A 72,089-nucleotide genomic window follows, 5' to 3' on the forward strand; every position below is an offset into this window, starting at 1 on the left:
TCAACCACTGGAATGGCCTGCTGGCGGAGGTTGTGAACGCCCCACCACTCGACACAGTCAAAAGGAAATTGGACTGCCATCTGGCTGGGCTGGTGTAGGGTATCCTGCTTGAACGGAGGATTGGACTTGATGACCTACAGGTCCCTTTCAACTCTAATAATAAATAAATAAAATAAATAAATAATCTTGCTTTATATTCATTACAGCAAGGGCTGTTGAAAAATAGCAGGAAATTTGTTAGCATTGTTCCTGTATGTCATAAACATCATTACAATAAATTTAAAAATCATATAATTTCATTTGGAGAAATAAACCCAATCAATTCTGCTGAATCAGGGGCAGGTTGCTTACCTATTCCTACCAGTGCGCTGAGAGCACATTGCAAGTTTTGCAAATGCACGCGTCCCCAGTGCAATTTTGCTTCTGTGTCTATATAGAGGGACAATTTTCTTCCTGTGCATGCTCAGAGAACCGAAAATCATGGAAACGTATTACAAAAAGATGGCGGTGCACACGGACTGGCAAAGATAAACTGGTGCTGTTGTGCCAGAACTGTGAAATCAGTGAGCTGCTACCAGAGTGGGGCACTGGACCGCACTAGTAGTAACCCACCACTGTACTGCATGTTGAAATTTTATCAGTATAATGTAAGGTTCATTGTGACATTACAATGCATACTCCATTCTTTGCTTATATGTATCATCATGACAGTGTTGGGCTAACTTCAGGAAGTTCGGGTTTGGCGAACTCACCCAAACTTTGCCGTGAAGTTTGGGTGAGTTTGCCGAACCCGAACTTTACCCGAACCCAAACAGCAACAGCGCTTTTTAAAACTTTTTAAAAAAAGTTTGGGTAAAGTTCGGGTTTGGTGTGAAGTTTGGGAAAAGTTCGGGCATTCGGCTGAATACCGCAAAATGCCACCGCCCGGGAGGAGAGTGGGGAATCCCATCATGGGATTTCCCACCTCCTTTTGCTTGCAGTGCTGCAAGCAAAAGGAGGTAGGAAATCCCACGAGGGGATTCCGGAGGCGGGGCTTTGATATAATAGAGACTCCTTCCTCCCTGTTTCGGCTGGCCAGGAAGTAGCCTCTGTGATGTCAAAGCCCCACCCCCAGAATCCCCTCGTGGGATTTCCCACGATGGAATTCCCTACTCCCCTCCCGGGCGGTGGCATTTCGCAGTGTTCGGCCAAATGCTGAACCTGAACCCAAACTTTACCCAAACTTTTTAAAAAGTTTGAGTTTGGGTTCGGCATGCCGAACTTTGCAAAATTCGGCACGATCCTGAACTTTGCAAGTTCGGCTCGCCCAACACTAATCATGACACAAGAATAAAAAGGGGTGAAGATTGCATGCATTCCTTCATTTGCTCCTCCACATTAAACTCTGGTCATCCATTGATCTAACACATTTCCTGAATCTAAGATTTCAAAATAAGTATCAACTCATTATATTATTTTTTATAAAGTGTATTATATTATAACAGTGTAATCTGGAGATAAAGAGGAAGAAAATGCTATCTCAGGAGAGATATTAATCTAACAAAACAACCATATGCCCTTATGATTCAAATCCAACATAAATAATAGCTAAGATGTTTCAAAACAGCTGTACATCTGCTGCCAAATGGTGCAGCAAAAATATTATCTTAGAATAAGGTAAGAAATTTGAACTTTAGCTTCTATTAAAAGTACAATTGCTATTGTTTAGGGGGAAATAAGGTGAAAAGAATAATGAAATTCAAGATATACTTGAATCAATGTACAAACCCTCTTATTATTTTTCTCAATGACAATTCTCCTTCAGGAGAGAGGAGAAAAATAAGATAATTAGTGCAGCTTAAAATCATTATTTGAAAGTGCCTTCTAGCACAGTTAGGACATTTAATAAGAAGTCAATTCCTCCTGTTATGTTAAAACTTTGTGGAATAGTCCTTTGTTCATTTACATAACTTTTGTTCCCTACCAATCAATAAGTCCATTTTTAAATGAAGGGACACATAAAAAGTTATCATTTGCATTGGTTTTTTTCCCCTTTAATGAGTGGCCTTGAGCAATTGTGTGCTTTCCTACTTTTTTTTCTAAGTCAGCTTGTAATATTTAGAAATATGGTTTGAAGTTTCTGCATTGTGACAGGAAGTGTAACCAAAAGCTTGAGTTCTCAAAGTAAAATAAACAGTGCCTAGATGATTACATTTTAGAGGCTTTCATGTACATTTTCATTCACATGAACTCACACACTCAAACTACTGTTAAAAAGAGAGAAAGGGGAGAGAAAATCCTTGTATTACTAGACATTTTCAATCATTTTAACTTGGGAAATTAAATCAAGACTTAAAACCACCCAATTCTCACCAGTTTGCATCATTTCTCATGGCCCTATTTTAAGAATTAATTCAAACCAGATTGAATTGAATTGCTCCATACACAGCAAATGCAAATAAAGTGATAGTTAAATCCAGTCAGTGGTGTTTGAGTAAACACATTGAAATCAATGGAAATTAACCTAATATGATTACATGAAGCTGTTTTAGTTCAATTGATCTGTAATGAGTATGGATGAGAAGAAAAATAGACAATAATAAATCGTGAATTATATTGTTCCAAGGTTTGAGAACACACTTAAGGTAGGGACCACACATGGGATAGAAAAATAAACGGCTTTGCTTTTTTCAAGCCCTATTAATATTGTTGCTACCTTAGTACTACTAAGAGCACCTGAGGGTAGGACAAGTTGTAGCAAAGCACCTGACAAGAAACAATGGGTGGAAACTAAACAAAGAGAGAGGCAACTTAGAACCAAGGAGAAATTTCCTGACAGCTAGGAAAATTGGTCAGTGGAACAGCTTGCCTCCAGAAGTTGTGAATGCTCCAACACTGGAAGTTTTTAAGAAGATGTTTCCAAACCTCCACTGACTTGTGGCTATATCCATTATTGGAAAAGGCTTCAGGAGTAAACCTTGAAGCAAAATCCAGAGTCAGAGTCCTTGAAACAGTTTTTGATTGTGTACAGCCACATTCTGATAACTCCTGCGATGCAGCTGGAACCAATTATATCGACTGTGTCATTCCATTGTAACAGTCCATCCTCTATACCAGTGATGGTGAACTTTTTTCCCCTTCGGGTCCCGAAAGAGCATGCACACATGCTATTGCACATGTACGAGCGCCCACACCCATAATTCAATGCCTGCAGAGGGCAAAAACAGTTTCTCCCCCTCCCCCGGATGCCCTCTGGAGGCCCTCTGGAGGCTGGAAATGACCTGTTTCCCAACTTATGGTGGGCCCAGTGGGCTTGTGTTTCACCCTCCCCTGGCTCCAAAGGCTTCCCTGGAGATGGGGAAGGGTAAAAATACCCTCCTCCAGCCCCCAGGAGGCTCTCTGAAAGCCAAAAACCTCTGTGCAAGACAAAACTCATATGACCATCCACATATGCATGATGGAGCTAAGCTAGGGCAACAGCTTGCGTGCCAGCAGAAATGGCTCTGTGTCCCACCTGTGGTACCCATGCCATAGGTTCGCCATCACTGCTCTATACCAACCTACCCAGGCCTCATGCTCTAGAGAGGACATTCCAGCTTTGTATATAGCACTGAAACAAAATGGAAAGCAGCAGCCACTGGTTGCAAATCTTTGCTTGATTGCATAGAACGTGACGCTAGGGGCTGCTTTCAATGGTGGGAGAAGTCAATATGCCTCATTGGCATAATGAAAAGCATACTGATAACTTTGCACTGTGCAATAACCGTAACAAAACTTTAGCCCTAAAGTTGGGCACTTGGAATGTTCGGACAATGACCTCCAGTTTCTCTGACGATCTGCAAGAAATAGAAACAGCAAGACTGCTGTTATAGATATGGAGCTGAGCAGACTGCAAATGGACATCATTGCCCTTCAAGAGTGAAGGCTGCCGGATTCCGTATCTGTTAAGGAGAGAAACTTGTCATTCTTCTGGCAAGGAAAGTCATCAAATGAGACTAGGCAATACAGGGTGAGCATCGCAGTCAAAAACACCCTACTAGGATTCATCGCTCCATCTGCTGTAGGGATCGAAAGGATTCTGTCCTTACAACTCCACTTGCCAGCAGGACCAGTCACTCTTCTTAGTATGTACCAACTTTATCATCGTCAGTAGAATCTAAAATCCAATTTTACAATGATCTGCTCACCACTATCAAGAAAGTCCCTCAGAAAGAATCACTGTTTATTCTTGGAGATTTCAATGCCAGAGTCAGAGCCAATTATAGTTCTTGGCCTATTTGTTTTGGTGTTGGGAAGATGAATAAAAATGGCCCATGCCTGCTTGAGTTTTGCTGCTACTACAGTTTAGGTGCTAGCAATACATTATTCAAAACGAAGCCTCAACACAGAGTCTCTTGGAGGCATTCAGGTTCGACTCACTGGCACCAGCTTGACTTGATACTGACCAGGCGTTGTAATCTTCCCATTATTAAAATCACACATAGCTATCAGGGTGGTGACTGCAATACATATCACTCCTTGGTGTGCAGCAGAATAAAACTGCAAACAAAGAGACTGCATCACTCGAAGGAGGAAGGAAGATCATGAATCAACATCAGCAAGACCTGCAACCAGGGCAAAATGGAGGAATTTGCTTATTTATTTGTTTGTTTGTTTGTTTGTTTGTTTGTTTGTTTGTTTGTTTGTTTGTTTGTTTGCTTGCTTGCTTGCTTGCTTGCTTGCTTATTTACTTACTTATTTACTTACTTATTTGACTTCTATGCCACCCTTCTCGAAGCAATTCAGTGACTAATAGAATATATAGACTAATAATACCAATTGGTTTCCAGACACAATTCAAAGTGTTGGTAATGACCTATAAAGTCTTCTGTGGCATTGGGCCAGATTACTTGTGGGTCTGCCTTCTGCCGTATGAGTCACAGTGACTGATTAGGTCCCACAGAGTTGGCCTTCTCCAAGTCCCATCAACCAGACAATGTTGATTGGTGAGTCCAAGGGGAAGAGTCTTCTCTGTGGGGACCTCGGCCCTTTGGTATCAGCTCCCCCCAGATATTCACACTGCCCCCAGCCTCCTCACCTTCTGCAAGAGTCTTAAGACTCACTTATGTCACCAGCTGACGACATATTGCCAGCAAAGGTTGTGAATGCCCCAACACTCAATACTTTCAAAAAGAGATTGGACTGCCATCTGTCTGGGGTGGTGTTGAGTCTTCTGCTCGAGCAGGGGGTTGGACTAGATAACCTACAAGTTCCCTTCCAATATAAATAGATAGATAGATAGATAGATAGATAGATAGATAGATAGAGAGAGAGAGAGAGAGAGAGAGAGAAAGAAAGAAAGAAAGAAAGAAAGAAAGAAGTCCTCAGAGACGGGCAGCATACAAATAGAAACAAAAACAAACAAACAAACAAATAATATGCATTAGAGGAATGACACCAGCCATTGAGGAAAAAAGTAGAGCACTGATTGCGTATAAAGCCTGCTCCAGTGTGTGCAATCTACAGGTTCTGTGAACTGCTCATAGCAAAGTCCAACAGGCTGCTAGATGTGCAAATTACTATTGGTTGCAGATTTGCTCTTGGACACAGCTGACACAGGGAATGTATGATGGCATCAAGCAGCCCTTAGGACCAACACAGAAGAAATCTGCCCCTTTGAAGTCTGCTATGGGCGAGATTATCCAAGACCGAATGCAGTACATGGCATGCTGGGTGCAGCACTACTCTGAGTTTTATTCTAGATAAAATGTGATAACTGACAAGGCTTTGAATGGCATTGAGTGCCTGCCTGTCTTGGAGGAGCTTGACAATGAGCAAACTTTAGAAAAACTAAACACAGCTCTGGACTTCCTCACCTCAGGCAAGGCACCCAGGAAATATAAAATCCCTACCGAAGTTTTGAAGTGCTGCAAAGAGATCACCACAGAACTACATGCAATCTTCTATCTCTGTTGGAAGGAAGGTGGAGTACTGCAGGACATGAGGGATGCAAATATCATCCCACTATGTAAGAACAAAGTTGACAGGGGAAATTATAAAAGGTACTAACGCATCTCTCTTAGTGTGGTAGGGAAGCTGCTTGGCCTTGTCACATTGAAGAGGCTCCAGGTACTTGCAGAGAGGGCTATCCAGAACCACAGTGTTGATTCCAAGCCAACATATCCACTACCAATATGGTATTTTCTCTTAGGCAGTTGCAGGAGAAATGCAGGGAACAAAGACAGTCACTTTTTGTAGTGTTTATAGATCATTTGAAAGCTTTTGACCAGGTTACTAGGAATGGCCTTTATAAAATCCTCCCCAAGATTGGCTGTCCACCCCAACTCCTCAACAAAATCAGGGTCTTTTATGAGGAAATGAAGGGCACAGTAGTTTTTTATGGCTTAATATCAGATTCCTTTGACATTTGAAGTGGAGTGAAACAGGGCTGTGTCCTTGTGCCAATTGTATTTGGGATCTTATTTGCTGTCATGCCAAATATGCTTTTGGAATTGTAACAGAGGGAGTCTATCTCTGGATCAGACCAGATCAGACAGAAAACTCTTTAGCCTCTCTAAATTGAGAGCAAAGTCTAAAGTCTAGCTGAAATGCTTATAGGATTTCCTTTTCACTGGCGATGCTCCCGTTACTGCTCATTCTGCCAAAGACCTTCAATGACTCATTGACTGTTAAGGCAAAGCCTGTCAAGATTTTGGATTAACAATCAGCCTGAAAAAAATGCAAGTCATGGGTCAGGACTGAATAAACGTATTGCTAAAGCAGCCACCACATTCTCTACACTGAGAAAGAGAGTATGGCTTAATAAGAAGCTGACGGAACATACAAAGATCCAGGCTTATAGAGCTTGTGTCCTGAGCACACTATTGTATTGCAGCGAGTCTTGGACCTTTTATGCATGGTAAGAGAGAAAGTTGAATACCTTCCATATGCTCTGTCTCCAAAGTATCCTTGGCATAACTTGGCATGACAAAGTTCCAAATAGCACAGTCTTAAAATGTGCTAAAATTTCTAGCATGTATACACTATTGAAACAGTGATGTCTTTGTTGGCTTGGGCATGTAGTGGGAATAGATGATGGGCAGATTACGAAATATCTCCTATATGGTGAACTAGGGCAGGGAAAGCGCTCCAGAGGGAGACCACAATATAAGGATATATGTTGCAATATAAGGATATATGTAAGAGGGATTTAAAGGCCTTGGAAATGGACATTAACAGCTGGGAAAACCTGACATCTGATCATTCAGCTTGGAAGCTAAAGATGCAGCATGGCCTTCTCCATTTTGAGGAGACACTTGTCAGGCTGAGGAAAAGACGCAGTCCTGGAACCAGAAAAATCAAGGGGCCAGGCAGGGGACAAAATGGATCTGTGCTCAGTGTGGAATGGATTGTCACTCTTGAATTGGCCTTGTTAGCCACAATATATGCTATTCTAGGAACTATTTCCAGAGCACAATACCATAGTTTTTCAAGACTGAAGGTTGCCAATGCCTCTTAGTCAAAATATATTCAACTGTACAGCATTTTTTTCTGAAATTCTAGAGGTTTTGTTCTTCTATTTCTGTTTATTAGAATCATGCTGAAATATGTGGGTGGGTAGACAGCTGAAGATCACAGCATGCAAGAGAGTGCCATAATATCACCGTGGTTCTATGGAAGCACAGTATGAAATTATTAAAACTATCTTGGATTTTTATGTGTTTTGTCCTTAATTATATATTTGTGCATCTGTGTCTACCAAAGAATGGTCCAGAAGCTGCATTCAGCTCCCATAATGCCCATTATCAATTTAAATGTAGGCCCTTTAAAAATATGAAGAGTTGGCTATATGGATTGGCTAACCTGATAATCATTAAATGTCCTGACTATACAGGAAGATCAAAAATAATCTTCAGGGATTACTTTGTATACATCAACGTATTAACAGAATTGGAAGGGACCTTGTAGGTCATCCAATCCAACCCCCTGATCAAGCAGGAGACCCAACACCATTTCTGAGAAATGGCAGTCCAATCTCTTCTTGAAAGTCTCAAGTCACTGAAGGCAATCTGTTCCATTGGTTGATTGTTCTCACTTACATGATGACCAAGAATGTATAGTTTTCTATCATAAGACATCTAAGACCAATGGTTTGCACAGAGTGGCTACAAATATAGAAACATAGAAGATTGATGGCAGAAAAAGACCTCATGGTCCATCTAGTCTGCCCTTATACTATTTCCTGTATTTTACCTTCGAATGGATATATGTTTATCCCAGACATGTTTAAATTCAGTTATTGTGGATTTACCAACCACGTCTGCTGGAAGTTTGTTCCAAGCATCTACTATTCTTTCAGTAAAATAATATTTTCTCACATTGCTTCTGATCTTTCCCCTAACTAACCTCAGATTGTGTCCCCTTGTTCTTGTGTTCACTTTCCTATTAAAAACACTTCCCTCCTGAACTTTATTTAACCCTTTAACATATTTAAATGTTTTGATCATGTCCCCCTTTTCCCTTATGTCCTTCAGACTATACAGATTGAGTTCATTAAGTCTTTCCTGATAAGTTTTATGCTTAAGACCTTCTACCCTTTTTGTAGCCTGTCTTTGGACCTGTTCAAATATATTTATATAATCAATATATCCATATATCCACAGATATATCCATATTGATTACAGTAGTATTTTCAGTGCATCTCACTGGATAAAAATATGGATATATCTGGAAGAGAGATGAATTTATGGCAAGAAACTTTAAAAAAAAAACCTAACAAAAACACTAACAAAAAAATTCATCCAGTTTAAGACTATTTTAAAACAAACAGCTCAAAAGTGGACATTTTATTAAAGTTCCAAAGAAACAATGAGATACAAAATAGTTCCTTTTCCCCATAACTTTTATATAGGTTTACAAATTCAAAGATTAAGAAAACTAATACAAACTAAGTAAAGAAAGAAGAAAAGCTAAACAGAAAAGAGAAGGAATATATATAAATCATGACTCATTCCTTCCCCTAAAGAAGTATAAATAATTTGATTAATTTAACACCTTCTCTACTACATTAATTTAAAAAAATTCTTCTCTCTATATCTCATTCCTTATCACTAGTCAAATCATAGCTATTAACAGCTGCAAGAAATAATAGCTATTTTGAGTTGGATTACAGAATGTTGTTGTCCTTTGCTTACAGAAAATACTACATTCATATTATGAATATATATTCTTTTATTCATATAATGAATATATATATATATGAATACATTTCAACAAATCCCTCTTGAATTGTAAACTAATCTTTAAAGCCTCATCATATAATCTTGGTCAAAAAGAAATTCTACTAACCAGAAATCATAACATACATACATTTCAAACAGATTCATTGTATAAATATTATTTTCATATTTTCAAAATCTTGATCAAGTAGTGTAATATTGCTCTTATATTCTGACATTTTAAAACAATTTTGATTTGCAAATCAACTTTGTCATATTATCTCATCACTTTTATAACTCAAGATTTTTTAAAACTTCAAATCCACATCCAAATCAGTCTCACTGTTTGTTTGAGCCAATAATATGTATTGCTTTTCTGTATATTCTCTGCTATAGTGTCACAGAAACTTGTAATGTCTGACTAAATTGTTCCCACACAGCCTTAATTTCTTCTATATTCAAATAGCATTGAATATATTCAAATTGTATTGATTTGTCTCTTCTCCTTTCAGTGTAATTGTTTTGTTCTTTCTGGTTCCTTCTAATCACCCTTCAAGTCCTTTTTTTATTAACAATGGAGCACCAAGCATGGCTTTGGCAAGATAAGTATTCCTTGGCCTTCAGACCCCTTAAACCTTCTGGAAATGGCTGTTTTCCACTTTCTTTGCAGAGAGCATCTGTATGAAGCCAAGTATGGCTGATCCTTTTCTCCATAGTCTGGAGAGCAGTTTCAAGTAGCCGACAATTTCACCTCCTCCTATTTTGGCCACATTCATCAGTTTCACTAAAACCAGAGTCATTTTCAGTCTGCTATTTATTTATTTATTTATTTATTTATTTATTTATTTATTTATTTATTTATTTATTTATTTATTTATTTATTTATTTATTTATTTATTTATTTATTTATTTATTTATTTATTTATTTATTTATTTATTTATTTATTTATTTATTTATTTATTTATTTATTTATTTATTTATTTATTTATTTATTTATTTATTTATTTATTTATTTATTTATTTATTTATTTATTTATTTATTTATTTATTTATTTATTTATTTATTTATTTATTTATTTATTTATTTATTTATTTATTACTTAGATTTGTATGCCGCCCCTCTCCTGACCTCTAACATACAAAATAGTTTCAATAACTGTTTTTTTATCCCAGTATCTTAAAACTGAATATCATTAATGAGTTTCATTGATTATACAGTATATGTATAATCCTCATACAGTATATGAATCCTTGGAGAGGGGTGGCATATATATAAATCAATCAATCAAACACACAAACAAACAAATATAGAAAAGATAATAAAAACACAGAATGGATCCATAGCTCAATGCAAATGTTTATAATGTATTTCAACTTCTATCCTCTCAAGAAAAGAATATGTGTTTTAGTTCTTTGGATTAATGAAATAAATTGGTATAAAGCGGCATACAAATCTAATAAATAAATAGATAGATAGATAGATAGATAGATAGATAAATATTAAAATAAAATAATAAAATAAAATAAAATAAGATAAGATAAGATAAGATAAAATAAAATAAAATAAAATAAAATAAAATAAAATAAAATAAAATAAAATAAAATAAAATAAAATAAAATAAAATAAAATAAAATAAAATAAAATAAAATAAAATAAAATAAAATAAAATAAAATAAAATAAAATAAAATAAAATAAAATAAAATAAAATAAAATAAAATAAAATAAAATAAAATAAAATAAAATAAAATAAAATAAAATAAAATAAAATAAAATAAAATAAAATAAAATAAAATAAAATAAAATAAAATAAAATAAAATAAAATAAAATAAAATAAAATAAAATAAAATAAAATAAAATAAAATAAAATAAAATAAAATAAAATAAAATAAAATAAAATAAAATAAAATAAAATAAAATAAAATAAAATAAAATAAAATAAAATAAAATAAAATAAAATAAAATAAAATAAAATAAAATAAAATAAAATAAAATAAAATAAAATAAAATAAAATAAAATAAAATAAAATAAAATAAAATAAAATAAAATAAAATAAAATAAAATAAAATAAAATAAAATAAAATAAAATAAAATAAAATAAAATAAAATAAAATAAATAAAATATAATAAAATATAATAAAATAAAATAATAAAATAAAATAAAATAAAATAAAATAAAATAAAATAAAATAAAATAAAATAAAATAAAATAAAATAAAATAAAATAAAATAAAATAAAATAAAATAAAATAAAATAAAATAAAATAAAATAAAATAAAATAAAATAAAATAAAATAAAATAAAATAAAATAAAATAAAATAAAATAAAATAAAATAAAATAAAATAAAATAAAATAAAATAAAATAAAATAAAATAAAATAAAATAAAATAAAATAAAATAAAATAAAATAAAATAAAATAAAATAAAATAAAATAAAATAAAATAAAATAAAATAAAATAAAATAAAATAAAATAAAATAAAATAAAATAAAATAAAATAAAATAAAATAAAATAAAATAAAATAAAATAAAATAAAATAAAATAAAATAAAATAAAATAAAATAAAATAAAATAAAATAAAATAAAATAAAATAAAATAAAATAAAATAAAATAAAATAAAATAAAATAAAATAAAATAAAATAAAATAAAATAAAATAAAATAAAATAAAATAAAATAAAATAAAATAAAATAAAAATAACCCAAAGGAGAAAAAAAGGTAAAATAGTGTAAATTGTGCACAATAGTGTAAGCATGTCACATAGAATGATCTCTTTCAAAAACTGTTTTTAACATTTAATGTTTCTAATGTACCATGGACTGTTTCATAATACTGTTTACAGTCCATGCTGATGTATCTTCAAAAGGCATGGATACAGTGATGACAAAATTGTTGTTACACATCGAATTGAGGTACTAAATAAAGATGCATTTTCTTTTTCCTTTTATAACAAGAGGGCTATATGTTTCTTCATACAGAGTAACTGGTTAGGGCTACCAGTTTTATGCAAACATCTGGATGATCAGCAAACATGGTAGCAGACATGCCTAAAATTCTAGATTTTATTGCTATCTTTTTGGCATATGGACCTTTTCAGGCAGGTATGGTACACTTAACCCTGGAAGTTAATTAAGACCAGAGGAAATATAGTGTTTCTTTTCACAGTATGTAAGCAATATCCCTAAAGTTATTCCACATGAATTGGGATTCTTACTAGCTTTGATACCAAGACAAATTCAAAGTGGAAATATTTGTGAGTTATTGATAATTATAATTAAGACTTCCATAATAGAGTGTATGTCTTGCTGAATATACTTGGATTAGATTCAGACTTAGCCCACATTCCTATCTATGCTTATCTGGAATTAGTTCTGTATAAAATAAAGGTACTTACTTTTAAGTAAACTTGCATGGGACTAAATAGTTAGCCAAGGATGATTAATGCCAGATGAAATGTATTCATTTCAAGTCTAAGTATTTTTTGAGAACTGCATTGTCTGCCAGGCCCGCATTTAAGGGAGGGAAGTATTTCAAAGAAATAAATACCCAGTCCTCAGAGGCAGCATATCTTTAAATGCATTTTGTAGAAAGTGAGTTATTGCATTTCAGACATTTTTTTACTGGTTTTCTTGACTGATCTGGCCAACCAGTTTGGAAAATGGGATCGTGAATTAGACAGACCTTTGGTCTGATCTAGCAGGAACAGTAAGAATTGTTCTACAATTCAAGAGAAGGTTGCATGGATATGTAAACAAATCCTTTAAATTAATCTTCTGTTATTTTGGGAATCAGTTAACATTTAGTAGGATGTGAGTCTAGTAGAAATATATCTTAATTTCAGTAAAACCTTTGAAAAGTATTCCATGACTTCTGATTTGCAAACTAGATAAATATGAACCAAATTTTATATCTATGAGGTGGATCAAAACTAAATCAAATAATGTTCTTTATGTATTTTTCATCAAAGTGAAGTATCAAGTGGGGCAGATACATGGTTTAGTCCTAGAACCAGTTCTTTCACTATTTCCATTTATGATATCGATTAAAAAATAAAAACATAATAATGCTTGGCATGCAAAATTAGATGAAAGCTAACATTATAGTAGCTTAAAAACAAAGTTTCAAATGATTTTGATAGCATAGAAAAATGGACTAAAAAGTTAAAATGCATTTTAAAATCCCCCTAGATCTGTGGATTTCCCATTTCAGTTCTTACAGTGGTTGCATGCCTTAAACAAAACCAGTATGCAGTTTGGAAGTGCTCCTGGCTTGTTTTCTGTTCAAGAAACAGGTGACAATTATGGCCAGGAGGCCCTTTTCACAGATTAATCTTGTGTTGTAAGGGACTACTCACAATCATTCATTTCTTCCTCATCTGTCAAATGGATTACTGCTGTGCATGGTATGTGGGAATGCCAGCTAGGAAGTTGTGATAGGTCCAAGGTTATGCAGCATGAATAGTTGTTGATGCATCTCAGTATGCCAATAATGTTCTATTGCTTTACAAGTTTCCCACACACCCAACAGGATGCTGCTATCAGCTTTACAGTCCTTCATTGAACAGGGCCAGGTTACTTCAGGGGCAGTCTTTTTGTGATTGTTTTTGCCCATCTCACTAATCGAGCAGAATAGGTTTCCTTCTGGTCCATCTATTAGACATGTCAGATAAAGAAACCCACAAAAGATGCTTTCCACATTGCAGTACTTACCTCAAAATATCATGCCTCCTCAGATTTACTTGAGCCAAACTCTGATGGCATTTAAAGACTTGGATTTTCCTTGGGCATGAGGACTTGAAGTTAGGTAAGACTATCACTGTAATTACTTTTTACTGTGCTAGCTATTACATGAGATGAGTAGATTGTCATATTTATTTAATTTATATACTAAATTTATTTGCCATCCATCTCACTATCCAAAAAGACTCTGGGGTGGCTTATAATAATGGGAATAGAGGGGGAACTAATCAAATTCGCAGATGACACCAAGCTGGCGAGGGTAGCCAAAACCCCAGAGGACTGGCTCAAAATACAGAAGGATTTTGATAGAATAGTACTGTGGGCTCTAACAAACAAAATGAAGTTCAATGTAGAGAAAAGCAAAATCATACACCTAGGTTAGAAAAACCTAAGACACATATACAAACTGGGCGAAACCACACTCAACAGCAGTGACTGTGAGAGAGATCTCGGAGTCTTGGTGGACAACCAACTAAATATGAGCAAGCAATGTGTAACGGCAGCTAAAAAAGCCAACACATCTTGAGCTGCCTCAACAGAGGAATGCATTCCAAGACTAGGGAAGTACTAATACCACTCTTTAAATAATACCCTAGTTAGACCACACCTAGAGTACTTCATTCAGTTTTGGTCATCACATTGCAAAAAAGACATTGGAACTCTAGAGAAAGTGCAGAGAAGAGCAAACAGAATGATAAAGGGACTGGAAACCAAAACATATGATGGAAGGTTGCAGGAACTGGGCATAGATAGTCTAGCAAAGAGGAGGTCCAGGGGGGACATGATAGCAGTCTTCAAATACTTAAGGGGCTGCCACAATGTGGAGGGGGGGGGTCATACTGTTTTGCAAAGCACCAGAGGGCCAGACAAGGAGCAATGAATGGAAGCTGACCAAGGAGAGATTCAACCTGGAAATAAGGAAGAACTTTCTGGGGAGAGCGATCAACCAGTGGAATGGCTTGCCAGCAAAGGTTGTGAATGCCCCAACATTCGATACTTTCAAAAAGAGATTGGACTGCCATCTGTCTGGGATGGTGTTGAGTCTTCTGCTCGAGCAGGGGGTTGGACTAGATGACCTACAAGTTCCCTTCCAATATAGATAGATAGATAGATAGATAGATAGATAGATAGATAGATAGATAGATAGATAGATAGATAGAGGAAGGAAGGAAGGAAGGAAGGAAGGAAGGAAGGAAGGAAGGAAGGAAGGAAACCACAAACATTAAAACATTAAAACTTTAGATAAAACTAGGAAGCAAGTACATGAGTGGTATGGAAGTAGGTTGTTATATTTTACTCCATCCACCATCTCCAATTCAAAGTGTCTCTTTTGTGGCCCTGAGCCAATTAGCAGAACCAGGTTTATAAGGCCAAGATCTCACTCTGCCAATAAGAAGTTCTAAAGGGTAGCGGCCAGAGCAGGAAAAGCTATTCTTCTTGATACTGCCAGCCAGAATTTCTTAACTGATGGGGTTCTGCCAAAGCGAATTAGGTGGCCCAATATCATTGGAGTGAGATGATTTATTAAATAACCTGTTTTGTTGTCATTGTTTCTTTTTCTTTTTTGCTATTGTGTTGTTGTTGTTGTTGTTGTTGTTGTTGTTTTCAAGCCTGTGTTGCCCACCCAGAATTGCCAACTATACGTTGATACTCTGTATAAATCAATACAATGAAATAAATAAAAAAATATCTGAAATTTTAGATCATGTGCATGCATAATATTTATTAATTGGTGTTGCTGTTAAAAAGACAATGCAGTTTTAGATGGCAGCAACAGTTTTACAGATTTCAAAAAATGGAAGCAATCATTTCATTCTACTTTGACTATAATTGCATTGTCACAATGCTAGCAAAGTATATAAACTCCAAAGAAGAAACTTGAAGAAAATAAGAGAAAGGCAGTGAAGGTAATGGAAAGTTAATCACATGAAAATATATTAAAGGAATGGAAAATTATTAGTGAAGCATATTTCAGATTGATGATAGGTTTCTTATGATACTTTACTGTATTTCATGAAGCATCAAAATAAGAAGGATCAAGCAGCATCTACTTAAGTACATCCCCTTCTATTCATGGGATCCACTTATGGCAAAATCACATTTTATGAGCAAAACCTTCCTTCTCTCAGAAGGGACAGCCCCTTTCTTCAGAGACAAGAGTCAGCAACCTTAAACACTCAAAGAGCCACAAAGGTCCTAACCGGAAGCCCCCTGTTCAATACTGGAGCTGACCAGAAGTCCGGTTCCCCCACCATAGAATCTCCTAGTGCAGCATCCTTCCTCTGCCATGTCTGGATCCCTCCCTTCCTGTCCCATAGAGTCTCCTCCTGGTTGGCATTCTTTTTCCTCTATCTGTCTTAAGTGAAAGCCATATCAATTGTGAAGGCAACTTGTGATAGGAAACTGCAGCAGATGGATAAAAGAGCTCCAGAACTGCAAGTTGCTGACCACTTGGCTAGACAATTGGAAATATCAAGGGCTATGTGAAGCTTTGAAAGGTTGCTTTGCCTCAGTGAAGCTTCGGATGAAGTACTCACTTGAAACTGCTTTTTAAAGCAATTGGTTCCCTGTTTTCTAAGAAGGAAATGAAACAACCACACTGATCAACCTTGCTTATGTTCAGAATTCCTCTGAACTGTGTTCTGCAGAGCTTATGCTATATGGGGGTGGGGAGGAAACCACTTCCATTTATTTATTTATTTATTTATTATTTACTTACTTACTTACTTACTTACTTACTTACTTACTTACTTACTTACTTACTTACTTACTTATTTATTCATTTGTCCAATACACAAATACATAGGAAGAAAAATAGACATGTAGTAATATATATAAGGGTAAAGTGAGCTTAGAGGAGAGGATATATGAAAGGAAGAGAATTATATATGATAGGTGAAAGAAAGGAAAGACAATTGGACAGGGGATGAAAGGCACACCAGTGCACTCATGTACACCCCTTACTGGCCTCTTAGGAACCTGGAGAGGTCAATCGTGGAGAGTCTAAGGGAGAAATGTTGGGGGTTAGGGGTTGACACAATTGAGTCCGGTAATGAGTTCCACGCTTCAATAACTCGATTGTTGAAATCATATATGATAAGTAGCTCTATGAAATATTATATTATAAAGAGAATTGATATTCTACCTAAATATAAAAAGGATACAGAAAATTACCTTATTTGACGTCAAACCACTGGTTTATTTAATTCAGTTGGCACTGGCAGAAATTCCATGTATTAGGAATTCCATAACTCTTAAAGTTGACAAGTTTGGAGACCTGTGTTTTAGAGTTTACCTATCTGGAACTAATTAATATAGGACAGGGACATTCCCCTTGTTCTCACTGGCCTCTGTCAGTGGAAAAATGTTGCTTACCAGAATGTGGTGATATTTTTCCTTCAGTGCATTCAATAGTGAATATACTTTATAAATATTCTTCCTCTAGAAAGTTTCCTCTTTATTCATTAGATTGGGATCTTTTCAATGCAAGTTGAAAATCACTTTTATTGTCATAGACATTTCAGGATGATTCTGGTAGAAGGGCTCCAAGAGCTTCCAGTAGAAGGGCTCCAAGAGCTTCCAGTCAGATATTATACAGAATCCCGACCCCCTTCCTTGATAGATTCTGGGCAAGAAAAATGATAAAATGAGTGATACAAATGGAAGACACTGTCATATGGATCCCTTATAAAATCCTGTGAATAAATCAGATAAATCCTGTGAATAAATCAGATTGGCTATGAAATAAAACCAACAGGAAACACCAGTATGTATTTCAAGATCTTTGCAGTGCTGTTGCTTCTATTGAGTTCTGTTCTGCAAATGTTTACATTTGCTTTAGATTTTGCAATTTAAACAATTCTCTCTCCCCTTCCTCTTCCTTACTTAACCTTTTTGATATTCAGTAAATACCACCATGCAGAAATAAATGGCCAACTAAAAGCAGTGATAGCAGTAGCTCAGATAACTTTCTTCCAAGTTAATTAAGGTAAATGGTCATCTTTTTAGGCTTGACATACTTTTTTCAATAGCTTTAGAGAAAATGTTTTGTATGATTTGTTGTTGATTAAATCAACAGTAGAATTATTATTGTTTTTGCTTTGATTTTTATAGTCTCTAAAAGCTTCACATTTTTCACCAAATGGGTTGTATGTTTTAAGGAGGCAGGGGGAAGGAGAACATTATATATCTGAAGAGCTTCTAGCTCCATTCACACACCCTAAACTCTTGCCTTCATTATCAAACTTACATTTTGCACATCAGAACTGGGTTCAGACTTTCATTTTCCTATTTTTGGGCAAAGTGCCTACCTTTATGCACACTTAATAAATCCAGACAGAGAGAACTTTGGGCATAAAAGGCTTAGAAAAAGGGTGGGGATTACTCATGGAAAGAATAACACTGGATTGTTATTCTAAAGAAAGCTCACATTTGTTTTCATTATGGACCTTGAATATAGCATGGAAAATTGAAAAGGTAGCTTTCTTCTAAGGCAGCAAAAAGTGATCCCATTCAAACAGTATCCAGTGTACAACAGCATTTGGAACTAAGTATTTTCCAAGCCATTATTCAACTTGCTTTGGTTGCAAGTTTACTTTTTTCAAAGGTAAAATAAACCCAAGAAATAATTGCTGCAGCAAGGCTACAAGTCTTCCATTCCCTCCCACAAGCACAAACACTTTATTTGTATATTCTGTCTCCTAAATGAAAGATTTAAAAATATTGCAGGTAGGTCATTGTGATTTTTGCCAGTGCCTGCTCTTAGGCTGCAGTAATGTCTCTGCAGAAATGCCAGGAAATAAGTGGAAAATATGATGCTTTTAAACAGGAAAGAAAGAAAAATTCTTCTGACCTCTTTCAGTCTAGAATGCATTCCCTTTAAGTCTCAGGTATAGTCCCCAAAGCCCTCCCAAAATTGTTCCCCAACTTTTAATACAACAGAAGAAGAAACAGTAAAGTGCAATTTCATTAATTTAACTAGTTTTTCATTTATCTTTGCCGTTTATAAACCATTTATAAACAGATAATATGCTGAACTGTTTATTACTGTTAAATCAAAACATTCATTATCTTTGAAAAAGTATTAGATTTCCTCTCCATCCCCACCCCGATAACAGGACAGTCACATAGAACAAGAAGGACATTGGGGGAAGGGGAACCCAGAAGCATTGAGAAAGGCCATTGATTTAATCGTTGAAATGTGATTTATTGGAGGAGGGATATGCACATTTCAATGGTCATGACATTATGTTTAATATACCTTCCCATTATTTAGTTAGTTTCTGAGAGGACAGTTAATACTTTCCTGAAGGAATTTGAGAATGAAGCCTTTGCTCTCTCCTCTTTTAAAATAAAATTTATTTTAGTGTTTTATTGCAAAATGTCCAGAATATTTGGGAATAGAAATAGTATGCCATTAAACAACTGAATGGCCAATGTAGGAGTCAGGAGCTGGAGTTTGGCAATTCTTATTTCCTTAACATGCTACAGCTTCTTGAATTACATTAATTGAATTGATTCAATGACACGAGCAGCCATTAATATGGGGAATATTTTGGTGTGTATATAAATAATTAAAGAAATAAAAAATGGGAAAAATGAGAATGAAAACATGGACAAAATACAATATTCATGAGCAAAGTTCAATTGGCATAGATTTAAACAGCCAATTGAAGGAGTGTCATTCTATAAAAATTACTTAATAATGTAACTTTCCTGTGAAAGAATTTCTCCATTGATCTAAATTGATTCTTCTTGAAAATTAATTAAGACTGTTGCCTACAATTAAGAAAGAGAGCTTTCACTGCATTTAGATCAGGGTTGGATTGCTCCTAGTTTGGATCAATTCTTAGACATGGTAGTGGCAACGAGAGGCTCCGCCCACCCACCCAGGATGCTTCTGTGCATGTGAGTGAGCAAGTGAACTAGTAGCAAATTAATTCAGAACCCACTACTGATTTACATACACTTCAGAGTTGATCTTTCTACTGAATATGGTTGGAACTGAAAATCTGAGTGAAAACGTTTTTTTATGTAAGGATTTATTATATCACTAGTGCAAGAGCCCTCTTCAGAAATAAAAAAAATGTTCTCAGGCAGCCGAGAAACTTGTGCTGAAAATGCTATCTCATTTTCATAAACAAATAATGAGCCTCTGATCTTGAGGCACCATTTTTAGTGCAGCTCTGATTACGACCACACTATCCTGAATAAAGGCTTTTTGAAAATTGTGGGTAGAGAAAATAGTAATCAATTTTTCTCTACTTTTTCATAAAAAGGGGAGGAAAAAAAAGTCCTCCAAGGAGTTTTCAAAATAGGACTTCAAATTAACAACCATGATGTCTTCCTGTGGGATTGAATGTTAGCAGGAGAAATCAAGGAAGCTACAAACCACAGAAAAGATTAGCACAGAAGTGAAGCAAGGCATTTATCATCAGTATAAAGAAGAAGATAAAGAGAGATGCGGATGATACCCAGTTATACATCTCCACCCCATGTCCAGTCAGTGAAGCAGTGGAAATGATGTGCCGGTGCCTGGGGGCTCTGAGGGTTGGGTCAACAGGCTCAAACTCAACCCTGACAAGATGGAGTGGCTGTGGGTTTTGCCTCCCAAGGACAATTCCATCTGTCCATCCATTACCCTGGAGGGGGGAATTATTGACCCCCTCAGAGAGGGTTCGCAACTTGGGTGTCCTCCTCGATCCAAGGCTAACATTAGAGCACCATCTTTCAGCTGTGACGAGGAGGGCATTTGCCCAGGATCGCCTGGTGCACCAGTTGCGGCCCTATTTGGACCGGGAGTCACTGCTCACAGTCACTTATGCCCTCATCACCTCGAGGTTCGACTACTGCAACGCTCTCTACATGGGGCTACCTTTGAAGAGTATTCAGAAACGTCAGATCATGCAGAACGTGGCTGCGAGAGCCATCGTGGGGCTTCCAAGATCTGCCCACATTTCACCAACACTCCGCGGCCTGCACTGGCTGCCGATCAGTTTCTGGTCACAATTCAAAGTGTTGGTTATGACCTATAAACCCCTACATGGCATCAGACCAGAATATCTCCGAGACCGCCTCCTGCCACACGAATCCCTGCAGCCAATTAGGTCCCACAGAGTTGGCCTTCTCCGGGTGCCATCGACCAAACAATGTTGGCTGGCGGGCCCCAGGGGAAGAGCCTTCTCTGTGGTGGCCCCGGCCCTCTGGAATCAACTCCCTTTAGAGATTCAAATAGCCCCCACCCTCCTCATCTTCCGTAAAATGCTGAAGACCCACTTTTGTCACCAGGGGTGGGGATAATTACCATCTTTCCCCCTTTTTTATTGTTTTTGGCCTTACTGTATGATAGATTAGGTTTAATGTGTATGACTGCGTAGTTAGGGGTTTTATTATGTTATTAATGCCTTCTTAAATGGATTTAATTTTTTATTATTAGATTTGTAACGTATTGTATTACTGTTATGCTGTGAGCCGTCCCGAGTCTTCCGAGAGGGGCGGCATATAAATCTAATAAACTATAAACTATAACTATAACTATTTAAACATAAGCCTTGGCTATTAAATAAATGCAATTTTTCACTCATGAATATTTTTTCTGAAATATTTTTTTCCAAATAACTTCTAAAACAAATTCTCCTATGCCAAATTTAATGAGGTGGAGGAGTGGGAAGTAGGATGGACAGGTGAGAATGGAAATTGTTTTGTGTAGCATTGCCTTTAGACATAATTTGTCAATTATTTGGACTATGCTGGAATCTTTTTTCTTCTGTTTGGCAACAGCAGTTGACATTTTATGTTAACAAAAGATAAAGAAAGTCATGCTTAGGTTTTGTTTTGTTTAAATTTTCATGACTAATATGCCAAAATGATTGGCACATCCATTAGAAGAGCATTTTCTATCCAAAAGCTATTCCATCAAAATTAATTTGATTAATTAACCGGTCAGGTCCCACAGATTTGGCCTTCTCCAGACAACGTCTGGCAGATCCTAGGGGACAACGTCTGGCAGATCCTAGGGGAAGAGCCTCCTCTGTGGGGGCCCCCACCCTCTGGAATCAGCTCCCCCCAGAGATTCATACTGCCCCCACCCTCCTTGTCTTCCATAAGAGTTTATGCCGCCAGGCTTGGGGCCATTAGATCCTTGCCTCCTGGCTGATGAATGTCTGAGAGAAAGTTGATCGAAGGGGAATACTTGTGGGGTTTTTTAATAGTTTTGGGGTTTTTTATATTTTTCAGATTTCATATTTAATTAATTGGATTTAGGATATTATGCATTGTTTTATTGTATTTTGCGAGCCGCCCCGAGTCCCCGGAGAGGGGTGGCATAAAAGTCCAATAAATTTAAAAAAAATTAAATTAATTGCCCTTATTTAAAACCAGTAATAGAAATTCAGTGCCATAAAAAACATTTTATTTTTTTATTTTTTTGTGTAAACCCATCAGGTTGTTTATTAATCCATTCTGAGGCCGAAATAAAGCTGTTTGTTTATCTCAATGACAAAGAAATAATGTTCTTTGAATTTGTTTCCTCAAAAATGTAATTATTTAATTTGTTTCCAAGACCAATGGGGGAGTTTGAAAGAGCTCCATAATCCTTTTTCTAGAGACCAGAAATTTCATAAAGAGAAAGAGAGAGAATTGTAATTCCCAATGACAGAGATGTTGGCTAAGGAAGCTATCAATGATTTGTGCTCCTTACACTATTCCTTCAGTGGAATTTCTGAAGGATAATCAAGTCCAGATTAACAAATTCAAATTTGGACCCTTGAGAGTTTAAAAGATATGCAGAGGCTCAGTTTAGAGCAGCGGTCCCCAAACTACGGCCCGCGGGACAGATGCGGCCCGCTGAAGCCATTTATCTGGCCCGCAGCAGCGTACAAGATTTTACCGATTGAATCAGTGTGGTCTGTTGCCGAACGTCTGGCGGCTGCGAGGAGAGGTGGAGAGCCAAGGGGCGGACCGTACTGAGTGGACGGGAGATTCAGGAGCTTCTCCCTCCCCACTTTCTAGCAATCTGTGTCTTGGTCCCTGCACTGCCATTTTTTTGCTCTTTCAGAGATTTTGCACTGGTGAGGTTTGCGTGCGTTTGAGCACTTTGGGGCACTTTTGGTGTTGGGCAAGGATTCGGGGGGGGACTGCTGCAGAGGGGGAGAGAAAGAGGGAGAGATAGAAAGGGAGGAAGAGAAAGAAAGCAAGAGAGAGAAAGAGAGAGAGAAAGAAAGAAAGAAAGAGGGAGAGATAGTAAGTGAGAGAGAAAGGAAGAGGGAGAGATAGAAAGGGAGTGAGAGGGAGAGAAAAAAAGCAAGAGAGAGAGAGAGAGAAAGAGAGAGGGACAGAGAGAAAGAGAGAGAGAAAGGGAGAGAGTGTGAGAGAGAGAGAAAGAAAGAGAGAGAGAGAGAGAAAAGGAGAATAAAGAAGAGAGAGAGAGAGAGAAAACTTGGCAAGGAGCTGGGGACTTGCTCCACTTTGTCTCCGCCTCCTCCCCCAGGGTGGCGTTAAGAAAACCGAAGGGTTTTTTTTATAGTCCGGCCCTCCAACACTCTGATGGACAGTGAACTGGCCCCCTGTGTAAAAAGTTTGGGGACCCCTGGTTTAGAGCAATGCTGACAGTTCAAATCACTTTTATGAGAATTCCCATTAATTCTAAGAGAATATTATCTTTCTCTTTATCTCTGTTTCTTATTTTACCCATGCTACATGATGGACTAGTATACACAAATACATCTTTGAACCTCTCTTTAAAATTTTGGAGCTTCTGTCCTAGCTTCTAATAGATTGTTTCATTATAAATGATAGTGTCCCCTTCTGTTATTCCCCCTCATTGTTTAGTAGAAGGAGAAATTCTATCTTATAAAAATTGTGTTATTTCTTTTTTTCAAAATTTGTAGGCTATTCTACTACATCTGTTGTCTCAGCAAGTTCGTTTAGTTTTTACACACAACAAAAACCCATTTTTTTCTAGCACCACATTCCTTTTCTTAGCTAAAAAACAATGTTTATTTAAATTCATTTTTACTGTTATAATACTTAATAAAGTAGACTAATTGTATATGCTAGAGATAGGCTTGTTAACCGTGCTATTCTTCCCATATGTAACTGAATAGAAATTGTTCCCTAAGTGTAAAAGAGTGAGTTCGTGCACTATTCCCTTTTAGAATTAGCTGAAACCCAAGGGAAATCACTGGAATACTTTGATTCTCATGTGTTTCTATTCAGAGACTAATTGCCCTATTAAATAATACATTTTATGTATGAAATACAGTATTGACATTTTTTTAAAAAATGTTTACATGTATGCTGGAATGTTATTAAATTTAATCAGGTATATGAAGAACAGCTGCGTTAACAGCATATTTGCAATATTTTTAAGATTCTTGTTCTTGTACCAAATCCTTTTTTGTTCTTCTAAATTAAGACATAATTCCTAAACTGGCCATCTAAGATTATTGCTATGTTCAATACTAGCCCCAAGTTACAAACTTGATTTTTCAGAAGACACAGCATAAAAAAGAGCCCATAAATTCAATGGCTGCTCACTTGTATGTACAACAGTAGTGTCTTATTTTATTTATACTGAGTTTAAACTTAGTTTATTATATCTAATTTTTGACTAGGTCCTGACCAAATTCAAGGTTAAAAGTTCCTTTGATATTAATTGAAACGGAAATACCAAGTGAAGATAATAGTTTGCACTTTGGACCATATTCCACAATTTTTAAACATTTTGAGTGCTCACTAGAGGTAAGTTAGAAATTGATTATGTGATTAAATTAAATTCAGTTTATATGGCTACTCCACATATATTTGTTGATTATTCACTTATGCAACATGAAAAAATTACAATTTGGCAATAACATTTTCAGAACTTCTGGGTAAATGCACCAAATGTTCTATAGTATCCTGCTAAGCAGTAGCCTGCTTAGTAGTAGAATGATTTCCTTAGAATGTTCAGCCAAAACTGCCAAGCAACTCTTATCTAGTGTTTCCAGTCTAAAATCAGACAAACTTCTCAGGAGAAAAATGCTTTTATTCACGAAGCTAGGTACAACGGAGAAACACAACAGAAATGTCAATATTTCTGCTTGACAGGCTTGAAGTTGGCCAAAGCTTCTCAGCCTCTCAATAAGATTAATAATTAATCTTTATTGTACACTTTAACTAAAACTACTTCAGACAGTTGATTGCCTTCTGGCAATTAAGAATGCTGTCCATGTCATGTGTCATCTTAATTATCAACCTGGAGACTTTTCCTTCTTGCTGTTTGCACAGCTTGATGGAAATACTATTTTACAGTTAACATACTGTACACTGTGGTAGGTGGTAGTTGATTACTGACATTTCAGCATTCCTGCTCTGAGACAATGTAACTTTCATGATAGGTCCCACTCTGAGAGAGTACAGTTGCTCACTTACTGTGTATCCTTATGCATACTGCCATCTAGTCAACTCTTTCAAAGCCAGCTTTGGCTCACATACATTACAGACAACATTTATTCTACCCTATATCTGCTGCTTCTGTGGCCATTCCAATACCAAATGTTGTATTGTCAAGTTTCTAAAGTTCAATTCAAACTGATAGAAATGTATAGATAATAGATGTAGGAACAACAAAAGGTGTAACCAAGACATTATTATTTTACAGGTAAAACCTCAATGATAATTTTTAAGTGTCTCTTGCCTTAACTCACTAGCAGCAGTACGAGCATATTTCCTCAGAATGTATGAGAGGAGAGAAATAAAAATATGAAGACATAATCCAGATCTGGCAATCAATCAATCAATCAATCAATCAATCAATCAATAAACAAACAAACAAACAAACAAACAAACAAACAAACAAACAAACAATAAATAAAAGATAGATAGACAGACAGACAGACAGACAAACAAATAAATAAATAAACAAACAAAACCCCACATGAAAATTATGTATGAAGCAGGCAAAAGTTCCCATTTGAAAATGACAGTTTAAAAAATGAAGAATTGACGCCTTGCTATATGCTAGAAATGGTAGCACCAAAACATGCAAATTATGAACAGTTTGAAAGAACTGAAAGGGAGGCAGACAGTCCTAATTGGATATCCCAGCAATCTGATGATTCACTTTTCCTCAGTCTTCATCAGCCTAAGTTAGTACAGTTGTGAACTAACAATCTGTGACATCTAACATGCAGGCAAGCAGTGTGACCATTTTCACAGCCTTTTTAGACTCTGCTAGAATTAAATAGTGGGACCCCATAAATTAATTCACTTATTACCAACCTGAGTCATAAAATATGACTCAGTCTGAAGCATTTTTTTTTAGCACTGAAAGTGTCAGTCAGGGTTCCAATCCAATCCAAAGCCAGAATTTTAAGGGGCAAGGTATAGATAGCAAGTAATCCAGGAATCACATATGAACTAAGTTACTCACCACTAAAAAATGGACATCATCAAAATGCCTCCACAAAGCTTTAGCTTTCTGGGCAGCTTTATATACCATAATCTTCTGTATTCCTCACCCAATCTTGGACTTCTTCATCTCCCATAAGCAGCTTTCTTCTGTAAGTATAAATACTTTATGAACTTTTAGGACACTTTGGGTCCTTGTCTCTATGTCCAGATATTATGTCAATCCTTAGAAAAGTGAGACTTTCTATGTTTATCCGGGAGGTTTTCTATTGTATATATCATATACCAGGTTTCTCAGTATGGTGCTGCAATAAGAATTAACTTGTTTCTTGACAATCATTAGCAAGCTCAAAAGAATCTATATTTTTCATTTTTTTATCTCCCATCCTTATGTAATAGCTTGCCATTATTATCAGCTTTTAGAAAAGCAATGAATACCGAACAATTCCAGAAATAATTAATTTATAATGTTCCTGGAAGGGGATGCCAAGAAAATATTGTTGACAATTTTAATGTAGATTTCACCATTTTATGGCCAGATGCAAACCATAAAGAAACCATGTGGAGCTGATGTATCCAAATAATGTAACAAACATTTTAAATTTAGAAGAGCTACTGCTTTCAGTCAGTTTCCCCCACCCCCTAGTCTTCTTTTTTAACGCCAGTATTAGAACATTTTATTCCATACATAGTGCATGTAGCATTCAACTATATTTAAATATATATGTCTGCTTGGCTGTTGTACAGATACTGAATCATTTAGGGGGTTGTGTGAAAACTATAAAATTAGCTTTAAAGGGAGACAATCTTTTTAATAAGTTTAAGAAAAATTGTGCTTTACTATATGATTATATCTGAAATGGAAAATTACTGATATAAATCAGCAGATGCCTTGGTATCTATATGTCAGCAAGGCAATGTCTCATTAGAGTGTCTTGACTTCATCGTTGGACAATTGAAGGAAATTCTCAGAGCCTTATGCTGACTTCATAGGCAGAATATAGGCAGACAGAAGCTTTTAAAAGGTGTTCCCCCATCCTGTAACTTTCTATTTCTATGGAAAAGATGCCACTGCTGAGCATACGCCAAGCCACAATGAAATAATGTTGGTGTGTGCTGTCAAGATGAGTGTATATTTTATCTACATAGACAGCATGTCAGCCAGGCTGGTCGTTATGCTGGCTTGTATCCAAAAAGGATATCTGCTTTAATTCCCTATCTCAAAATACACAATGGACATAGAAATACTGAGAAGAGGGAATAGACAAGAATGTGTTTGAAGCCAGAATCCACAGATGGTGACTTTATTTTCTGGCTTGCTCAATAGAAACAGACTGTCATACAGATCATCCTTGGGCCTCATCAAACACTAACAGTGGCGGCATGGTGACTACTGAAAATACCCTTTTCTAGTTGGGATTCCATGAAACTGCCATTTCATTTAGCTATTTTAGTCTATATAATTCTTCTGTCCTTCTCCAAATGTTTTCCACTTCCTGGAAAGGGTCATTGGGAAATATTACTCTCAGTGATAAGAGCTGCATTATTAACCTTTTTTATACTATGATCAAGAGGGAGAAAGTGATGGGTTTTTTGGTCCTCATTGTTAAAGAGATGAGAAAATGATTCTTATTCTTAATCTCGGCCCACAAAATGAAACTGGTTTTCTTCACTTGTATTTCTTGAGAATCAACAGCTTTCTTCAAATGCATTTCTTGGGCCCCATGGTAACTCAACTTTTGCTATCTTACTGCAAGAAACAAACCAACTAATGTGTAGCATGGGTGTTGTTATAACTGAATATATTGGATGCAAAATCAACAAACTAGAAAAAAAAGACAGACAGTGCACCATCATGATGCAAGGATTATCTTTTATTACATGAGGATTGAGGAAAAATATAGTCTATCAGCAGGCCAATGACAAATCTTCATTAAAATACACCACAAGTCATAATACAGGAGGAAAAAACCTCACCCTCTTACCAGTGATTATTGGTCCAATTGGTCAGGAATTTAACAGAGAATAAGTACATCTTGACTATTTAAAACTGAAGATTATGACATGGAGGAGGAGCATAAATATTTTGCATAAATATGGAAGAAGGAAGAGGGCATAAATATTTTGTATTATATATATTAAGGATCTGTGACTTCATTTCCTTAATGCAGTGAACATAGAGTTATTGCATTGTTTTAGTACAACAATTGTTATTATGTATTATTTATTAATTAGAAATTGTTTTAAATATAAAAGTATATTGAAACTAAACATGAGTATATTAAATTGATATCCTTCTTGAAAAAGTACCAACAGAAAGAAAAGTACTTCTGCAAAAAGTTTCAAAATGGAACCTTATTTCAGTTGTTGTTGTTTTCTTTCTGTCCAGGCCATCTGTGGCTTGACTGTGGTAGTGAAATCATTGTCTTTTTGTAAACTGAACTTTGTCATTCTGTCAGCCTGGGAGTGTGACCATTTGAAGGGCAAGACCGGGTCACTGCACCTGGAACATATTTGTATAAACAGACTTTTCCTGCTGTCTTTCCACACTTTGTGTCCTTGATCCCACCTATGATCCCACCTGCCCTTGAAATCAAGGGCAGTAATTCTGGAGACAAAATAATCTGAAAGGAGAAAAATATTAATGGCTTTTATTCTGTACAGTAACCAGGAAACACTAACTTTGTCATCAATATATTGCAGTCCCCTCTGTGCATTAATCAATATATTGAATCTTCCTCTGTGAATTCAAGAATACATGTCATTTTGGTTCAAAAAATGACAGAGGGAAAAAAAAAAGAAAGAATGGAAAAATAATTATTAGTCTGATCTACCCTCACGTCAAGCCCACCAATAAATATGCCCACACAAACTGATTTAAACACTAATTATTTACTCAGCATTTGGGTCTTTTTGTAAAAGTTCAAGAAATCATGAAGAAGGCTGTTTGATGAGGCATCTGCTAATTGATGTGTAAAGCACATTAATCTTCCTACCTACCAACCTACCAACCTACCAACCAACCAACCTACCAACCTACCAACCTACCAACCTACCAACCAACCTACCAACCTACCAACCAACCTACCTACCTAGCTATCATAGCTATCTAGCTATCTAGTGTCTTTACAGATCACCAATCTCCCGCACAGAATGACTCTGGGCAGTGTATAGATAGACATAATAACATAAAAGCTTTATATAACATATATTCTAATAGTAACCAGAAGTTCTCATATATGAGGTAATTTATAAAGAATCTTTACATACAAGCCTTCAGCACTGATTTTAAGAAATATAAAAATTCTTCTTCCTCAGGATGACCATGGAATACTAGGACAGTGAATAACATGCTTTCATTTGTCTTTGTTGTGTGCAATACTTCTCTCTTTGAGTACTTCTATCTTGTCTAGATTCATCTCAAGAAAACATATCTGGTGTATTATACAGGTTCCCTGCCTAGACAGCAAAGTATAAATGTTGATCATTCATTATATTGTTCTTTAGCCTTGGGATTTTCATAGTGCTTGCCCATTCAAAAACACCTCTGATTTATTCTGCTGTGCACATGTCCTTGAGCATAATCAAGAACCAGTGTGGTATATTCATGGGTGCTTAGTTTCCAAGGGTTGTAAAACTGGATACTACAAATAAATTGCAGACAAAATAGGCAGAGATCAGTCTGAAACCAATATTTTAATAATATCATGGAGTCATGGGAAGGGGGACATTAAAGAAAATGTAAAATCATTTTCTTTAGTTGTATATCCTTCAGATGTATAAAATCTGTACCCTGCAGAGTCACTGCTGGTGTTTAATTGAATGCCTGCAAGCAAACCATTACAATGCTATTATTCCATCAAGTCAAGAAAAAGCACAGTAGGTAAAACCAAGTTGTAAGCAAAGTTGCCATACCCTGGTTTGACAGTCACTTCTTAGAAAGTCTTTTGTGCAGTCCTCATCCCTTATCTGTTTAATCATCACAGCAACCACAGCATGCCAAACTTGAGCAACTGAGCCTGATGATTAGGAAGCAGTTGAGCTGTGAAGTAAACATTCACTATTTCCAAGATAGCTAGAAATTTTGCTGGAAGGAATATCCAGGAAGCAGTTCATTATGTTTGTTAAAAATAAAGTAATGGTGGCAATGAGGAAAACACTATTTTTTCTATTACAGTTTTTGTTATGGATGTCATTGCTTCCATAATAAAACAATGACATCTGGAAGAAGATCACTCTGAATACCTGGCCATCCTTCAATCGGACATCATCAAACACGTTGAATACATCTTAAGAGTTAAAATTATTCTAAAGTCCAAACTCAGTGGAAGAAATGCCAACAAGGCAATTAACACTGGGATAACGTTGAATGGGGGAGGAGGGAGAATCTACCATTATTGCTACTTTGTCATCTCACTGTTTGTAATCAGTTTGTGTGATGTTCTTGTGGCAGCCAACTTGGTGGTCTACTGTTTCTTCAACTTTTTTATAGAGGAATTTGTCTCTTGTTATCTTCTAGGAATTGTGAAGGCAGAATTAGACCTTTGCTGCCTTCTTCAACTTTCCTGCTCTTAGACATTACCAGGTCTTGTTATTATCTGATTTTCTGATAGGGTTTCTTTCTTTCTTTTTCTTTCTTTCTTTCTTTCTTTCTTTCTTTCTTTCTTTCTCTTTTTTTCTTTTTATTGGCTGAGTAATACTTTGCCTTGCCATGTTTTCTTTCTATTTAGTCTTTTTTGTAGGCCAGTATGGTCTCTCCTGTCTTTGATAAACCTTCCTGGTATACCATCTTCAATGCATTTTCTTTATTGTCTTGCAAGTAGTTTCCCAATGTTTCTTCTTCAACTGCATTTACAGCATTCTACACCCACCTATTTTCACTGATAAGTAAAGATCATCAAACATTGCTGTATGGATGGAACATATGATTCATTGTCATTATTTTTAAAATCTTCCTATTAAGGGCTTTTAATTCTGCTGAAGTCCAGTTCACTATCATAGCTGAGCATCTAATGAACTTTTTCTTAGATTCTCTATAAAGCAGGTAAGGGGGAAATCCAATATTCATATCCAATCAGAAATATTCCAGGTACGCTGGCTTACTTCAGTATAGAGCTAAAACAAACAATAAGACCAAAAACATGCATCATACAAAGTATTTCTTTGGTGAACAAAATGTTTTCTTCTTAATGTGAGTAGTATGTAATCAAAATTTATATTAAGAAAGACTATTTATAATTTATAATTTGATATTATAAATAGTATAGCCCCCCTCAGAAGATCACTGTTCTCTTGAAATCCTTAGGCCTGTTGAAGTAACCAAGTTTTGAAGGATTTCCAGAAAATGAGTACTATACAGTCCAGTAAAAGCTATCATTTTCTTTTCTATCTATGTTAAGTTAGCTTTTTCTATCCACAGAGAGCCTCTTCACATAAATAGAAAATTCTCTATTGGAAATCATTGTATTTACATGTATAGAATTGGAGGAATGTAAGAACTTTTTTTCTCTCTTTAAAAAATGAGTCAGCTCCATTTCTAGTGACAAGGCTTTATCACAAATTTCCTTAGAAACCAAATTTTCTTGACCTATTACTGACATTCGGAAGAAAATGTTTTATTCACTGAAAATATATCTGTACCTTTAATTGAAAGAGGGAATGAGATTACTTTTTGCTAAGATGAGTAAGATAACTCATGCCTAACTGTTCTTCAGAAAGCTAGATACTGAAACTGAAAGTGAAATATTTTGGCCACCAAATAAGAATAGAGAAGTCATTAGAAAAGACTCTGATGTTCGGAAACACTGAAGGCAAAAAGAGAAGGGGATAGCAGAAGATAAATGGTTAGATAGTGTCATTGATGCAAGGAACATGAATTTGGACAAACTCTGGGAGACAATTGAAGACAAGAGAGATTGGCATGCTATAGTCCATGAAGTCATCAAAAGTAGAACATGACTTACCAACTTACTAACAGTGATTCTACTGGAATCTATTTAGTTCCTTCTCCCACTCAACATTTGCTGTATTAACCAGTCCTAGCTTCTATCCATTGGGAATAAATATGATAGTGCCTCCCACCAAATTAGATAGCAGATTAACTGCTTCTTTTCAAGAAAGATGCCAGGCAAACTTCTCAATAAGCCTCAGTTTGAATTCTTAGCACTTCATAATCACTGTCATACTAAATATGGCCCTCACAGTATTTAAGGATAGATACCCTGCTGTATTAAGTAGCAAGAATGTAAGCCAACTTTTCCTTTTTCATTGCAGTCTCAATCCTCATCCACTGTTAGTAGCAAACATACAATTAAATATGAAAATACATTCCAAGTCCAAGTCATGAACACATTCAAGCTATCAGAACTGAAATAAATACATCAATCGGTCTTTTTAATGTATTTCCCCCCTTCTGTTCCTCAGATTGATCAAGCTGTGACAGAGATCCAAGGACGATGCAATCCCTCTGAGATAGCCATTTGTTGGAATCAAAGCAGGAGCACAAGTGTCTTGTTCATGATGGGAAGCCAGGCAAAGTATGTTTTTGTAACCTTTTGCGTAGGAGGCTTTTTCTGTTGTTGTCATTCCATTCTTGTACACAGCCAGCCACTGTGTATCTTGGCAGAATCAAATCTGTTTCTGAGGGAAGAGAACTATTTCTGTCCTTTAATAAGTCATTCCAAGTTTCCTGCGATGTTATAAATAAGTGAGGCAAGCAGCCAGCTTTATTTTGTTTAATGTGATATGACAGAGGAAGAAAGCAGTCAAAAAACCCATCAATCTCTACATAATATCTGGTGCTAGACTCTGAGATTGCTCGCTCCCCCTTTTGCAAGATAAAGTTTATCATAAACTCTGCCTATCAGCACAGCTGATAGAAGACCTTGCCTTCACAGGTTTGTTTATTCAGGAGTCCTGTTCATAGTCAGGCCCAGCATGTTCTGTGCATGAAGTCATCCTGTGCTAATTTTGCCTCTGGAAGCTGGCAACTCCTCAGAAAAAAACCGTGAACAAATGAACTTGCCCTTCAGGAGAAAAGGAAAAAAAGTACCTATGAAAGAAAGTTGAATAGCTCCGTCAGTTTGTCATATGTCAAAGGCATCAAATTTGGGCAGGACAGAACAAAGCAATAGTTCTCTAGAATAAAGGAATCATTTAAAAGAATTGATAAAATACAGAGGGAAAAATGTGCATTTTTAGAAGAAGCTGAATTATTCAATTCAGGAACATAAATACCCTGGAACATCAATACCCTGGTTTCCAACATAGTGAACATGTATCTTTGTGTTCAGAAGCAAACCCTTGGTATCTATCAGCTTCTCTTTCCAACTAGGGTATTATTTTGGATTCCTTGATGTTGTTGCTATTATTGGTTTATTTTCCATTAACAATATTTCTTTCAAGAGAAGCAATAATGATTTGCCTGACCTCTATTAATTTATCGAATCCCATTTTAAAATAAGTTACAGCCATCACTATCTCTTGTGGCAATGAATTCCATAGATTAATTAACTTCATTTATGCAATACTACTTTATATCAAAATTTCACCATAAAGGCATTCTTTATGTCTTTGATCTCCTACTTCTTATTATGACACAAATAACATATACCTAAGATAATTCCTCAAAATAAATAAAAGGGCTATGTTCCTGTTAATTAACTAGTGATGTTTTCTGGTTGTTGATTAACTCTCAAAGGTTTGTAATATTTTTTTTAGGTTTTTCTTGTTAACTTATAACCATAATTGGTTATGCACAGCATCAATTTCAGCTTCATTTCTGGAGCACACCATCTCCTCTCCATGTATGGAAGGAAGCTCTTTTAGTACAAGAAGGAAACTGAAATCTTCAGGAATTCAGCTCCATTTCTGCACTTTGCCAAAGCAATTCAGCTCACTGCACAAAGCACAAAGCTCTTTCAGCCAAGTCTCAGAGACAAGAGAGATTCCCTTTGGCAAATGACAACAGCTTGCAACTTTACTTGCCAGCTACCTCTGACTTTGTGTGGAAACCAGCAGAGAAGATTGGAATATGATTGCAACATGATTGTGAGATACTTGGCAGTATCTGTGCTCATATGACTACAGTGTGGTGATGCAATATTTTGCAATGTCCAGAAGTGGCTTATAAGCCATAAAGCATCCTTTCTGAGGCTTTCATAATTCTGAACTATGTAAAACCAATGTTATAATTTGAGGACTATCTGTATACAGTTTATTGCTTGGAAATATTTTATTTATTCATTAATTCATTAATTCATACATTCATACATTCATACATTCATACATTCATACATTCATACATTCATACATTCATACATTCATACATTCATACATTCATACATTTATTTATTTATTTATTTATTTATTTATTTATTTATTTATTTATTTATTTATTTATTTATTTATTTATTTATTTATTTATTTATTTGTATGCCGTCCCTCTCTGTAGACTCGGGGCAGCTAACAACAATAATAAAAATAGCATGTAACAAATCTATTATTTAAAACCACTAAAAAACCCTTATTAAAAACCAAACATACACACAAACATACCATGCATAAATTGTATAGGCCTAGGGGGAAGGAATATCTCAGTTCCCCCATGCCTGACGGCAGAGGTGGGTTTTAAGGAGCTTACAAAAGGCAATGAGGGTGGGGGCAATTCTGATCTCTGGGGGGAGCTGGTTACAGATGGCCGGGTCTGCCACAGAGAGGGCTTTTCCCCTGGGTACTGCCAAACGACATTGTTTAGTTGACGGGACTCGGAGAAGGCCCATTCTGTGGGATCTAACTGGTTTCTGGAATTCGTGCAGCAGAAGGCGGTCCCGGAGATATTCTGGTCCAATGCCATGAGGGGCTTTATAGGTCATAACCAACACTTTGTATTGTGACTGGAAACTGATTGGCTTGTTTAGTGAGCCGCCCTCAGTCCTTGGAGAGGGACTGCATACAAATCCAATTAATAAATAATAAATAATAAAGAAGTCTTGTTTGGTAAACACACTCAGGAAGATGTCATGTTTTAATCTCAGTTATACGGAGTCTCTAGATCAATTGTTATGAATACTTTGTTTTCCTGAATTTTACTGTTGCTTTATCTCATAACATTCTGAAACAAATAGGCTTTTTCCTTATTTTGGAATCATAATATTCTGGCCATTCCATAAGCTGATAACAAATGTCCAAGGCATCATACTGAATAAACAGGATTGAATGTAATTGTCTTGTTCAGGAGTATGGCGTTGGTGAAAGGTTCTATCAGGTTTTGCTAATGTTTCATTTTGTTTATTACTGTTTTCTGTTCCTATCCATTCATATTGTTTCTTTAATTCATATACCTTAAGCATGTTCCCAACACAAAAATGTCTTGTTCTCCTCATTCATCCACTGAAATAGCTTCTGCTAAACCAGGGCTTTTGCCATAACTAACATCCCTATGTACCATTTGTACATGTAAAGGATGCAAAGATATAAACATATAAAGTATTGCTCCAAATTCATTTTAGTTCACTACCAGAGTTCTGGACATCTGGACAAGCACTATCATTTTTCCTGCTGGCCAAAGGAATGCCCCAAAGGCATGTTCAGAACAAGATATTTTTCTTTGAAATGTCTCTGGATATACAGTATCTGCAGATCAAAGTCATTTGTAAAACACTATCCAGATGTATCTCTTTTGGAATGCCATTGTTACTATGTTAAAGTTTATCAGAAACATACTTAGAAAATTAGCTGGCTTGATGAGTCATAACACATAATAATCTCCTTGTAAAGCTACAACTAAAACTTCCGTTTATTTCATTACTTTTCTCTGGTGTTATTTGCAAGGTGAAAATATAATCAAGATTGGAAGAATTGAACTTCCCATCTGATTCTGCAATATGATTATTCAGGCATTCTTTTCAACAAAGCTGTTGTTTGATATCAGAATGTTTAGCTTTAATATCCTGGTAAGAATGAGATCAAGAAGAGCTTAGACTAATTATGGAGTCTTTGCATTTGATATTCCCAATGGAAACACATTTGATAAGAAAGCTTTGGACTGATTAATTATCAGACCTAGAAGTATTAGCAATTAAACATTTATCCTAAATCACAACATAAATGGAGGAATCAGATATCATATTTTATCTATTATGACAACCAAAAATAAAGAACATAAAGCAAGAAGGGTCCTGATTGTTTACACAAAAAGCCAACCTAATCCAATTTTGCTTTTCAAAATCACAAAAATAAAAACTATTGCCAAGAATGTCTATTTCCCACCTAAAACTACATGCTGTTCATAGTCTTCATCTGTAGATCATTCTCCCACATCATTTCCCCTCGCTTTCCATTCCTTTCTCTCCTTGCAACAAATCCAGGTCTGTGTTTGTGGAAGGAGAAAGAAAAAAAAAGAGAGAAATGTCAACATGGGCGGGGAGAGAAACACACACACACATACACACAGAGAGAGATTTATGCTTTTCAAATTCAGTGCAATAATTGGTCAAAATGGCACAAATGTCTCTCTGAGTGTAATATATATCTACATCAATATAGAATAGCAAAAGGTTTTTTATTTTAAGCCAAAAATACAGTATGATTAATGGTAATAGCTTTTATTGATTCTATTAGCAAACAATTCGCAAACAACTGTTCATTGAGTGAAACTCCTATTGCACTCAAAAAATCCACACCCACTAAGTGAAGCAATGTCAGTAAATTCTTTACTCACAATCAGCGATATTAGAAAATGCATTAATCTTGGGACATGAATCAGTGATGTAACTCTTGGGAAAATTCAGAAGTGACATAATTTGTGTTGTTTATTGTAAGTTAAGCATTTACCTCTTGTCCTTCTGAACACAGCATACAATATGTTTTTAATTTAGCATTCCTCAGTCTCATTTCTGCATTTTATTCCCCTAGGAAAAGTTTGGAGGGTAAGAATTTTTATACTTTAAGCATTAGTAGTTTTAAGAAATGTGTGGACATCATGGTCCAGAGTAATTGTAAATTTCTTCTGATAGCCATCAGATCTTATTGACTCTACGTAACAGCTTGAAATGAAGCATGTGATAGGAAGGTACTATGATAGACACACCAAGCAATCATGCACTTAGTTGTTATCCTGGGTCATTAATCAGGGCACTAACTTTTCTTAGCAATTTGATGGCATTTAATGACTTACTTTCATAGATGATTTAAATAACAATTATTCACATATTGTTAAATTTACAAGCTACCAAATTCCCAGATGACTTTGGGAAGCTTTCCTCTCATTTTTGATACTGCTGTACCAAGTTATTATCATCTACAAATACTAATATTAACATCTAATTCATGTGGCTGTGGAAAATACCTGAATCACGAAATAATATAACTATCTTATTCATTTAGAAAATGTATAAGTGGTCCACTTGCTTTTGATCACTTAGGCAGAATGGCATGCAAAGGAGAAGTTATTGTAATGGTTCTTATCAATTACCCTTACACAGGCATTTGGGCCCAGAACAACTGGTCTTGGTAACTCTAGTTTTAATCTTAATTAATTAATATAATCTGGTGCACAATTGTAGTGAAACTAGTAAGTGAGCTTAATGGTATTAAAGTTAGTGTACATGCAAATAGGAAACTGCCTGAAAGGTCCAAAGTATCACATTTCATAGTCAAATCAAATAAATATTTTTTTCTGTAAAAGAGGAAAATTGTCAAAGAATGATAGAGGTAGTAAAAAAAGAAAGAGAAAAGAAAAATTGAAGTCTAAATTTCTTCACAGTGCCTGGAAGTTACAATGACAATAATTAATGTTCATTTGAATGAATTCCACAATGTAAGAAAGGCTACATCAAGAGTCTCACTGGGATTGGGTGGCACAGAAGTCAATTAAATTAAATTAAATTAAATTACATCAAAGCCAGAAGAAGGCCACCATGACTTTCTAGCGGTGACCAGGAAATTGTAAAAGTTAAGGCATTTTTTCTTCACAATAGGAGAACGCTGTCCCAATAAAGGAAACAAAAGGGAACATAATTTCTGATATAAAAAAGGAAGGAAGGAAGGAAGGAAGGAAGGAAATACTTTGAATGAATAGATGACTGGAAATGGATGGTCATTTGGCTTTCTGACTGATACAAAACTAAGTACAACCCTAATTTTATTTTAACTTTAAAATGCAAGGAAATAAGTCAGATCTACCTTTTTTACAAGTGTTTAAAATTGCTTATATGAATGAGTTATAACAACAATTTTAAGGAAGATATAACTGAAAGAGATTAAATTTTGTAAAGTGATATATTTTGTTAAATCCAGAAATTATTTGCCTTTGCTCAATCATTCACTCAGGGAACCTTTTCTGCCTGAAAGTCTTAGACAGATTAGTAAATCAACCTATTACATGGCAAATGATAATTCCACAAGTCCAGATGATTAAGTCAAAATGGACTTTTAAGGTTAAAAAAAACCAACCTCCTCCAGACTGAACCCTCAGTTTGTATTCATCCACATTTATTTTCTATGCAGCTGTCAGGATTCCTGACAGCTATTATTTTTCTGTCCTGCACAAGATCCATCACATTATGCATAATAACAACAAGAAACAGGCCTTGTCTATACATTATCTAGAGTTTATATTAATAAACATTCTAGACTTTCAGGGTGATATTCTGCAGTTTAAATCCTAAAATACTGGTGCATGGTGGGACAATTTTCCATACCCCAGCCATATTATCCAGAGGTTTTTCCCACATTCTGTAGAAAGGATATGAGCTAGGTCTTTAGTTTTGCTTTATTTGTACCTCTGTTGTTTTTCTCCTTTTTTTTGAAGGTGACAGGAACTTGACAACTTTGTGCTTGCTCAAAATCAAAGAGTCAGTTCTCTCCTTTTTTGGATAGGAATACAAAAATGGATGTTGGACATTTTGGAAGAAGGTAACCTCATAATATTCTAAATAGTTGCTACAGATGCCAGATGGTTGTGTCCATATTGTCATTAAGAGTTAAATTCAAATTTAGGACTCACTGTCAACTGATAACAGGCAGAGGTGGGTTCCTCTCAGTTCAAACCAGTAGCAACCTGCTGGTGCTGTCACAGTGACATCATGGAACTGGATTGGTCGGTGCTGGTCCCTGGAGGCCACCATCTTTTTTTTAAAAAAATGTTTAAATTATTTTCTTTTGGAACTTTTTTGGTTTTTTCCCCTTCTGCACTTGCTCAGAAGCCAGGTTTCTGCACACACATGCGTCGCCATCTTGTTTTTATTTTTTTTGGGGGGGGGGGTCTGATTGTTTGCTCTTGTGCATGCATGTGCATGCAAAGGGAATGTAGGCCCACGAGGCATGGCCTTGTGGCACAGGAGGATGTGAAATGGCAGTGAGGTAAATTAGAACCCACCCCTGATAACAAATAAAAAATATTGTGTTGTTTGGTTATATATCCGGAGGATAAATCAATTTAAAATCCTCCAGTTCAGTCTCCATTTTTCAATGGAGACATTTCATCCTATGATCATTCTATCTGAAATCTGTTATGCTCTGAATCCAAATTCCATAGGCTTATTATCTCAGAAAGCTGAACACAACTTTGGGGATTTAATTTCATTGCAAATTTTTGGTAGGCTTTCAACTTTAGTGCTCCTGAGTGGGTAGAATAGAATGGGGAACTTTGTTTACAAACTCCTGGGGTTTCTTTATTATAAAATGCTTTTCGTTACTTTATAGTATGCCATGTGGCCTTCAGGCATGAATGCCTATGAATGACATTTATTATTGTTGTTGCTGTTATGATTACCCAATATATTGTGTCATCCCTTGGGTCATAAGTAATATGCACAATCTTAATGGAAAGGAAATCTTTCTTCTACTCTATACTTCCTAGGATGGAACAAAAATATACAGACCTTTGAATTTTTAATAACAAAAATGTTGTTTTGTTTTTACTTACATAGCTTTCCTCTTAGGAACTAGCATCACAATTCTTCTCAAAACTAACAGAACAAGGAACTATCCAGATCTAATCACAATTCCCCTTTTATGAGTCTTACTTCTAAAGAAGGGTGAAAACAATTACAGGATAAATTTATAGTTTATTAAACATTTTGTTTATTTGTTTATTGAACATTTTAATTAAGAATCAGATTAATATTGCAATTTATCTCACCCAAGGAGACTCTGGGCAAATATACAATAGATAAGCAAAGATGTAAAAATGGCACATATAAATATAAATAAAAAACATAGGTTCATTAACATATTCAAGTTCTTATCATGCATACGGTTCTTGAGCCAGATCTTCCCCATTCTGTCAGGTTTCTTTTGTTTTCTTACCTCGATGTATGACTTTACATTTCTCCCTGTTAAATTTGTTTCTATTTGTTTCTGTCCATTGTTGCAAATTTCTGATAAATAACAGAATAATTACAGATGTTTGAACTTGTGTATTTTAATAAAATATTTACCAAAGAGAAAATGGATGGGAAAAAAAACCTAGAAATTTTGACAGCATGTTAAAGAGATATATGGTCACTTGAACTGAAGGACAGCTTGTTGAAAGAAATAAAAAAGGGGAGGCAGGCTTTTAAAATTGTTATTTCCTTCTATTTAATTACATGAAAGTGAGAAGTAAAAATTTCAGGAGAATGTAATAGGAATGAAATATTTTAAAACATGTCTGATAAAAATAACAGATATTGTTAAGAATGAGTAAGTGATAAATGAATGAATGTGGGCAGGATACAAAAAGGATAGGTTTGCGTGTGTAGAGGGGGAGGAAGCACACACTGTGAGAATGAATGAGCTCTGAATTGCAAAGCAAATATTTGAAGGAAGACTGAAAGGCTTGAAGAATAGGGAAAGGGTTAGAAATTTTGAATAAAATCATGGAATCCTTAGAAAGAGATAAATAATTTTATAGAATAAACCTGAAGGTAGCAATAATGGTTTGCAAAGAGGGAAAGATAAAGAAAGATGTAGTGAGCTATACATCAATACTGGTAATAAACTAGATTTAGCTGCATTTCTTTCACTTGTTTGTTACCTTGTGGCTTTTTTCTCCTTCCTTTATTTTTTGTCTTGTCATATTTATGCATTCTGTTCAATTTTGCTTACCTCAAAGGGCAATATGAAGGCTAGATTTGTGTACATGGATGAATAAAAGGTGGTGATAACCATGCTGAACAACCAGAAAAAAAATCTACATTTTAGTAATAATAACTTTATTAACTTAAATAAGACAAAGGAATCAAGTGTTAAATAAATAATCTTCTAAATAAAAGTAACAATTATATGGTATAATAAAAGAGACTTGCTTCAGACTCTGTTTTGGATTAAATAAGCAGGTTCAGCCAGTTAATATTTGCTCAAAATTAAATTTTTTCAGATTTTTTTAAAAAGCAGAATTATGTGTATATAGACCTATATTATTTCATGAATAACATATTGGAAGAAATGGGATATTTCTCACTAACCTGGAAAAAATGTATTTTGTAGACACCTTATCAGTCTAATCAGGATGATATTAATTCAGGACAAAATAGGAGGTTCACAAAAGTCCTAAACTAAATATACAACCAGACACTGGGCCCAACAAAGCGGAACACAAGCAAAAAACCACAAAGTCAGGATGAAGACTTGAAATTCCACATAATTACATAATTAAAGTAAATAGTAAACCTAGTAATAACTATGCACACAGCAAATGTTAGGAATTATAACAGTGCTAAATGCAAAGACCTGTGATATATGTTGTAAGCTGCCCTGAGTCTAAGGAGAAGAACGGCATAAAAATCGAATAAATAAATAAATAAAATATGCCCAAAGTTACAGCTGTTGCAACATCTCTGGGGTTACATTATTGTGATTGGGAAAGTTGGCAGCCTGCTTATAATAGGTGATCAACCAAACAGCATTTATGGGATTGCTTTTAGCAATCTTCCCTCCATCTTCCTCACAAAGTCAAAACAAGAAACTGAATTGCAAGCAATCCCCAATACGAGTGGGGGGAAAAAACAAGAGAAGAACATGGATACATGCAGCCTTCCTAAAATGCTAGATAGAAAAAGGTAAAGTATACGAAATGAAAGGAGAGAAACATTGCCAAATGAAAATACAAGGTAATCTTCAGAAAATTAAGAATTGAAGAATTCTGGGAAAAAAGCTAAATATCAATGTGCCTCAAATGGGATCCCATTTCAAGTAGATGGACTTCCATAGTATCTTCTAGTGCTATGATGTTATAAAATATTGCCTTCATATAAGGCAGAAAAACCTTAAGACAGTTGCCATTCCAAAATCACTACTATACATTGAATCTATGTATTCCATCTCCTGAATTTGTACATGTTTAACTGGACATCTTATATACAATGTGCTGTATGTGATTATGATGATTCATAAAATTGTATTAAACTCAAGGGTTTTTTTACATTAAATCTCTGTGTATATATTGCAAGATAAGCTGAATTATATTATTCTTAACAATATTGAATATTGGCACAGATAAAGCATGTAATTTCCATACACACACACAATCATAAACCCTTAATAGATGAAATGTATTTTTCCATTATAAAAACAGCCAGAAGTTGATTTTATAAACACAGCCTATACAAATAAAAGTATGTTAGAAATGTATGGCTTTGCTAAACCATACTGGAGTATCAAGAAATTTGAGACTGTAATTAATTACTAGAAGACTTAGTCTATGCTATACAGTGGTACCTCAAGATACGAACCCCTCGTCTTACGAACAACTCGTGATACGAACCCGGGGTTCAGAAAAATTTTGCCTCTTCTTACGAACTTTTTTCGAGTTACGAACTGGCATTCGGAGACTGCTGGGAAGCCGCGCGGCTGTTTTAAAAGGTGACAGCCGGGCGGCGGGGCTTCCCAGAAGCCTCCCGAACGCCGGTTCGTAACTCGAACAAAGTTCGTAAGAAGAGGCAAAATTTTGCTGAACCTCGGGTTCAGTTCGGGAGGTTGCTGGGAAGCCCCCCAGGCCAGCTGCGACCTTTTAAAACACCCGCGCTGCTTCGCAGCTGTCTCCCGAAGCTGAACGCGGAAGTTCGGCTTTAGCGTTCGGCTTCAGGAGACAGCTGCGAAGCGGCGCGGGTGTTTTAAAAGGTCGCAGCCGGCCTGGGGGGCTTGCCAGCACCCCCCGAACCCCGAACCCGGGTTCAGGGGGGTGCTGGCAAGCCCCCCAGGCTGGCTGCGACCTTTTAAAACAGCCGCTCCGCTTCGCAGCTGTCTCCCGAAGCCGAACGCAGAAGTTCGGCTTTAGCGTTCGGCTTCAGGAGACAGCTGCGAAGCGGCGCGGGTGTTTTAAAAGGTCGCAGCTGGCCTGGGGGGATTGCCAGCACCCCTCCGAACCCTGAACCCGGGTTCGGGGGGTGCTGGGAAGCCCCCCAGGCCAGCTGTCACCTTTTAAAACAGCCGCGCGGCTACCCAGCAGTCGCCGAAAGCCTTTTTTTGCGGGGGGTTTTTTGGTTGCACGGATTAATTGACTTTACATTGTTTCCTATGGGAAACAATGTTTCGTCTTACGAACCTTTCGTCTTACGAACCTCCTCCTTGCACCAATTAAGTTCGTATCATGAAGTACATTATCATCTAGAATTTAAACCTTTTTTTATCACGAGAAAGTTCATTTAGACTCATGAATTATAATTAAAGAATCATTTTGCATAACCTGCTAAAACAATAAATTACTGACAATGAAATAGGTTGATTATATAATCAACATCTTTTATTGCATAAAGGACAGATTAAGCAGGAATTTTGTTACAAAGGAAGAAAAATAAACATGATATTTCTTATCTTGAAGAAAACACATTCAAGGGATTTTCTAGTGTATAGTTATAAACTTAAAATCTGATGTCACCATAAATTTGCATAGCACGTGTGAACTTGGGAAATAATCATGGCAGAGACAATACTATTAATATTGGAGAAAGAAGAAGATACAAACTACACACAATCAGAATCTGATGATTCCATTAACTAACTATAGCCTTCTATTTTTAACATCTTAAAAGTTTCGGTTACATGGAGACAAAGAAATAAAAAAACATACTTAAGATACACTAAGAAAATAAAAATATGATGATTTTCTATGATAAAGATAAATCACTTAAAAAAGACTATATTTCTTAAAATGATAACAGTTTAGCAATTTGGTCACATATTCTAAGTACAGTGTTACCAAGGAGCTCATCCATTTTAAATATACTTTTAATTGCTTGATTTTAGGAATGTTACCTAGATTATATTATTGTGGTAAAGTTTAACCAATGGGAATATTAAACAGATATTGTTTTCTTCTAGCAATTAGCAATTGAAAATTTTACTATGTTATCAGTTAGGCATTTATATATGATACTGATGATACTGTACCCAAATTTGCAGATGACCTCAACCAGTGATTCCATGAAGAATTTGGACATGCAAGCGTAGATCATTGAGCCCTGAGGAAACACACACATGAGCATTGATACAGAGGAAAGAGATAAATCATTGGATCACAGTTCCTCCCACTCCTAGGCCCATACTTGATCCAGAAGAGTACTGTAGTCAACAACATTGAAAGCTACTGAGCAATCAAAAACCACTAGGTTTGATGCACCACTCCTAAGAGAGTCCCTGGGCAGTTCATTAGGACATACCCAGCTGGAATACAACTCAAATCTGAGTCACTTTGTCTTCCAGATAGCATGGATATTCCTCATCACAGCCCTGGAGATGATCTGTTGCCCAAACTCTACCCACCCTCAGGGAATGAGTTACCTTAAATGGGGCTTCTGGGCAGCTATTGATAGACACAATAAGACTGGAGAAATCAGAATATTTTGCCACCCTCATATAAGTGCGAACAAGAGCTCATACTTGTATTTTGCAGGATTCACTGTCTTTCTCAAATGGTGCTCCAATGGTGCATTTCTCGAAGCTGTTTGGAGAACCAAGAATTACCCCAAGATTGGTACATAGAGAGAAGCAACATAGCAGTAATGCAGCCCAGGGCTGCTGTCACCTGTCTATTCAAGGCTACAACCAAAATGTGGTTTAGGATGCATTTTAAAACTGATAAATTCACCAATTTCAAAGCTTGTTTTAAGTATTTGCTTCAGCTGTTCAAATACATTTTGACTTGCTCATAAATATGGTGACAAATTCTGTAAATTGTTTTATCCAAGGTGAAAACTCTAATTCATGCTGGATTAAGATCCACTTTGGGGAAAGAATGGTGGAATTGGTTACAGTATCCACAACTGAAAGAAAATTAAATTACCCCAAGATTGAACAATACTTTTAAAAGATACCAAATATATATAAGCATATGTATAGGTGTGTGTGTGTGTTTGTGTGTTTCCGTTAGAAAAGTTTTCAATGTAATGATATCAGGCAGAGTTATAGAATAGCAGACTTGGAAGGGACCTTGGAGGTCTTCTAGTGTAATCTCTTGCTCAGTTAGAAAACCCTATACCATTTCAGACAAATAGTTGTCCAAACTCTTCTTAAAATCTTCCAGAATTAGAGTATTCACAATTTCTGGAGTCAAGTTGTTCCATTGGAGGGGTGGGATACTACCAGTTCAGAGAGGTTCAGGAGAAGTAGTTGTTATGATTCTGCACAGTTTGAAGAACTGGTAAAACTGACTACTGTCAGTCCCCACCCCTTCCTGCCCACACTTCCAGGGACTTAAAAGCTCCTAGTGCACTTCCTCTCACTAATATCCACAGTAACTTTAATAAGAAGAGGGAGGGAGGGCTTTAATCCTCCCAGTGCCTCTCCCTTCCTCCTTTTAACCTCCAAGCTTCCCCACTATCACAGCCTTATACTCCTCTTCCTCTTCCTCCTCCTCCCTTTAAATGAGATAATTCATCCATATCAAAACAGGTGTCTCCCAATGAGAAAAATAAGGAATAACATAAGAATAGTATTAAATATATTAGAATATTGCAAAGTTCATACAAAGAAACAAGCTGCACTTGATTTTTCTGAATGCGCAAACAAGTTTGACAATTTAAATTGAATATATAAGATTAGACAGATCAAAAGAATGAAACCTCTCCTAAATTCCCACAACACGAATACAATCTAATTCATAATATGTGACAGGCCAAAGTCTCCAAATCAAACAATGGCTTCAGATTGACATTTGCTTCTGTATAGAACTATGCATTTCAGAATTTTTTAGTAGAAGTGATGCTTGGTGGCTCCTGGAGCAATAATACCACTAGAGTAAAGTGACCAGATGTCTCGATTTGAGCGGGACAGTCATGACTTTTCATGATTTGTCCTGCATCCTGCACCCTTTGAAATATGTCCCGCTTTTTTTCCTCCCAACCAGCCCCCTTGTGAAGAGGCTGGAGGGAGGGGATTCTGGGCTCTCTGCTGCTGCCTCGCCCTCCCTGCACAATCCAGCTTGGCTGGAGGTCTCTGCACAGACTTCAGACCAGCTGTGCAGGGTCTTTGCCCACCCGTTTTCCCCGCCACTCCCCCTGACGGGCCCAGTCATGTCCTGGCGCTGCAGCCCTGCAGCCCAGGAGGAGCTTAAGGGCCAGCCAGGCCTCTGCTGGCTGCTCTTTCTTCCCCGTCCCTGCTCCAAAGAGGAAGGCTAGCTGCGTGGCTGAGTAACAGGGCAGTGGAACTGATGGGGGAGGTCATCCTTCATCCCTCTGCAGCTGGCCTTCTATGTCAGTCTTGAGCCAGGTGGGATGTGTGAAAGAGCAGCGGAGGAACATGGAAGAGGGGACAGGGGGCTGTCCAGGTCTGCTGGGCAGAAATTCCATGGGAGAAGGGAAGCACCTACTGAGCCTTCGGACCCACTGCACCTCTCCACCTACTCTTCCTTCTTCGCCTCCAACCGAGCACCATTGGGGCAGGGAAGAGAGAGAAAGAGAGAGAGAAAAGAGAGGAAGATAGAGAAAGAAAGAAAGAAAGGGAGTGAGAGAGAAAGAGAGGTAGAATGGGAGAAAGACAGTGAGAGAAAGAGAGAGCCAAAAAGAGAGGAAGGAAGGAAGAGAGAAAGAAAGAAGGATGGAGAGAGAAAGAAAGAGGAAGGAAGAGAGAGAGATAAAGAGGGAGGGAGAGAGAAAGAGAGAAAAATAGAGAGAAAGGGATGGAGGAAAAGAGAGCAATTTTTTTTGGCTAAACTTTGGCTAAACTCCCCCCCCCCCCAATCATGTCCCTCTTTTCCAATCTTAAAAGCTGGTCGCTTTACACTAGAGTTAGTGGTGGCAATGAGATTTGGAAGCACTCAGAAGCATGAGTTTCAGGGCAGTAGTTGGCAGAATAATTCTGCCAACTGCCAGTAGTTTGATTCTTACTGGCTCAGAATTGACCTTACATCCTTCCAAGGTGGGTTAAATGAGGACCCAGATTGTTGGGGCAATATGCTGACTCTATAAATTGCTTAGAGTGGGCTGTAAACCACTGTGAAGCAGTATATGAATCTAAATGCTATTCCTATTTTCAAAATGCTGGTAGACTGTACAGGGCTGTTTGTTAGGTTTATAGGCCTAACGTGCAGGTCTGCCCTAAATAAATAAGTTAATGAGATAAAGAAAAAGTAATGCTCTTTATGTTAGCTTTCGATAAATTAATCCCATATAAATAATTGACTATATTGATTTTTTTAAATCAATATAGCTAACAAATGTAATGATACTAAACTACAACACAATATAAATATGACATTGAATTTACAAGATAGCATTTTCTTATCTTCTATTATATTATGATTTAACTCATTTAGTTTATGTTGGAGATTAAACCGTTCTGTGAGAATGTGCGAATGTGAGAATTTGACCTGAATAATGATTAGCAAAGCTTTCCCTCCTACGCACCCCCACCCTTGGAAAGAAAGAAACTGCATCTTCTTTCTTGGAAAAATGCACATCTGAGTTTTGCAAGTGATTTGTTTCAAAATTAATTTCTGGTTTTTTTTTTATTAATTCTGTTGCATGTATCACAGCTTAATAACTTCTGTGCAATGAATTTAAAGTGAAGGCAATTAACACTTCTTGCTTTAAAGGCAAGTTTTGCTTCTCCGGATGATTTGCAGTATATTTTATTTGATTTATATGCAGATTGCCAGCCTACCCCAAATATGTTTGTTGCATAATTTTTTGAAATGATTCATATTGGAACCTGGGTTTTTAAAAAGTGTTTTAACACTTTTAACACTTAAATTATAGACCAAGAGGGTTTCTTAACTGTCTTTGCTATAATTAAATCCCTGAAATGCACAAGAATTAGGTCACTCATAGCTAATCACCAGATGAACCCCCTACATCTTCTCTTTACAGGGGCAGCCACTCTTGACTTAACAGACTGAATAAAACCCCCCTCCAAATTTGTATCTTTGTATTTCCTCAGTTCCTCCAGTTCTTTCAGTGTCATGGAGTACATTTTAGGTTTTGGCGGAATTATCCCTGGTTCAAACTCTATTGTGCAGTCTGTTGGCCGGTGATGGGGGAGTTTATTGCAATCTTCTTCACTAAATACCTCTTCCAAGTCACAGTACTCAAGTGGCACCTTTTTGAGGTCCTGGGGCGTGACCTCCTTCGCTTCAGCGGCAAAGAGGGCCTCTGTTGTGTTTTGAGGGGATTGTTTCCTCCCACAGGTTTCTGGTGGAGGAATGAGGCTTAACTTTCAGTATCCATCCTCCCACCTTATGGTGGAGGTCCATTTATCCAACCAGTTTAGGCCTAATATAACTGCTTCTGACATCTTAGGGCAGCTATAAACCAGATGAGTTCATGGTGATGGCCCATCTGCAGTTCTACTAGCTTGGTTAGGAGGGTGGCTGGGATCCCCCCAATTAGAGATCAGTCCACTTATTGGAATCAGATGGGGTTGGCTAAGGGTCTTCTTTTGATTCTCAATATTTCTACTACTGTTTTGCTGATCAGGTATCTTGAACAGTCCATATCTATTAGAGCACCCACCTCCCCCTCTTCCCCCATGTCTATCATCTTAATTTTTGCCTTAAGGAGGAACGGGCAGATAGCTACACCAGCTGCAGAGCCCAGCAACCCAGCTCTGGGGCTTTCGCCGGTTACTTTTGGGGCTGGGCACGGTTTTGCCCTTGTGAGACAGAGGGAGGCTGGTGCTTAGCATTCAGATGCATTATGGTCAGCCTGACCACACCAATAGCACTTCACGCCTCTCATTATTTCAGAGCAAGGGAGTGCCACCTGACAAGGAAGCACATGCATTGATGGCCCACGTAGTCTTGCTCCATTGCTAATGGGTGTGCACATGCCATGCACATTCAAACGGTGCAATTCTGGTAAAAAATACTTTTTTTGCCCAATCTCTGGCCATGTGGCTTGCTTTCTGCTCTCCCGTACTGCAGGAAGATAATAATAATAATAATAATAATAATAATAATAATAATAATAATAATAATAATAATAATAATAATAATAATAATTATTATTATTATTATTATTATTATTATTATTATTATTATTATTATTATTATTATTATTATTTAGATTTGTATGCCGCCCCTCTCCGAAGACTCAGGGCGGATGCCTGTGGCATGGAGAAAACAAAACAAGACATGTAGCTGGAACTCGGGGCCACATGGCCTCCTTCCCGTGCTGAATAGCATATTCCTCCCCATGCTGCATGCAAGCACCAGGGAGAAAGTTAAGGCAGACAGCAGACAGCGAAGCGCTCGGACCGCGAGCAGCAGAGCCGCCGCTCATGGCAGGAGAGGCGGCTGGCAGAGGAGTGTTTGGGCCGCGAGTGCCAAAGCTTCCGCTTGTTGCAGGGGAGGTCAAATGGGCAGGGCAGGGGAATTACTTACCTGATTTTTGCGGTTTTTGGCTTTTTTGCTTCTGCGCATTCACGGAAGCAAAAAGCCGGAAATCACATGTCCTTGTGTGAGCTTCTGCTTCTGCACAGAAGTTGAATGCCATGGCGTGTGCGTGCATGTGCGCACACGCACTCCCAGCCTCATTCCAGTGACGCAGGGAATGTTGGCCCGTTACTGAACACACAGCACTCTGATGGTTTATGGGGCATTCATCTGGGGGTTGGTTTTTTGCCATTACGGATTATGGCATCCAGGTCGAGAGCAGTGGCTTACCAGTCCTAAATTCTCCAAGAGACTCTACATATTTCACGTCACTTTCCTAGCTCTGGGTCAAGTGCATCTTTGTGAGGACTAGGAGATTTTCCGACCAATCCCTCAGTTTCTCAGCAGCACATCTGAATTCTCACACCAACGCTTTAACTGGCCATCTTGCTTGCTTCAGCAGCCCAATCTGCATCTCTGCATCTACTTGGCCTGCAACATCCTTATCAGCTGGAAGGGCTCAGTAAGGTCATCCAACTCAGGGGCTCCCTTCTTATGTAACCCTGCAATCCATTCTGAAGTTTCCCTCTTGTTCATTCCTTCCAATAATCTGTCAACCAGTTGCTGATCCACCCATATTCTTCAACATATGACCACAGGTGGTGGAGGAAATAAACTAACTTCTTTGGGTTGCCATCAAACAGGGCTCGAAAATGGGGTGGTTTTACCTGGGCCGGTGGGATGGCAGCAGGCACAGCCTATGCCATAGGGGCTGTGAAAAGGGGATGGACTCCTCTGACAAGAGTCACTCCTCATTCAGTTTTGGCTCCTCCTCAGTCTGATCCCACTGGAAGGAGGAGACAGGTATGTAGAAATGGGGCACTTGAGCCCAGGGCCACTGTGGAAATTGGTTGCTGCACAGTCCCATTATCTGAGGGGAGTCTAGGCACCCATTGACATAGTGCTCATCCTAATCCTGGGACAAAATCCAATCCCAGTGGTGCTACAACTGGTGACGTGCCCGATTTGAGTTGAGGATGAAGGGCCACCCAGGTGGTCTTCAACCCCAAGGCAGACCCTCTTGGAGTCTCACTTGCTACAGTGTGAAATGGGGTGTCTCCACTTCCCCAGGCCCCCATGCTTAAAGATAAATTAGTGGGGGGAAGGAGCCATTTGGGGGGTTCTAGGCCCCCTTCTTGGATGTCCCACATACACATAGATGCTTGAATTGGTCATGGAGATCCACCAGCCATTGATGTGAGACATTGACAGAGAGCCTTCACCTTTGGATCGGGCAGCAACTGTGCTTCTTGATGGCCTCCACTCAGGGTTAGATGCCCATGCAGCCCTGATCTAGGCTCCCCACTCTTGGTGCAGAGACAGGCTTGATACCCCCGCAATGTACCATGGAAGGTCTGCTCCTCCTGGGAAAGGGATTCAGGGGCTAGTTGTTTCTGCCTAGCCCCCAGTCGGTCCCCCTCCATAGCCTCCAAACCAGCCTTTGCCTCCAGAGGAGGAGGATTGAGGATTCCAGTGCCTCCCACAGCTGGTTCCTTGGTTTGTTCTTTCTTCTCCATTACACCTGAGTCTTCCCACCATCCAACTGTGGGAACGGTGGTTGGGACTCAGGACTCCGAACAGTACCCCAACTGGGGTAGCTGGAGAGAGATGATTAGAAAGTATCAGGTTAATGTCAGTGTTCCAATTAATATCTGAGAAATAAATCAGAGTCCAAACCTTGGCCTTCTTTCAGGTTCCAATTTATTAACAGAGTCATGTTAGCTATGAACTGTAGGCAACCTGATAATAACTTTATCTACAATTCTTCACCCAGGCTCATCCCTTGTCCCACACCCAAACCCATATCCACAAGTTCATGACATGGACCACTCCGGTTCTCTTAATGTCCATGATCCTCCTATGTACTTCTGGCTGGAGTTGAACAAAAGATGACCTTGAATCACTGGAAAGAATTTGTTGTGGCTAGTATTTTTCCATCTCATGCAACCAGCCCTCCCCAATTCCCACAATACTATTCTATTTGTGCCAGGCCAAAGTCTCCAACTCAAAACGATGGCTTTGGCCTGAGAAGAAGAAGAATAGAATAAGGGCACCATCATGCTTACCATCCATTTCTTACAGTCCTATTGTCCAAATTTATCTTTACCTACTTTGATTTTGTTTATGTTTATACCATACTTATTATACAGTATTGCACATTTTTGACAAATAAATAAATAAATAAATATTTAGCTCAGGGTTTAACAGTGAAGTGAAATGATTTGCGCATCATTCAAAAGAGACAATGAAAACTAGAAAGGAAATAAAAGACTGGAACACATTACCTCCAGTAACTAACAAATAAATGGAAATCAATGCCAAAAAAACAATGAGGCAGAAAACAATACTTTAATCAAAGAATCTCCAAGGAGAAAAGCACATCCCCTACCACTACTGCTAGTTTACTTATCCCCATTTACTTACACTATTGATGTTACCTGTTTGGGTAATGCAGTATCTACAAACAAAGAACCAAGTTCAATAAGCATCAAGAGAAAACAGGGGAGGATGAGTGAGAGGGAGACAGAGAAGGAGAGGGAGAGAGAGAGTAAGAGAGAACGGGGAGAAGATATACTTCAGCTTTTATTTCTTCAGATGAATTAAACATTAATTTGAAGAAATAAACATAGATTAAGACATCTCACTCTCTTTCTCTCTCCACATGTACAGTACATTTAACTAAAAAATAGGGATAAACTCTGCTTAAATAAATTCAAGTATTAACACTGTCAATTTGCTATTAATAATGAGTGTGTCTTTTTAGTGATATCATATAATATGGAATGCAATGTGGGATTTTCATAATTTCTTCTTTAAGCACTTCAGATTAATGATGGACTAAACAGGAACTGGGATCTTGTTTAAAATATGAATTATATTATATCAATTGAAAACATTCTATTAAATGCAGTAACAATTCTGTTATATACAACATGAGGAAAAGTTCAAAATTGATTAAAATGAAACAAAAAACCCAAGTCATAAAATATCAAGAGAGCTGCTCTGTCAGTAACAGTTTGTTCCTGTACAGTATTCCTTTTAATTCCTTTTCCTTACCGTCCACTGACATACAGTAGTTGCAATCTTTTCAGGGATATATTGGAGGAATAGATTTATATAAAACATATGGTTGTTACTGCTTATGCCAGTGTTTCCCAACCTTGGCAACTTGAAGATATTTGGACTTCAATTCCCAGAATTCCCCAGCTAGCGAATGCTGGCTGGGGAATTCTGGGAGTTGAAGTCCAGATATCTTCAAGTTGCCAAGGTTGGGAAATACTGGCTTATGCTACTTCTATCTCTTATTCTTGTACTATTTCTTTTATTATTACTGTTATTCCTCATTTATGATGAATCATGGGTGCAAATAAATGGCATGGCAACTTCACAGTTAATTTATATGTAGTTTTGTTGATTTTTTTTAAAAAATATATTGTATCAATACTGTTCCTTGAAAATCATTTTCTATCCTGGAAACAACCTACCAAGGACTAAGTTAACTCACCACCTTTGGCTGCTATTTTCTCTGCTGTATGTATTGTGAGTGTTTAGTCAACTTGATTCATTATAAAAGTTTAGCTTCTGGACCACCACTCTCGAAGTTTTTGAAACTTTTCCCTGAAACATTTTTTGGGAGTAATTGCCCAATGATTTTTCATTGCTTCAGCATTTGTTTGTTCCATAAAAGATGAGAGTTGTTGTTCATGTTGCCCCACTTCTTCATCATCTTCATTTGATTTATTCATTGTTATTCTAAACTCTGTTTTCTTTGACCAAGTAAAAGAGTTATTGGGTTGCATGCTACTTTTTGAATAAGATAAGAACTTGGATAATATCCCAAAGTGGAACTTGGAGCATCATCATGGACAAAAAAGAAAAAGTACAAAGTATTCAGGAAATGGAACAACAGTGGAACTCAAACTCATGATTTCCTTTATCATCTCATATCAGGCAACATTTGCCAAAAATGATGAGAACACTAAATGACCGTGGGGTGAACTTGAGCATTTTACTCAAAGATGCTACAATAACAATATGAATACCCATTGGTCCATAATGATCTAATAGACTTCAACAAGGGTTGTGCAATATAATATTTTTATTATCATTCTGTTAATCTGAAAGTTGTACATTGAAAGAGGGAAACAGATGGAATCTAGCCACTGGGTTTTCTCCATGCCAAAGTAAGCAAACTACAAGATATACATGGATTCAATAGAAGAATTGTAGCATTTAAGTTTTCTTTACCATAGTATTTAAGGTTTATGTCTAGTTAGTGGGCGTACATGGAGGGTAGCAAGAGGAAGTCTAAGATAAAAGTGATATTGGTGTACAATTGTAATAATGAGATAGATAGAAGACAGACAGACAGACAGACAATATATCTTTGGGACATATTTCTTAACTTTTTGCTTATCTGCTGCTTTCTTTTCAATAACAATAATGATTCTTTCATGCAGCAATGTATTGAAAACTATTTCACAGAGCATTATGCCATGCTACCCTAAGTAAGAATTTATATTTAAACAGTAACACAGGTTTTTGTAAAACTGTTTTGGCTAGCAAACTCAAGGAGAGAGACACCACATGACCTCAACTTCAGCCAACAGAATGACCGGGGCAGCATCAGTAGAATAGTTAAAAGTTACTACGGCAAAGACAAGTGACCCCAAGGTTAGGAAGTGTGGGATTGCTACTCAGCTGTATTTTCTGGAGGAAGACAAATCACATCTGGAAGTAATGTTGGTTAGGGATTCCCACAAAGGCACAAACATGTCAATAACCATAAAGGTTTGACTAGACAAGGTAATTGAAGAGCTCACAAGTATGTGTTTTATAGAAATCAGTTAAATGAATTAGACACAAGAAAGTGCCAATCAAATGTCTCTTGAAAGTCCCAGTTTTCTACAGGCACTCCAACTCATTAAAACTTATTACCAAGACAATTCTGTATGCTGTTCAGAGATCTTTTTAAGCCTTTGGCTATTATATGCCAGAACTGTCACTTTGCCTGCAGTAGCTTTTTGATATTGATAGATAAAACCAGAATTTATGCCACTTTATATCTGAGAAATCATCTCCCTAATTAGGATAATCAAACCTGCCTGGTGGGAAGAGAGGGATAATATTACATTCCTATGAGCCATTCTGAGCAATTTAACTAAAATATGTAATGGAAGAATATTATGTCGAATCTATCCTCATTGTTCTGCCGGGCTCTCTGATAGGAGCCTCCCAAAAATTCAAGCGTACAAATTTCAGACACACACACGTTTGAAAATTCAAAACAATGTTCTTTATCCCAAAAATCTAAAGTAAACTAAGCACTCTTTTTGTATTGCAAAGAGCACTCGTCCCAAAACAACCGGGTAGACTGTACAATTAACTTTAAGCAGTCACTAAGTACTTAGCTAGCAGCTGTGAAGAAACTTCACACCCCTTCTTCTTCCAATGAAGTGAGACACACACACATGTTGTTCTGCTTTGTTTTCAAAGGCGTGAAAAATCAACAAGCAAAGTGCAGAAACCAGCCACCAAGGATTTCTGATGAACTGCGATCAGATACTCTTCCACAACGGCCAAACCCACAACCTATTTATAGCAGCAGCCCTAATTACTGGAGCCCCACCCAAACACACGTGGATGCTCTTATATCCTGTAATATGTCCTTACTTGGTCTCTTCTACGCATAATTCTGCGCTTGCGTGGGTCCAAAACTTCATCATCTGAATCAAAGGAAGATAAGGGAGATTGACTGCCTGGGCTGTGTGCCAAGCCCTCCTCTGCTGAGTCACTCCCACCTTCTTCTTTGTCCAAGGAAACTAAACTCTGAACTGACTCTGTCAGCAATAACACAGGCCTGTAACATGTTGAAGTATCCCCTGCATCCACCTCCACATTCCCTGGGGCAGGAGCTGGGCCAGAGCCAACCACAACACTCATGAACTAAATTTCAAATCAATTAAGAAATTGCATCAAATAAGTCACTATATGCACAGATTTCAAAAGTGTGGTACCACATATGTAAATAATACAGCAGTCTTCAACTGGGTACTGTTCCCCAGATTATCATTGGTGAAATACAACAGGTGATTAATCAAATGAATTTTTGGATGCATAGTTACTCTCACATTCAAAACACAAAAGAGGAAAACACAAAATGACAATTAGTTCTAGAAATTTCTTATAGCGACCATTGGATTATATAGAGATGGAAAAAGGAAAAGTTACTAATTTTTCAATTGAGCCAGTTGAATTATCCTTCCCTATTTATTTATTTATTTGTTTGTTTGTTTGTTTTTTCATGTATGTATTGGTGGTATACAAAGATATAATATTTATATACATGATACTAGTAAAAGAAACATTAGGACAGGGGACAGAAGGCACTCTGGTGCACTCATGCATGCCCCTTACTGACCTCTTAGGAATCATCCAGCAATGGAATTTAATGGATTTGAAAGATAGTTAACATTCTCTGCTTTTATAAATCCTTGCAGTAAAATAAATATCTTTAAATAATCTGAATGAATTTTAGCTAATTATAAAATAATTGCATTTTTACTGTAATCATATCAGTAGGAAGCCCTACCCAAACTAATGGAATTCTAAGAATGATAGAACTCTGAAGCCTACATTCTGCTGCCTGGAATAGCTATGTCTCACTGAACTTTTGTTGTAGAATCATGACTCTATTTTGTGGAAATTATGCAATAATTCCATTGTGTGGAGAAAAAGCACGAGACACCTACTAAATCATATCAAGGAATGCAAGACTAGTTTAATTGGTGTGGGAGAAAGGTAATTCCCAGAAATTATGTTGAATATAGGATGAATTGTGAGAGAGCTTTAGAATAATAGTTTAGAAATTACATATAAGCTAAATGTGAAAATGGAGTTGTAAAAATGAAGGGATTGATTAGATCCCCCCCCACCCACCCACCCACTTGGAGTTTAGGAACGTTTTGAGGGATTTTGTGCTTTCTTGGAAAATAAACAATACTGAAATTGTAATATCATAATATTAAAACAATTTAGCACACCCTGATGCAATTAAAATAAATGAAGATATGAATAAACTCAATACCACAAAATAGTCATTCCAACTTTTATCTATCAGACGACACTTTAGGAAGTTGATCCAAGGAAATGAGCAATGGTTAGTTAGAAATTCTACTCCAGACAGAGACAAGAGAGAGCTGCGGCACCCACATTTATCTGACAAGATTGGCAGATTTGGAATGAAAATCCATCTTTAAATAATTTCGGCTTGCTTGGGTGGAGTGATACATGTGATATGAATGATCAAATGCTAGCTCATGTAAATCAAAATTCCACATATGGAGAATGTGATTATTTTCTCAGTAGTGAAACTCAACAGTTTTTACAAATGTTTTTTATATTTTAATTATGTCCCATTTCTCTAACTACAAAGGAGTATATCTAGAACAAACAGAGATATGGAATGTCTGTTTCTTTCTCTGTGTTCACAGAGAATACTGAACCACACATCTAATCCTAAATTTTATTTAGCGGAATAGGTTTTACTGTGACATCATAATGTTATCATTATCACATATGTACATTTTGATGTGTGATAGGTGTAAGTATGAGTAGCATCAGTAAGTGGCTCCCAGTTCAGCCTGGTTCTGTAAACTGGTAGCGCCGGCAGCAGGAGGCTCTGCCCACCTGCCTGGGGCACTTGAGCATGAGCACATTTGCAAACCAGTAGCAAAAGGTTTTAGAACCCAGTACTACATACCTATAGATAGGTAGTTTGATACAGTAAAATACCTGACAAATTTTAATACAGAAATGGAACCTTGTTGATACATGTAGCATTTTGCCTTTTTCAAAATCATTGTTAAGTGTACCTAGCATTTATTTGATGAACTGTAAGGAATAACTCCCCCAACTTAATTTAACAGATGGCTGTCATTACGAAAGTGAACCAGCTGCACATTTTTTGCAGCTCTTTATGGACCCCAATTTTGAGTAAATACTTTGGGCCACATGGATTGTAATTTTCAGCTTTTCTCATGTAAACTATTCTCGGTTCTAGTGATTAAACCAATCACTTTGCAATAGAAACACTATAATACCATTTTTGATATTTTCCTCCTCTGGCTTTCCAAAGGTTATGTAATTAAAAAGAACCCTGCTTTGCTAATTAATAACAGATGTTTAAGTAATACCTATTTTTAAAAGTCTTTTCAGAAGAAACAAGTTTTGGAATGGATACCTATCTTTAAAGTAACCCTCTATCAAGGTAAAATAACTTGGATTATTTCCCCCACAATCTGCAGAGTCTCATAACTATTGCAAGCATATAAACTGAACATTTAGTCTACGAGTCTACGGAGAGGGGCGGCATACAAATCTAATAAATAATAATAATAATAATAATAATAATAATAATAATAATTATTATTATTATTATTATTATTATTATTATTATTATTATTATTTAAAATGAAAAGAAATGCATTAGGAAATGATGGAGAGTATATTTTGGGGCTACTTTCTTTTATAAGTATTTTTAAAAATGTATTACAGAACTGGTACAATAACCTAGGGAAGTGATGGCGAATTTTTTTCAGCTCGGATGCCAGAAGGGTGTGCACGTGTGCGATAGTGTGTGCATGCATGCCCACAACTATAATGCAATGCCCTGCACATGCACACAACCCCACCCTGCACTGCCTTCCTCTTCCCTGGTGCATGTCCACAGGCCTCACTGAAGCCTCCGGCTTTCCAGTAATCCCAGTGGGCTGTTTTTTCCTCTCCCCAGGATTCAGGAAAGCCTCCTGAAGCTTGGGGATGGGCAAAAAATGGCCCAATGGGCCAATTGGAAGTTTGGAAAGGAAATGGAGCTGCCCTACTACTTACCTTCAGATAGTTGCAAACAGGTCTCGCACACCTCCGCCCATATCTTCTGCAGCCGGGAAGGCTAACCTGAAGGCCTGTGTAGCAGATAACAGAGCCCTGGATCAATCCAGAGCTCTGTTATTGGCTAAACAGGCTTTAGGAAAGCTTTCCTGACTGCAGAAGAAATGGGCTGAGATGTGAGAGGCCTGGCTAGAACTGTATAAAGCTGAAGAAATTCCTGAAGACCTCTGACATCGAAAAGGAGGCTGAGGGTGAGCATACAAGTGAACTTCTGGTTGGCTCATTGGGCCGTTTCTGCCATGGGAAGAGTGAAAATGGTCAAAAAGAAGGCCAAAATTCAGCTAGCCAGTGCACACATGCATGCTGAAGCTGACATAGGGCAACTCCTCATATGCCCTCAGATATGGCATGCCATAAATTCTCCAGTTGGAATTAAATCTAGGCTAATTATACTGTAACACCCCTCCGTCCCCACCATTATGCAGACTGAGAAAGAAAGTGAGCAGAGAATATAATATTGTATTAGTGGTGTTTTAAAAAATATAGATAGCTCCCCTGTTCTTAGGTGCGTCTGATTTGGAAACGATGATGCAGATATTTTCATGCAACTTAGTAATGTCTCACCATGATCGTCACCACTGTTTTAAGGGATACACAACATCTTGCTTTCTCAGAGGAAGAATGTACAATCAGCAATAGTAACATTGAACCTTTCCCAGCTGAGTTCATTCCTTCTTACTCACTTTCCTGGAAATCAGTGGTAAAATCAACATCTGAAGTGATAAATCAATCCCTGTTTTGTTTCCTCTGTAATGCTGAACTAGCATTGTTCCAAGCCATTGCTGGATGAAGAAGGACAAACATATGCAGGTGATGATGATGATGAAGAGGAGTAGGAGGAGGATCAGGATGCCAAAAAGAGGAAAAGACATTTGCAGATTTTTTTTCATCTTTTTTATTTATTTATTTATTTATTTTGTTCAATACACAATGAGGGTTTTAGTGAGTATATATCAATATACACATAGTAAAATACATGATGAAGGTTATAGAGGAGATACTCATAGTAAAATATATCTAAGAAAGAATAGAAAAGAAGATATAGGAATAGAATATATAGGAATAGAATATATAGAATATATAGAATATAGTAACAGAATATACATATATATATATATATATATATATACACACATACACATATATACATACATATATACATACACATACACATATGTATACATACATACATACATACGTACGTACATATATATATATATATATATACATATCTATATATAGGAATAGAGTATATCATGAAAGAATAGAAGAAGAGATATAGGATATATAGGAGAGTAATAGGACAGGGGACGAAAGGCACTCTAGTGCACTTATACTCGCCTTTTACTGACCTCTTAGGAATCTGGATAGGTCAACTGTAGATAATCTAAGGGTAAAGTGTTGGGGGTTTGGGGATGACACTATGGAGTCCGGTAATGAGTTCCACGCTTCGACAACTCTGTTACTGAAGTCCTATTTTTTACAGTCAAGTTTGGAGCGGTTAATATTAAGTTTAAATCTGTTGTGTGCTCTTGTGTTGTTGTGGTTGAAGCTGAAGTAGTCGCCGACAGGCAGGACGTTGCAGCATATGATCTTGTGGGCAATACTTAGATCTTGTTTAAGGCGTCTTAGTTCTAAACTTTCTAGGCCCAGGATTGAAAGTCTAGTCTCATAGGGTATTCTAGTTCGAGTGGAGGAGTGAAGGGCTCTTCTGGTGAAGTATCTTTGAACATTTTCAAGGATGTTAATGTCTGAGATACGATATGGGTTCCAAACAGATGAGCTGTATTCGAGGATGGGTCTGGCAAAAGTTTTGTAAGCTCTAGTAAGTAGTGTGAGATTGCCAGAGCAGAAGCTACGTAGGATTAGGTTTACAACTCTTGAAGCCTTCTTGGCTATATTGTTGCAGTGGGCTTTGGCACTTAAATCTTTTGTTATTAGTATACCAAGGTCTTTAACCGAGTGGGGATTATCTGTGATAATTTGATTATTCAGTTCGTATTTGGTGTTCAGATTCTTCTTCCCAATGTGTAGGACAGAGCATTTGCTAGTTGAGATTTGGAGTTGCCATGTGTTAGACCACTCAGAAACAGCGTCAAGGTCTTTTTGGAGAGTAGTTGTGTTATTGGTGGTGGTGGTGGTGGTGGTCTTGAGGGGTAAGAAAAATGGAATTAAAGAGAAATGTTCCAAGAAGGAAATATGTTCTAAGAAATTTTGGCTCAGCCGTAATTGGAGCTAACTGATCAAAACTTACAGGGGGCCAGAGGCTTCCAAGAATGGAATTTCCTTGGGTCAGGCACCATCTGGGGAAAAAGAAAAGGAAGGGGAAAACAAGCGTGACAAATAAAAATGTAATTAAATTGCTGTGATAAGCAGTTGCAAAGCATACTTTCTTCCTATGCATGTTTGAACCTGAAATTCTTGACATCTGTGGCTCCTACAGTTGTAAAACACAGTTTGTGTTGTTGACTTGGGAAAAAAATTCTTAGTTAATGTTACTTCTCATTGTTTGGCTTGCTCCAAATATCAACAGAGTTGCTAAAAAAATATAACCCTCCTGTTGTTTCACTGAAATTGTGTGAGTTTATTTGAATTAGAAACAATTTGATTAATATGACTTTCTTATTTAGTTACACACAGTTTCTTTTATATATCCAAGCCAGCTATCTCAAAGCTTGCTTGTTTAAACATTCTTTTTATCTTTAGTTTTATGTTAGCCAAAAATTTGCTGCTGATATTGCACATTTGGTCAGGGAAGCAATAGCAATAGCACTTAGACTTATATACCACTTCACAGTGCTTTACACTCCTCTCTAAGCAGTTTTACAGTGCCAACAACAATCTAAGTCTTCATTTTACCAACCTCAAAAGGATGAAAGGATGAATCAACCTTGAACTAATGAACTTGAACTGGCCAAGCTGCAGACACTCAGCAGACTTAGCTTGCAGTACTGCATTCTAACCACTGTGGCACCATGACTCTCTATTCCAAAAATGCTTTTTTCAAGAGACAACTGGAGTTTCTTATTTTGCTTTGAAGACATTTTACTTTTCATCCAAGAAGCTTCTTCAGGAAGAAAGAACGTCCAGTTGCCTCTTGAAAAAAGTACATTTGGGACAACCGTGACCTGGATATCGGAGAATATTCATAGACACAGCACTCAATGTAGCTCTAATGAAAATCACAATGGTCCACCAAGGGGAAGGGAACTGAACTTTGTTGTAGTTAAAATTAATGGATTGTCTGGGAAGTCAAAATTAACCTGTCCTGTTCTTATCAATGGTACATTAACTTATCTAATTTAGTCTGGATCAGTTCCATGTTTATTAGGATAGAATATTTATTACTATAGAATAACATAGAAGTTAGTTTCCTTTATTTAGTTTACTTTATTGTCATTGCACCTCGTACAATGAAATTAAGTGCCATATTCAGTGCACATCATACGTAATAAAACTATAAAAATGAAACAAAAACACATATCCTTCACATACTTTACAATGAAATTGAAAACCCCTGATAATGCATTAATATTACACTATACAGTAGAATTCAATATAGTTATTGTTTTAGGATAGAAACTGTTTTTCAGCCTATTCATCCTTGTGTCTGGATTCTGACAGATGTCCTAATTAATTCATGAACCTTGAGCCAAGTTTTTTAAAAAATCCAGTTATTTAATAGGAGCAACATGTCACCACATACTCAAGTGGAGTCAGCTCTGCCCCACGTAATTCACATCCTAACTATGACCCTACACCTCCCCCCTAAGTGTATCATAAATGACATTCTCTAACAAAGCACTTTTGTGGGCTGTAGAGAACACGCTTCTTGGACTGGCCTGGTAACCTAGCTGCAACCTTGATGAAGCCATGTTGCTCCATCAGCTTTCCCCCTTCCTGCCTATAGCAACTAAGAGCAGGCCAGGAATGTTTTACGAGTTGACACCTTGTTTTCATTTTCCTGTACCATTTGCCAGATGGTAATAGTTCACACAAAGGGTGCCCAGGATGAGATTGATCTTTAAGAATGTTTTGAACTTTCTTAAGGCAGTGGGAGCTATAAAGTTCTTCCACAGAGGGGAGAGGGCAACCAATGATTCTCTGGGCAATGATGTTAACCCTCTGGAATGCTGTCCTATCTGCCACTGTGCAATTGGCAAACCATATGCAGGTGCAATAGGTTGAAATATTCTCTATAATGTAGCAGAAGAAGGTCACCAGCATTTTTTCATTCAGTTGTTGTTTCCTGAGAAATCTCAGATAGTATAATTTCTGCTGGGGCCTTTTGACCAGCGTTGCAATGTGAGCGCCCCAGGTCAGGTCCTCTTTTATGATAACACCCCAAAACTTTAAACTAGCCACTTGCTTCACTTGGTCTCAATTGATAATCAAGGGCTGGATGTCTCGCAGTATTTATGAAAGGCTTGATTATTAAGAACATAGACTTTGAACAGGTTATTAGAACTAATTTTATAACTAGCTCAAGATATGAACCTATTCCTTCCTTCTATTATTTATTCCATAACGCCCTGTCATATTGATTGGACTGAGAATGACCCAGTGGTCCAAATTGCCCCAGCCAGATTTCATGCCTAAAGTGGAATTAAAACTCACAGTTCTTTGTAAAGTGAAGTGAAGTGTACATCTCAGATTTATAAAATTTGAATTACATTTGAATTGGTTTTTTTTACATGTAACATTTACAGGAAATCCTACTGTACATGTGTTTAATTGTTTATTTGATATGCCATGTGAATTCATCACCATGTGGTGAACCTCACAGTTCAAATTAAGTGCGCCCAGGCTGTGCATTGTAGTACAGAAATATGATTCAGTTCAAAATATCTGCATGGCAATATTTAGCATGTTTTGTGGGATGTGTTTTCATGTGGATGAGAGAATCTGGCTTATAGGTGCATTTTATAGTTTCCCTTTGTAGTAATTTCATTCTGTTGCTTTTTCTATATTGACTAACACCAGGAAAGGGATGTGGTCAGATGATAAGAATGGGAAAATAATTTGATAACATGGTTAAATAAATCATGCAAAGGATGGGAAAAGAGAAAACATTCTGAGAAAAATTCAATACAATGATCTTGGAATTAGTCATTAAGGTAAATATATTTTAACAAAAAAAATGGACACTTCTGAAGCCAGTACATTTAGTCTATTTTGAGTCTTTTTAAAATTACTGGAACATTATGTTACATGTGCTAATAGTTAGTTACATTTGAGAGATGTGATAAATATGCAGTACTCTCTTTTCAGTTACTCACAGTTCCACCTGCACTGAAGCTTAACTATATGACAAAAATGAAATATTCATTTGAGGCTTAAATGATGGAAATCTCTTTTTGTTCTTGTTTAAAGTTATTTCTCCATAAGATATCCAGAAGAATCCCAAGAAAAACTTTCTTTTAGTATTAAAATTGAACGGGTCCAAAGATGGGCTGCAAGAATGGTGGAAGGTCTTAAGCATAAAACGTATCAGAAAAGACTTAATGAACTCAATCTGTATAGTCTGGAAGACAGAAGGAAAAGGGGGGACATGATCGAAACATTTAAATATATTAAAGGGTTAAATAAGGTCAAGGAGGGAAGTGTTTTTAATAGGAAAGTGAACACAAGAACAAGGGGACACAATCTGAAGTTAGTTGGGGGAAAGATCAAAAGCAACATGAGAAAATATTATTTTAATGAAAGAGTAGAAGATTCTTGGAACAAACTTCCAGAAGATGTGGTAGATAAATCCACAGTAACTGAATTTAAACATGCCTGGGATAAACATATATCCATCAAAAGATAAAATACAGAAAATAGTATAAGGGCAGACTAGATGGACCATGAGGTCTTTTTCTGCCGTCAGACTTCTATGTTTCTAAGTCGCTCAAGTCATATATTTTTTGTGAATGAAGGATATAAATCTATAAACCTTGACTAGAGAAAATTATGGAATTAAAATATTTAGAACAACTAGGGAAAGTTATAATTTTTATGTAACTGTTGGAGCATTCACAACTTCTGGAGGCAAGTTGTTCTACTGATTAATTGTTCTGTCAGTAAATTTCTCCTTAGTTCTAAGTTGTTTTGTCTTCTTGATTAGTTTTCCACCATTGATTCTTGTCTACCATCAGGTCCTTTGGATAATAGCTTGACTCCATTTTTTTGTGGCAGTCCCTGAGATATTGGAACATTGCTATCATGCCTCCCCTGGTCCTTCTTTTCATTAAGGTAGACATACCCAGTTCCTGCAACCGTTCTTCATATGTTTTAACCTTCAGTCGTCTAATCACCTTGGTTACTCTTCTCTGTACTCTTTCTAAAGTCTCAATTTTTACATTTTGACAACCAAAGCTGGATGTAGTATAAGGTGACCAGATTTTAACATTGGTAAAGTGGGACACCATTGACAGGGGTGCGGGGGGTGGTGGTGTTTCATGATTAAAAATTGGTCAGTAAAAGCCTTCTGAGGCATGCAAGAGTGATTGTTGGTTCAGAAATTTGATAAGTAAGTCAAATCTAGATGATCTTTCCATTTGAAAGTTAAATGTTATATTTAAAAAAAATTGAAAGAGGTGCAGAACAATTAGAATTAGAAAATTACTTGGAAATCTAAAAAAAAGCATGGATAGAAGCATTCAGAAGAAACTAGAATTTAGGACTTGATACTGGGAAGTTTAAAAATTGCAGCCATAAAACCAAGGATGGATCTGGCCAATGCAGTAATAGCTTGTCTATGATAAGATGTGGGCTTGATTTGGCAGTATCAATTCAAACTGCTTTATATTGCAAACATTACAAACATTTATACATCTTTACATTAAAAAAGATAAGAGGACCAATCTTACTTTATTTCTGTTGCAGACTAACTCTCTTTAGGTAAACCAACAAGTCTGCCTGGATTGCAAAAATCCACACGACCATTGCAAAGAGCTTAAATTTCCAGCGGTCATTTGGATTTTTTGCAACCCAGATCTTGTCACTTAATTTCACAAGCATACACAGGACTGAAGCTTTGGATGACTAAATTCATAGTTTCAAACTAAATTTTTCTCTTTCCCTTCCTCCCCCCTCTCTCTCCCCCTCTACCTTCCCTCTTTCTATTTCTCTCTCTCTTCTTCCCTCCCTCCCTTTCTGTCTATTTCTCTCTCCCTCCCTTTCTTTCTCTCTCTTCCTTCCTCCCAAAAGATTTTCAAATGCCCTAGTGAGTAACATCCTCTTGCTTCCATGAACGCTGCAGGCAGGCTCCTCTTGCCCTAAAACCCTGCCCATGTACAGGACTGGACTGGCTAGCAGGCTCTCCCTATGTCCTAGCTGCTGCCCTTTTTCTTTTCCTAAAACAAACAAGCTCAGCTTCCCGGGGACTGTTACTTTTCTGTCGGAAAATGAGTAGTGTGGGGAAAGTCATGAACGTAGTTTCTCTCCCCCATTGAGGAGAGAGAGAGAGTGGCTGCAGGGAGAGCTTATCCCAGCACCTCCTCATTGCAGACTCTGCAAGGTGGGTGGGTGCTCCAGGGGCAGGGGAGGCAAGGAGCAGTGGCAGCTGTGAAGTTGGAGACTCTTGGAAGGGGGCGGGAGGGAAGATAATCTTTTTGTGGCTGAAGAAAATTGGGACATTTTTGAAACCTCACAGGACGTGGGACAATTATTCAAAAGTGGGACGTCTGGTCACCGTAATGTAGTATTCCAAATGAGGCCTTACCAAGGCATTATAAAGTGCTATTAAACTTCACGTGATCTTGATTCTATCCCTCTGTTTATGAACTCTCGAATTATTGTGGGTTAATTGTGGATGATAATTTGTATTTGGATGCTTTTCTTCATGTTACCACATTAAAAAAAAACAAAAACAATGACATTGAGACTTTGGAAAAACTGCAATGAAGAGAAACTTAGATGATTAAGCCTGAAGACTAATACATATGAAGAACAATTTCAGGATTTGGGTTTGGCTAGGCTAGAGAAAAGAAGGACTGTGAGGGGGACAACATAATACCAGCAGTCCAATATTTGAGAGGCTGCCATAAAGAGGAGGGGCTCAATTTATTTTCCAAAGCACCAGAGGGCAGAACAAGAAACAATGGATGGAAACTAATCAAGGAGAGAAGCAACATGGTCGGTTGAGAAGGGTGGCATAGAAGTCTAATAAGTAAACAAGTAAACAAGTAAACAAGTAAACAAGTAAACAAGTAAACAAGTAAACAAACAAAACAAACAAACAAACATGGAATTAAGGTGAAACTTCCAATAGTGAGGACAATTAACCAGTGGAACAGCTTACCTTCAGAAGTTGTGGATGCTGAATCGCTGGAGGTTTTTAAGAAAAGACTGGACAGACATTTGTCTGAAATGGTATATGGCCTCCTGCTTGACCAGGGGGCTGGACTAGAAGACCTCCAAGATCCCTTCCAGCTTTACTTTGTTTGAATCTTGGTGGTGCAGTGGTTAGAGTGCAATACTGCGAACTACTTCCACTGATCACCGGCTGCCAGCAGTTTGGCAGACTGAATGTTAGTAGGTTGACTAAGCCTTCCATACTTCCAAGGTCGGTAAAATGAGGACCCAGCTTGTTGGGAGCAATATGCTTACTCTTTGTAAGCCACTTAGAGAGGGCTAAAAGCACTGTGAAGTGGTATAAAAGTCTAAATGCTATTGCTATTGAAATATGTATTGTCTGTAAGTTATTCCCCCCCCCCCCCCAGTATTTTGAATTTAAATATTCAGAAAACAGATTCTGAACCATAGAAGTCAGTTTGGAAAATCAAATTTCTATTCCTCTCACTGACTATCTATAGAAATCAGTCAAGGATTTTAATGGCATGGCTAAATTTCAGGTCAAAAATGTGTGCATTTAAAGTTATTTTTTCTAAGGAATATTTATATCCTTGTAATATAGGGGAAAATAACATAAAATATATTCTATATATTTCCTATGTTGTTATTATTGTTGATTTATTATTATTTCTATCAAGTTGTTTATAAATTTTGAAGCTCCTCCTTCAAAAATAATTTTGGAGAAATTAACTTTGTGCCACCACAAGCAAAAGCTGTGTGAAGTAGATGGGGGGAAAGGAATCAATTCATAATAAAAATCATATCATATAATACAAATCTTAAGGTACCTTATTCATTTGTCTTTCAAGAACAATATAGTGTACATTTTCAATATTTAGAGAACAGTAAGGATAATCCATCTTTCAGAGAGGAATACATTAAAACTCTTAGAGGTATTTTTTTTTTTAAAAAAAAGAGAGAGATACAATATCTGTTTTTTATTAGATTATTTAGAGAAGAATTGATGGTAAGTCGTTCTTTTACCCATAAATTTATGAAAGGTTTACAGCCCACTACTGTGACATATTACTCTAATAATTCAATATACTATAGAAGGGATAGTAGTATAAATGCTAAAAGCTATATCTGCCATAGGTTATGAAAATTCAGGGTTCAAATTAGACTTAGCTATACACACTTATACCATACCAACAGCCTTGATACTTATAGTAAATGTTTAGAAACAGTGAATTATTATTACATTTTAATATTCCCTACCAAATTCTAGGAATGTTGTGACTCAGTGACTAAGATACTGAGCTGGTCAATCAGAAAGGTTGGCAATTCGGCAGTTCAAATCCCTAGTGCCGTGTAACAGTGTGAGCTCCCGTTACTTGCCCCAACTTCTGCCAATCTAGCAGTTTGAAAGCATGTAAAAATGCAAGTTAAAAAATGGAGTCCAACTCTGGTGGAAGGTAAATGAGTTCTGTGGTGCCTTAGGCATTTAGTCATGCCAGCCACATGACTACAGAGATGTCTTTGGACAGCACTGGCTCTTTGGCTTTGAAATGGAGATGAGCACCACCCCCTAGAGTTGGGAATGACTAGCACATATGTGCGAGGGGAACCTTTACCTTCACCTTTTTCAAATGTTAAGGAACCAGCAGTCAAAAATTATGCTGCTGGCTTGATAGGACAGCACTGAAAGACTCGAAAAGGATATTCAAATGCTATAATGTATCTATATTTACAAAGATAAGAATCGTGCAAGCCGTAATTTCCTCTGTGATGCACTATAAAATGAAAAGTTGATCTTTGAATAAATAGAACAGAAAAAATATTAATGTTGACTTTACCATAAAAAAGATTTTTGAGAATTTAGTGGAAAGAAGAAGATGACCAGCAACAACCTGGGTAGACAGGATTACAACAGTGATGTGGTGCATTATTGAAAGATCTGAAGGACCAGAAGAAAAATATTCCTGGAAAAGGTCCATCAGTATGCTCTCTAAGACACTGAATTAATGACATATAATCAATCAATCACTAGTATAATCCAAATGAAATAAAAACTGTAGTTAGTATACTTTGTTACAGAGCCCCTGACTATGACAGCATCCATGCGAACAAATTAACCTCACTACTAATGTGGGAAGCCTCCTGCCCATATCCCCTTATCTTTCTTGGTGACCTCAACCTACCCCACATTAACTGGACATAAATGTAGTGCATAAATTAATGCACTATGGAACCCATTCATACTACCCTATACAACACTGTCACCAATCTGGGACTCGACCAACTAGTTACAAACAATGCTAGACTCAACAGCTGCCTAGACCTCATATTCTGCAACAGCAAAAGCACAATTTATGGACTACAAATAAAAGAACCATCTTCCAACAGCAACCACAGCATAATTAACTTCAGCCTCAACCTAAGCCACTCCAAGATTCACCCTAATAATGGACACCTAAGTTCAATTTTACAAAAGCCAACTATGAACTCATAGATGCTGATCTCTCAACTCTTGACTGACAAACTCTATTCTCTGGCTGTAACACTTTTGATGACCTCTACAACATATTCTTGCTCAAAGTCAAAAGAATTATCAGATTACATGTTCCACTAATAACTACCATAAGCAAGAAAAACAACCTACCCATCTCAATAAGAAAACTACAAACTTAAAAAAAATATCTCTGGTGGAAAAACAAAAAAGGTCATGTTGCCAATTTCAAAAGCCACTATAAAAACATATGCCACCAAATAAAGATAGAATGCTTCAACTATCACAGCAAACAATATAAAAACTTCTTGCACACCAAATCCAACCGTGCCTTCTACAATTTTGTAAATAACAAACTCAAGGACTCAAGACCTATCCCACCACTAAAGGGACCCAACAACAAAGAATGCTATGATGAATCAACCAAAGCTAACCTCTTCAACACATTCTTGGCTCAGTCTTTGTAAACAGCAATGGCTCATCTCCAAAATTCACTAATTGCACATCAAACACTCAAAATGACTTAACCCAAATAGATTTCACAGAAGACAACATTGGAAAAGCACTACGCGACCTTAAACCTTCTCTATCAATTGGGCCTGATGTGCACACTTCCTAAGAAAGCTCTCCACAGCCATAGCTGAACCACTAAGCATAATCTTTGAAAAATCATTCAGGACCAGCTCACTACCAAAGCTATGATCACAAGCAATGGTCATCCCCATCTTCAAAAAAGGAGATCCCTGTCTAGTTGAAAACTACAGATCAATCTCACTTTGCTGTGTCACATGCAAATGGAATCAATCATAAACCAATCAATTACCCTCCACCTAGAAAGTAACAACCTACTCTCTAACAAACAATTTGGTTTCAGAAAAAAATTATCTTGCAACCTGCAACTCCTTCACTGCAAAAACATGAACTACACGTCCTCATCAGGGCAAATCAATAGATGCAATTTACATTGACTTCTGTAAAGCCTTCAACTCAGTGGTTCATGACAAACTACTTCTAAAACTCAAATCCTACAGCATCTTAGGATCCCTCCATAGTTGGCAACTGAGTCCCTATTAAACAGACAACAAGTTGTCAAAATAGGGAACACCATATCTAATCCTGTTCCAATTAAGAGCGGCATACCCCAAGGCAGTGTACTTGGACCAACACTCTTCATACTCTACATAAATGACCTTTATTTATTTATTTATTTTATTTATTAGATTTCTATGCTTCCCTTCTCGATGTGACTCAGGGTGGCGTACAACATTAAATATAACAATATATAAGAAATCTAATAACTATAAAACATGAAAATTTACTAAAACATTATTGCGATCACATTACAAGCAATTGTGTTCTCTTCGCCGATGATGTCAAACTTTTCAACACCACCAATAACAAACATCTGATCAAATATCTGGCAACTCCAAATCTCAACCAAAAAATGCTCTGTCCTACACATTGGCAAAAAGAATCAGAACATCAAATACAAGGTGAATAAACAAGACCTTACAAACAACTCTCACTCTGTAAATGACTTTGGAATACTCATATCAAATGACCAAAGTGCCCAAGCCCACTGCAACAACATCACCAAAAAGGCTTTAAGAGTTGTTAACTTAATCCTACATAGCTTCTGCTCCAGTAATCTCACACTCCTAATCAGAGCATACAAAATTTTCACCAGACCAATCCTTGAATACAGCTCATCTGTCTGGAACCCACACCGCATTTTGGACATAAACACTCTAGAAAATGTCCAGAGATACTTTACCATAAGAGCTCTCCACTCCTCCACTCACAACAGAATACCCTACGCAATCCTAGGTTTAGAAATATTAGGACTATGTCATCTTAAATACAATCTAAGCCTAGCCCCTAAACTCATCTGCTACAACATCCTTCCTGCCGACAACTACTTCAGCTTCAACCACAACAACACACAAGCACACAACGGATACAAACTTAAAGTAAACTGCTCTAAACTCGACTGCAGGAAATACAACTTTAGTAACCGAGTAGTTGATGCATGGAAGTCACTTCCAGACTCTTTAGTATCATCACCTAACCCCCAAAACTTTACCCTTAGACTATCTACTCCTCTCCTTCGAGGCATGTATTAGTGCACAGCCTCCCCCGCCGATTGTCTTTTTTGTAGAGATATGTTGAGGAAGGGATGGTATGAATATTATTAT

The 72,089-nt window shown here is 36.9% G+C and overlaps 1 long non-coding RNA gene across 2 annotated transcripts; it reads right to left on the bottom strand.

The window, feature by feature from the left end:
* Positions 1-28,205: 28,205 nt before the first annotated feature.
* On the bottom strand, positions 28,206-59,099 carry LOC139157219 (uncharacterized). 2 transcript variants are annotated; one of them, XR_011557447.1, is made up of 4 exons: positions 59,049-59,099; positions 44,684-44,754; positions 36,581-36,680; positions 28,206-28,935 (listed from the first exon to the last, which is right to left on the bottom strand). It is a non-coding gene; the product is annotated as an uncharacterized lncRNA (long non-coding RNA). The 2 variants fall into 2 exon arrangements; XR_011557448.1 differs by lacking the exon at positions 59,049-59,099 and adding an exon at positions 45,173-45,235.
* Between the last annotated feature and the right edge of the window lie 12,990 nt (positions 59,100-72,089).

This window comes from Erythrolamprus reginae, chromosome 1, assembly GCF_031021105.1.
Source record: "Erythrolamprus reginae isolate rEryReg1 chromosome 1, rEryReg1.hap1, whole genome shotgun sequence".
Classification (NCBI taxonomy): domain Eukaryota; kingdom Metazoa; phylum Chordata; class Lepidosauria; order Squamata; family Dipsadidae; genus Erythrolamprus; species Erythrolamprus reginae.